Source organism: Glycine max, chromosome 19, assembly GCF_000004515.6.
Source record: "Glycine max cultivar Williams 82 chromosome 19, Glycine_max_v4.0, whole genome shotgun sequence".
In the NCBI taxonomy this organism is placed as follows: domain Eukaryota; kingdom Viridiplantae; phylum Streptophyta; class Magnoliopsida; order Fabales; family Fabaceae; genus Glycine; species Glycine max.
The window spans coordinates 1,188,841-1,240,433 of NC_038255.2; the positions used below are offsets into that span (position 1 = coordinate 1,188,841).

At 29.7% G+C, this 51,593-nt stretch overlaps 4 protein-coding genes and 1 pseudogene across 4 annotated transcripts; 4 read left to right on the top strand and 1 right to left on the bottom strand.

The window, feature by feature from the left end:
- Positions 1-1,443: 1,443 nt before the first annotated feature.
- LOC100815558 (uncharacterized) lies at positions 1,444-5,935 on the bottom strand. Its single transcript, XM_003553929.5, has 6 exons — positions 5,777-5,935; positions 2,460-2,549; positions 2,289-2,377; positions 2,039-2,187; positions 1,827-1,908; positions 1,444-1,702 (listed from the first exon to the last, which is right to left on the bottom strand). The coding sequence occupies exons 2-6, from the start codon at positions 2,494-2,496 to the stop codon at positions 1,589-1,591; spliced, it is 471 nt and encodes a 156-aa protein (XP_003553977.1). The 5' UTR covers positions 2,497-2,549; positions 5,777-5,935; the 3' UTR covers positions 1,444-1,588.
- A 13,070-nt stretch (positions 5,936-19,005) lies between these two features.
- On the top strand, positions 19,006-22,521 carry LOC100818571 (xyloglucan glycosyltransferase 4). The gene is made up of 4 exons (XM_003553935.5): positions 19,006-19,951; positions 20,247-20,555; positions 20,857-21,261; positions 21,659-22,521. Exons 1-4 carry the CDS (start codon positions 19,319-19,321, stop codon positions 22,292-22,294), a joined length of 1,983 nt encoding a protein of 660 aa, XP_003553983.1. The 5' UTR covers positions 19,006-19,318; the 3' UTR covers positions 22,295-22,521.
- A 2,083-nt stretch (positions 22,522-24,604) lies between these two features.
- Positions 24,605-30,030, top strand: LOC100797077 (uncharacterized protein Mb2253c-like; annotated as a pseudogene).
- Positions 30,031-31,347: 1,317 nt separating this feature from the next.
- LOC100305469 (uncharacterized) lies at positions 31,348-34,995 on the top strand. Its single transcript, NM_001248904.2, has 4 exons — positions 31,348-31,784; positions 33,310-33,363; positions 34,234-34,293; positions 34,655-34,995. Exons 1-4 carry the CDS (start codon positions 31,473-31,475, stop codon positions 34,781-34,783), a joined length of 555 nt encoding a protein of 184 aa, NP_001235833.2. The 5' UTR covers positions 31,348-31,472; the 3' UTR covers positions 34,784-34,995.
- A 12,960-nt stretch (positions 34,996-47,955) lies between these two features.
- GASA33 (gibberellin-regulated protein 33) lies at positions 47,956-50,353 on the top strand. The gene is made up of 4 exons (NM_001250459.3): positions 47,956-48,091; positions 48,245-48,277; positions 48,897-49,200; positions 49,882-50,353. Exons 1-4 carry the CDS (start codon positions 48,038-48,040, stop codon positions 50,064-50,066), a joined length of 576 nt encoding a protein of 191 aa, NP_001237388.2. The 5' UTR covers positions 47,956-48,037; the 3' UTR covers positions 50,067-50,353.
- Positions 50,354-51,593: the final 1,240 nt, after the last annotated feature.

Below are 51,593 nucleotides of genomic sequence, written 5' to 3' on the forward strand. Positions count from 1 at the left end.
ATTATAAAATTTAATATAAATTTCTGATTCAATATAAAATTTATTTAAAATTATTTTGACCCATAATCAATTCTTGATTTATAATTAATTTTGAAATCCTTGTAACATAAATTCAAACATATAAAATTCAATCTAAAATCAATTTCAAACTCAAAATCAATTCTCTAAGTTAAAACCAAAACACTCACTAACTGCATGAATTAAACAACATTGATTCAAATAGATCATTTGAGCTAAATCATTGTTTTATTGATTTCATAATCAATTTTCATTAAGCAAACAATATAATGCTACTTTGGAATTCACAAACAGTCAGGGGAATGGAACCTAACTAGTAACCAGTGGTGGTGGCAGGTAACCTTATTCTTACCACAGTTTTCAAGCGTCAGTATTTCTAATCACATTACCGACCATAAAGACCAGGAAACAGTGGTTATTGGCAGGAAAGGTCACTTTCAATTAGTGTTAAATCCCAAGGTTGATATTGCAGAAAAAGACTTCTCAAGAGAGTGGAATCTCGAACAGTTCTTCTAGACTTACCCATTTCGTGTCATATCATTGATGTTGCCAAATCAAAAGTTACAGCGGTCCCCTTTTGACCTAGTTGGATCAAATGAAACGTGTATCAATTTTTGCAGGTTTAAGTGTTTAACTCATTGATTATATAGGATTATCAAGCAAGCCACTCTGATAAACTTTTTATTTTATTTTTTATAAACTATTAAGTATCCTTTACCGAAATTAGTCTTGAGTCGGATAAGACTATTTGAATTTTTCCTACTTAATAACATATTTAAGACTCAAATTTAAAATTATCAGTTAAATTGAATAATCACACAACAGCTTATTCATGCACTTGATATTCACTTTGATAACCCTGATTGCTGGTGAAATTGTAAAAAACACTGACTGGTACATAAGGATGTTCGTAGCCTCTAAACAAATGTAAAACGACTAAAATCCAATAATTCATCATTCACTGCACAAAGCTGCTATGACCCTCGCAACAGACGATGTTCTGTCCAAATTTTAATCGATTTGTGTAGGTAATACGAATTTATCAGTCTCGTCATATAGTATTTTGGTCTTGAAAAGTGGTCATGTTTGTATTTGCATCACACACACACACACACTAATTAATACCTATATTTGTGCTGAGAAAAAAAAAACCTATATTTGTAATCTTGCTAGACACAAAAAATAAGAATTAGTCATTTTCTGTTTTCATCAGTTATCTATAATTGATTTATAGTTGACCTACAGTTTTGCTATAGCTTATACACGTGTTGTAAATTTGAGAAATGTAAACTGCCATAACCTTTTATCCCTCCAGTCCCTATTGTTATACTGAAATATCCATTTCCATATTCAGTTGCCTTCCATGTAATTAACAAGATTCTACCCTATGCATCCATTTCCTTCACTGGGTTGCAAATCAACGACTTTAATAAAAAAATTCTTGAATAGCTTAATCCTTTCCAGTTCAACATACGAGTCAAGATTTACATGTATATGAGGATAGACCTAAACAGATTACAAGCATCAGAAATCAACATATTACACGTGGTGACATAGGCACACCACACGGTTATGGTCTTTTCCGAAGAGCAAAAGCCAATAGATAGCTGAGAGCCGAATCAACAGATGATAATGCAACAATAAGCATTGCAACAAGTATAAGAGTCAGAATTGCGGTCCTCAGCTGCAAAGGATTAATAAAAACATGCAATCATTCAATACATTTTCATAAATTAAAAAATGAAATAACGATGGATGTAGTGGGAAGCACTATGGTGAAAATATAAATAATGAACTAATTGGCATACCGTACTACTAAAGCTTGGCCACTCTATGTATTTAAACTGGCTAGGTTGCTCAGCCAAAAATACAAATATATATCTTAGCCCCCTGAAAAAGAACAGATAGTTACTAGCAATGATTGTATTTTTCTATAAAATTCAAAAGTTTCAGTTCACACAGCTAGTGTCTCATTACACTAATGTCCAGTTTTGAAGACAAGTTGAAGTTTTATAAATACCATATGGCATCCTTGATCAATGTTAGCAAAAAGGGCTCCTGAGGTAAATCATCATCATAGCTTAGATGATGATCATTCCTTGCAGCAGAGGTCACAAATTTGGTGCAACTATAGTTTGCATGTTTTTCTCTTATTTTTATTCTAAAAATCTGCAACACACACAAAGCATGTAATCTCAAATGATATATTGCCGCTAGAAACACACACACAAACCCATAAATTGAAGGAGAGGGAGATAAGCAATAATTACCGTTTGTGATGTCTGAGAAACATTTCTGTGACAATCAACTCTTGCTGGAAACTTTGATGGCAGAAAAGGAGTACCTTGACGAAGGAAAGCTACAATATATCAAGAAATATAAAGTTAAACAGGGAGCAAAATAAGCATGCCTATGAAGAAACCTATGTAGTCAGAAAAAACCTGAATAGTTCAGTGGCAACGAGGAAAGAATCACCATTTTGAGACTCAAATATTTGTTAAACAATCATGACCAATTCAATGCACGGAAACCTGCATAACCCAACTTAGTTATTAAAGGTTTATACATCATCAATTCATCTCAAAATCAAAACCTTTTTTCCTGTGTTATAAGCAATAATAACCTTAGCAGTTTAAAAAAAAGCACCCATTGTGTACAAAAAATAAATGAATAAGCAGTAGACATTTATCAAGCAGATCAGAAAAGAAATAAAGATGGGTTTGATCTGTTAAATATATTGATAGCTTGTGAGATTCATTCAACAGTCAAAGTGTCTTACAAGTTACACCTTAAATTTCTTGAGACTTCATATACCAAAAAAGAAGTATTAAGACTTCATTAAACCTAGAATTATAACTGTCAATTCTTGCTTATGATGCCAAAAATAATGAGCATAGAAGGCTTCTGGAAAGCTGTCAGCAAGCATGAAGAAAGACCACATACACGGTCAAATGTATCACTGTATTATTCTTTTTATTAATGTTTTTTATAAAACATGTTTCCATGAAAACTCAGCCAAAAAACATGAGCAATCAATGTACAGACCGAGTAAAATAATACCAAACCAAGTTATCATCCACCCTTCAATTGTTATTTCAATCTCCTAAATTATTCTATGTAAAATTATTCGATGTAAAATTTGAAAGGGGTTGGGGAGCTGGGGACAACTAAAGTACACCGAAAATAGACAAAGCCTTAACATCTAAAAGATCAGAAAATAGAAAAAAAAAAAAATTATATTGGAAGAGTTTCTTGAAATAAATATACATTCAAACCATCATCCTGCAGTCTCAACTAAAAGATTTTAGGAAATATTTGTCACTAATCATCTGCATTTGTAGTTGCTCCTGTCTAGGAGTGTTTTTGTTCACCAAGATCTGTCAATGTACAACAGTCGTTGCAAACATCATCACCCAAGCCCAGTCAATTACATTGAAGGATACAATAAGGCAATGAACAAAAGCATTCGATAATCGATATCATTTAACTGTTTCCAAGTGTAATGGATAAAATCATTCAGAATTTCCTTCTATCACTAATTCACTTTTTCTCTTGTCCACTAAAATGAAATCCTTCAGGATACTGTCTACAAGAATTAGTGGCATCCTATTCTTTATATTTTGTATTATTAAGTGAAATTTCATGTTGGCCCCACTATTTACTTGGACTCACTTTTTTTATTACTAAAGACAGCATAAGATTTCACCCAATAATAAATAGGATATTAAAAAGAGGTGTCAAAGAATGTAAATTAACATTTCTCTTGCTCCCAATTTTGTAGACTTGCACCACACATGCAGACACACACTGTCTTTTGTCTAAAAGGTTTAGAAAGGAATTAAAATGATGAAAATTTACATATATTCCAATATTCCATTGCTACCTATTTCCACATATACCAATGAGCATCAGACATGAGACAACATGCCTAATTTTAACATTCAGCTTAAAACATCTGTATTTAATATACAATGGTTATTATCTTGCTTGAATGATGAAAAGGTCCAAGTTAGTTTCTGTTTCTCTTTGTGTTCTATCATGTGGCCTTAGCAACTTGGAGTTGGTCAAGTTATACCATCTAATTAGCAGCTGTCTTTGACAAAAAAGGTGGTGTCAGATACCCAGAACTATTAGACGTTGGAACTTTGAAGTTGCATAAAACTGGGAGAAAAAAGATCTTGGCAGCTTATTGTTCAATGCACCAGAAGTTGGATTCAACCTACAAGCACCTAAACAACAAAACAAAGTCTAAAAAGGGGAAGAAAAGAGAAAGGAAGGTCTTCACATTTTTTTCTGCTTTTGTTATTTACATATGGTTTCTTTTCAGCCTTACTTCCTTTTAGAATGATGATTAGAACAAAAGTCCCACTTTCTATCTTATCTCTTCTCTTGTCATTTTTATCTACCCTTAAATGCTTCCCAATACAATATAAGAAAAATTAAATCAATAAAATAGGAAGTAAGAAAGATAACAGAGAGAGCGGGGGAAGAGACAAAAATAACTGACCTTCTTGTCTGCTTCAGTAAATTATTGGTAATCCCGTAGTACAGTTATTATATCTTGTACTGAATTATTTCAGTGGATAGAACTTGTATATGTAAAATTTATTGCAGAAAGAGAACATGCATTGTTGGAGTAGCAGGACCATAGACATTGTGCACTGCATATCTCTTTACTAACTACTTTTCCTACAATTTTTTTCCTGGGATTGTTGAAATTTTGATTGGAACAACTACAATTCAAAACTTAATATCAGATGTGAGTAACAATATCCTAGGGGAGATTGGGGACTGACTATGGGGAAGTAGCTAGACAACAGTACTAGTTGCCGGTGATGAGATTGTCAGACAGAAATGAAAAAAATAAATAAAATCAAGTATAGACATATGATTGAGAAGAGAAGGCTACCAACCTAAAACCTTGGCCTCCCTTTCTAACTCCAACTTCTTCCTCCTCTCATTATCCTTACTATTTTTTCTTTCTACCCCTATTCACTAGACCAATTGGACCCATAGTCAACAACTCAACATACTATCCATAGATAGTATGGAGGATGATGGATACCTTTAAAGCTGAGCATTCTTAGCTGACACACAAATATGTATATGTCATTATATTTACCATTTGGGCAGGGCATTGAACAAATAGCTTAAAAAATGTCAAGCCACCGTCTTTATTTTATTTATTCTTCAGAATTCTAAACAACCAAAATGGGGGAAGGGGGAATACAAATTAACAGGTTTCCATCGAATTCAAAAGCGTCAATAATTCTCAAACCTACCTAAATGGGTTCTCCCCTTGATACCCAAAACAACTACAACAACAAAGGTAAATGCAGCAAAGAAAAAATGTAGATTGAAGACAGAGTATAAAAGGACAACTTCAAAGGAAGAAAACAACACATATGAAAGAACCAAGCAAGCGCTGATTGAAGAACTGAAGAAGCACGGAATCAAGAACCAATAAACCCCATAAGACTTTTAACATTTTCACAGCATAAACAATCAGCACCCCATCCCATGGAATTTGTTTACAAACAGAGCCTATGCGAGACTCAAGGCATCATATGTCACTAAAACGTAGAGAACAGAGTGACTCAAAAGTGTCATACACTTTGAGAGCCAACATCCAGCATGGATACTCATAATCACTACAAGTCGACCATTCTGGCCTTTTATCAAACAAGTTATGAGCAGATAAAGAAAATGGAGATAAAAACAAATCCAAAACTACCGAAAGAATGGTGGCGTAGATTACCTGACGGTGGCAGAAATGGTCGAGAGGTTGCGATCGAACAACGACGACGGCGAAACTTGTTCAACCGAGGCGACAACTACACTCGCGTTTCAGGCTTCGTTCCGGGTGAGGAAAGGAAACGATTCGGAATTTTAAAATTGGTTTAAAATAAATGTTGTTGTCTTGCCTTTTTTTATTATTTTATTTTCATCTTTATAAAAGTTTTTATTTTTATTTTGTTTTAATCTTTATATTCCCTTGTTTTCTTCTTATTTATAAGACACAATTTTGACATCATGTTTGTTTTTTTTATAAAATTAATTTATAAGATTTATTGTAATAATTATCTTTAGAGTAAAAATATCTCTTATTAAAAGAGAGAATATATTTATAAACAATTATTAGAAGAGATATATATTAATGATAATAATAATTTCAAAAAAAATTATAAATTTAAGAAAATTTATTGTTATTCATTAGATTAATTATTTTTTTAATGTTAATGTGTTAAGGAATTGAGTCTTATATAATAACAAAGAAAATAATATATAATATTTTTTATTCCCTATAATATTTTGTTTATTTTTGAATTAGTCCATTTGATAAACATACATGTCATGTATGAGGTTGATTCCATGTAACTTACATAATAGTTCAAATTAAACGGAAATAATTTGTTAAATTTGCAAACCAATACCTACATTTGTCTCTTTAATTTTGATTCTCGACTTTTATCTACCTAAATATGTGACATGATGCCTATTCGTGGAAAGGATTTAATGGTTAGAGACTTAGCTTGTTGTTTTGCTTTTGTTGATTCTTGAAATTACAATTAACAACTAAACTAATTTCTTAGAGATATAAGATTCATCAGGTAATAAAAAATAAATATCACATATTTTTAACAAAAATTAATAATTGTTGATAAAAAAAACTAAAGCAATTCAGCCGGATTATCCATAGTGGAGTAAAATAAAAATTCAACACTTAATTAGACATTTTTGCAGCATTTAGTTGTTTATTTTGAACATTTCTTCTCATCTTATAACATTTTTCCTTGTTTGAATGAAACTGATAATCTGAAACATGGTTTTAACCCTATTATTAATAAATATATACTTGTTTGCATGAGCAACTTTGGAGTCCCTTTTAATTTGATTCTGAACATTAAAAGAGATCTTAACTTGCTTTGCTATTTGCTCTTAACATGTCAAACTCAGTTTTGTAGTTTGATTAACAAGTTTCAAGTTGTAAATTACAGGCTTTAACTACAAGTGAAATTGAAACCTTTATTAGCATATTGAAACCTTTATTAGGTTCAATGTGTTGAACTGAGCTCGTGAGACTTGAATGTGATCATGGTCATGCCAGCAATGGAAAGCTCCACAAACAAAAGCAGTTAGTATATGCATGGAAAGAAGATATTATTATTATTATTATTATTAATATTTATCCTTAAAAATTAAAAATAAATACTAAAATCGTAGGAGTTTACAAATCACAAATTTGCTCCATTACTTTTAACAGCTTGCACTCTTACAAGGGATTTAGCTCATTTATAACTAAGATGGAACTCTTTCAGATGTAACAGTACAATTGTACAAATTCTTAAACTCCAAATTGACCTTCAATCCATTTTAAAAAAATGGTTCTTCAGATATAATATTGAATTGAAAAAAAAAAACAAAAAATCATATAAACCTTAAGTTGGGATGCTGCACCCTTCTGGTCCCTGTTCTGCCTTGTTTTATCTTAAAAAAAATAATAATACATAAATATTTTATTATTTTAAACATATTTTTAATACTTCTTATTTTTTTATATTTTTTTTATCACATTATAAATTTTATCATACATATATTTTTTTTTCTTTTTCCTTTTAGGTATCGAATAACCTGATGTTGATGTAACATTTTAGTTTAAAAAAATACTTTTGAAGCCAAGCTGGCCCTGTATAGGAAAAACAAAAAGTGTGATCTGAATGACATTAATTATGTGATTTCTTAAGATTGACACTAATAATGATAAATAATTGCTAGAAACCTGAAGATCTTAATACTAGTATATTACTTTGAGATCGATGTGGGTTCTATAATAATAAAACCCGAAAGGTACACCATATCAATCTACATATGTTCACTTTTTGGTTAGCTGTCCCTTAATATATTTTTCCAAACTAGAACATAGTTTATCAACATTTTAATCTTTTGCATCAATTTGTGTGCAAGCAAAAAATTATTAAGTTGCTCTAATCTTTCTGCTTCCAATATTATTTTATTATATTTTCCCCCTGAAAATGAAAGAGCCGTATTTATCTCCGGGGTTATCGTACAATATTACTATTGGCTTCCCTCTTTAGGTTAAAATGTTAAATCATAATCATTGACTCCCTTAAATATAATATTACAAATCCCAGGATTCACTAAACAATCAAAGGAAACGAATATAACTATAAGCAGTCATGGTGGCAGGTAATTTTATACTATAATATTATATTAATATTGCTGTGATTTTCAACTTTTGGTATATTTAGCCATATATATACTAATTCCTAATTATGAAGACCAGGAAACAGTTATAGCTTTGGCATCAAAAGGACACCTTCCCAGAATTGCAATTTCAAAAGCTTGATAAAGAAAAAGACTTCTCAAGGGATGGATTACTAGAGGAATCTCAACCAACATCTCATCACTTTCCATCCTACCCTCTCCATGTGGCCTTTCCCACTCTAAAGAAATCTGTTGGAGAACAAGTCTTACATTCATGAATTAGAACACAAGTTAAAGAATACATAGAGAAGTAGGAGTAGGGGGGACCAGAGTCTTGTGGGTTTTTCAATTTTTTTTGCCTATAAGAACCAAACCATGTGATTATATTTGGATTGATTCAGGTCAGGATATCAAGTCTATTAATAGAAATAATAAAAGAAACATGAAAAAATAGACAAATATGAAATAAAATGAAAGAAAGTTGAATAGTTTAAAAAATTAGAATTATAGAATTATGCAGCATAAATATTAATTTTTTTTGTAAAATATTACAAGGTTATCTTGGGTTCCTTTCCATGTGTCCAAATTCAATACCTATTCTCATTTGATTGGATTTGCGATTTTAACATTCAAACTAAACTAATGTTTTCTTTTTAAAGGCAAAATGATATTTATTAAATAAGCAACACTATACTTGCTGCACATGGACTGCAAACTAAACCGATGGTTTGAAACCAACTTAAAATTTCTCTTTTAATTTAGTTTGGATTGATTTGGTCATTGGGTCAACTCGAAATGATAAAGTTTCCTAACCTTTTTTTTATAAGCAAAAATTTAATTTATTGAAAGGCTACCTTAGCACAAGTTATGATAAAGTCTCCTAACTAAGACGGCTATATATAAGTCGAAATGGTAAAGACATGTTTGAACAAATCAACCACTTAAGATGAAACCCATCATTCCATCAACATGCCCACACACAAATTCTAACACATAATTCTTAGACACGCACTGCAGAATGCTTTTTGAATTTATACATGGTAACGGTTCATTTGAGCTGCTATTCAATAATTTCTCTGCATTCCGTGCCTTGTCCTTAGCAACATAATGTGGCACGTGGACTCTTGATCACTAATGATGCTCAAGCTGGTCAAGTATCACCTCTCTTAGACAACATGGAGAGGGTGTTGTCTGGTGATTAGGGGGCATACATGTTTGAAGTTTAATAGTATTTTGCTACCTTGAATTTGGCACGTAGCATGTTACCCTTGTCGAACATATCTTATGCCACTGTGGACTAGTGGTTAATGACAAATGTGGGTTATGTTTTTTTTTTTTGGAAAAATGTAAATTATATTAAACTTAAAATAATACAATAATAAATGGGGCATATCCCGTAAAAAATAAATGCAACATGTAAGCTGGAAGTGGTTCTTTTGGATGCTTGATTCAACATACGGATTGACTAATTAGGGATTCCAAAGCACTATATCCTAATTTGAGTTTAGAAAGGGTCCGTTTGTTTTACTATGATTGGAAGTATACTCAAATTGATTTTAAATTATAAATTTTATATTGAAACGTATGCATAATAAGAAAGAGTTGATTTTGCGTGTAAAACAAAAATCACGGCAAGTTTAATTCACCACTAATCCAAACATACACCGAATCAATCTACTTAATTAAGTTGTATGTTCACGAATAAAAAATATATAAGAATTTTAAAATCAAGCAAATATTTAAGATTTTTTCCGACCGATTTTATATATTTATAAATCATATGAATTTTCAGCTGTGGAAATTCTATCTAAACAAAAAAATGCGGAAATTCTAAATACATTTTACTGAAATGACTAGGAACACATGCTCTTGAAAATACGAAAGTGATTGCAAATGACAGTATGAGGATGGAAATTAAACCTCAACTCATTAAAAAAGATAATGTTATGTGGAGGCTTTAGTCTATATATCCACACTTTTATATATCATATCACTCATGTCATATCTATAAATAATTTATAATTATTTTTAAAAACAATATATTTTTAGTTGTGTATATGCTCAATACAGTTGGTATGATTATTAGTATAATAGATCTACAAAATATCTATTACAATAACTTAATATATATGTTAGATAATTGCCATATTGATGAAAATAATACTAACACTTGATTTTTTTCCTGTAAGAATATGTAAGATTTTTTTAATAAATTTTGTATGACTATATCGTAAGTTTACACCCTAATCACACAATATATATAAATATATAATTAACTGAAACCTAAGACATTCAGTATTCACTATACACTAACTGGGACTTAACACATAGCATACTACCTGGATCTTGGGAATGTGTTATTAATTGGAGTTAGATACTTAGATTCATTAGACCACGTGCATGATTAGAAACTGCGATTTTATTTCGCAACATGAATCAATTTTAAATAAGGAGAAAATAAAAACAGGTAATTATTTTATTATGTGTCAGAATAAAATCAAAATATTGGATCATTATGAAAATTAAATTGAAGTATCTGGAGTAGTGTCTATCAAAGAAAGAGACGAATTAAATTATACACTAGATTGATGTGGACAGCCATAACCAGGGTAGCTCATCACATGGGGCTCATTTAGTAAGGATTCTAACCTCACATGACTGTGTTCAACTCAATCACCTAGACAACAAATCCCGTTGAAATGTACATTATGTATGTGCCCATATTCTGTGCTTCTTTTGAAACCCTAGTTCTTGTGGGGTTTGCTGGATAAAGCTGTGGTTGCTAGGATACAAAACCACCGAACCAAATAAACACTTGCATGCCCCAGTTGCATTCTTTCTCATTACCATCTTTCAGTGAGGGAAAGAAATTCAAAACATTGATAAGAAGCTAGTATATATAATGCCTAGAGTACTTGCATGCTTCTAATAATAAAAGTTTTTGTTCTTCTATATATGTCTCCTAAAACGAATGGAGTTGTGCCCACGTAACACCATATATCAAAATCTCAATTCGGATAAGAAAAAAACCATCATCATCTTTTTATTTTTTGGGTTTCATTTTTGTTCTAGTTGTTGTTGCTGGGTTTCTTTAGCTATTCATTTGGACATCGATCCGGCTTGCTGTTTTGGACCTTAATGGTATAATTAAAATGATAAATTTTTTGTTTGGATAATTTTTTTAATAATTACTTACAAGAAAATAAAATATAAATTAAACTTTTTTCACAAGTTAAAATTATCTTATGAATAAGTTAAAAATCAACCTTGGAAAAGATAATTAAATGAAAGAACTTATACAAATTAATTTATGCATAAATTAATTTAAATTTAGAGAATAATTTTAACTTATTTTTGGGTGTGTTTTGTACATGATAAATTATTATTATTATTGTGATTATTATTATTATTATTATTATTATTATTATTATTATTATTATTATTATTATTATTATTATTATTATTATTATTATTATTATTATTATTATTATTATTATTATTATTATTATTATTTTTATTATTATTATTATTATTATTATTATTATTATTATTATTATTATTATTATTATTTTTATTATTATTATTTTGATTTTTCTTTTCCTAAAATCAGACATAGTATTTTTTTTGCACACAAGTATCTTAACATATGTCTGGTGACTTATGTGAGCAAAATTCTAAGTTTTGGGAGTTAATAATTATAAAAAAAAATATTTAGTTAAGGGATGTAAATTTAGGTAATTATTTTATCTTTTTTTCTCTTGTTAGAATCTTGTTATTGCCTTTTTAATTATAAATTTGTGAATGTTTAATCTTACACTTTAATTCATCATTTTGATAGGATATGCATGCTTATTGATGAATCATTTTGTAGGAATGAATTGGATTGAAAGGCAAACAAGAAATGAGAAAGATTAATTATAAAGTGAAGAATTAAGATGCAGAGGAGAAATTTGCTTGAGCTCTTAATTTTGGCTTAAGCTTAAAAAAAACGAATATGTAGAGTTGCATAGCTTTAGAATTTGCTTTAAGTCTGAAATTTTTTAAACATTCATTAAAGTGCAGATTTTTAGGGATTCTAGAAATTGTGTGCACCAATTTTGTGGAGGTCATGTTTTGTTGTGTAAAAAAATTTTGTGCAAGAAAGCTCTCTCACTAATATATATATATATATATATATATATATATATATATATATATATATATATATATATATATATATATGATTTTTAGCAACATTTTTTCTTAATCTCGGTAAAAAATATTATTAAAAACTTTTGATAATATTTAAAAAGTATCTTTAAATATAAATAAAATGTTACTAATATATTCACGTGACATTTTATTAATGTTGTATATAGTCAATGTCGTTAAAATCTTTAGCAACATAAACTAAATACAACATTTGATAAAATGTAGTGAAAATATATTAATAATATTTAATTATATTTGATGATATTCTTTAAAGGTTGTCAAAAGCTTTTAAGAATATTTTTACTAAGTATTAGATAAAAAAATGTTACTAAAGATCACATGTGTGGTAATGTCTCTTTGTTCATTTCTTTCATTTTTTTTCTTCCTTCCATCTTGCTTTTAGATGCTACTCATGAAGATAGGTAGTTAAACTCTCTTTTGTTGTGGTTAGATTGTAAACAAACATTACAATCTCATGTATTTATTTTGAAATATTATTATATATTCATATTGTTTTTCAAAGTCAACTTTTTATTTTTATGTTTTATGATTATTATGGATTGGTCACCTGTAACTTGGTTTTTAAATAAGGTTGTGATTGAAAATTGATTTATTTATTTTGAATTGTGGTAAAATGTCCATTAAATCTTGGAGCTAAAAATATGATAAAGGTTATTAAACTTAAAACAAGTTTCTTTATTAAATGTACAAGTGGTTGATATTAAATAAAGAATTTTAAACTCTTTTCAGCTAAAGGATTAAGGATTAGAACATGATTTTTGGACAATGGTCAATATTAATATTTAATTTTAAGTTGAATATGATGCTTTAGTATAAAGAAATTTTTTAGTAAAATCTAATCCTAACAATCTTTATCATTTGAATTTTATATTGTTTTATAGCATGTTTATCCAAAATTCCCAAAATTATTTCAACTTATAGTTTTGTTTTAATTTATCTTTGTTATCAAATGATATGTTTAAATCCTCTTTATTAGTTAAACAATAAAATCTTGTGAAAATTTTCAAATATTACATAAGTATTCGTAGAAATGACATATCTTATTAAATAATATTTGACAATTTAGCTAGTACGCTCGTAAAAAATAACACCAACCCATTTACATATAACAAAGAAACTAAATATAATTAACTGGAAAACCCTCTTCATATATAGTATCAACTACCAACGGTTATCCAATCCAATATTTATACATCCATAAGTATAAGATAACCAATTGATAGTATTATGCTAGCCATAACATATCACCCAAATTGCCATCCTTACCAAAAGTACCCCTACACAATAAAATAACCCAAAATAATCCTTATAACAAGAAATAGCCTTAGGTTACTTGTTAATAGTTTATTCTGGGAGAATCTTAGTGTATAAATTTAATATGTCATTTATAGATGTTACAATAGGTACAATAGTTAAATGTAATATTTATACTTGATGCTATATTTTTTTTTGTTTTAATTCATTTATTTTGTTGTTCATGTACCAATTTTACATTTTAATTTGTACCTATGTCATATTATTTTCATTTTAATTTTTTATAGGACCAACAAAATGGAAGATTTTTTTTCTATGCAAAAACTAAAATAATAAAAAATGAATTACAAACACCAAAGTTATGATTTAACATAATAAAAAAAGTTTGTATTTCTCTATTTTTTTTCATGTTTATTCTCTATTTTTAAATATTCAAGTTGTTTTTACCTGAACTGACGAGCTCTTGTGGTGGTGTTCCTCCGTAAGCTCTTCCTAGTACAATGATAGTCAGTGAATCTACGAAAATACTACAACACTTAACTTAGAGACATAACTATAAAAAATAAATATCAAGAATAAATTAGAATAAAATTTATTACAGAAAATATTTAATCTTTTTTATAAAGGTGAAATAGACTTAATTTTCCTAATTAGATTACATAAATAAGGTAAGATATCTTATTTTATCCTACCTTATCTTTCTGGATTTATATTCTTCATTTTTTTATGGAAAAAAGAAAAAAAATATAAATCAGTAAAAGTACAGTTTATCTCCTTCCTGATTTATCCCATTTGAGTTTTTTTGAGTGTTAAGTGATTTACTCGATCAAGAGCCAACTAATACACAAGTAACACGCAAGCTCAAAAATAATGATTGAAGGGCATAGAAATCTACCTTATATATACTAACTCCATATCCATTTGACATCTTAGCAAATTACTAAAATGAAAACTGAAATTAATGTGGTTTTTGAGAATTTTTCTTAATGTGTTTTAAGTTAGAGATTTTTCACATAGGTAATTTTGGTATTTGTGACAAAACTTTATAACTATGTGTAATTTGCTCAATTCGATAATTTTGTTGTTTTAAGTGTACCATGATAAACCATTTTATTTTAAATGTACTATGATAAATTAAGCATAATTATATCGTCAACATTTTTCTTGTTAGATGAATCACTGAGGAATTTATTACTACCACTTAGTGACCCGTGCTCTTTAATTTTTAGTTCTTTTAAGTCAACTTCTTGTTTGATGTGAATTATCCTTCCACCTCCCAATACCAAACGCGAAGATTGCCTTGCCTCAATTTGGATAGCAGCCAAAAAATAGACCAGTTAACTTATACTTTCTCCATCTTTTTTTTATTTGTCTTATTTTATAAAAAAAAATTAAATTTTTTTATATGCAATAATTTTTTTCTTATATACCTTTACTTAATTATTTTCTCTTCAAACATTAATAAAAAATAGAGAAAATAAAAAAAATAGAATGAGAATATAAATAATTGACAATTTTAATATCATAAATAATTTTTAAAAAAATATAAATTAATTGAAAAAATGTTATAAATAAGAACAAATTGCGTACATCGAGGGGCAATGCGACTAATCACAAGTCTCTCGTATACACAATCATATTCATAGATTTATTAGATTGGATAGCTTCTATATACTCATTTTAGATATGGTGAGTGGTGGGCATGATTAAATTTTTTATATAGTTTCAATATTATAATTATAATATATAAAATATAGTTGAGGACCCTTATATTACTATATGTACATACAATAATTTTTATCTTAAGTCTTCAAATTCTATAGTTGACACTAATTTTTTTTATCTTTGTATTTATGAAAATACTCAAACTTTAGTCTCTAAAGCTAGTACTTTTTTCTCCTTACAAATGCAGATTTGTTTTTATTTTTCTTAAAAGTATTAATAAAATATGAAAATTGCCCATATGATTTAAAATACTACTTATATGAAGTAACTAGAAATTTGATTTGTACATAAATTTTGCAGAAGAAATTATAAAACAAATAGACAAGTAAAATCTTAATAAGAGATAGGAGAAAAAAAGTATAAAATAAGATTATTAATATGATGGAGAAAGAACAAAAATATAATAATAAGTATATTAGAATAGTATAACTTAAAGTAATAGTTTGTTTAATAAGTTTTTCATATCAATTAAAAAAAATCTAATATATATTAGATTAGAATGATACTAAAGTTAACGCTTTACTATTTGTTTTTCTTTAATAAAAATAAATTCTGTTACCTAACCAGGTGATTTTGAAGACCGCGTAATAACCTAATCCCACCGACACACTTTTGATACCAAAGCATGTCCAAAAAGATACCTTGTGGGTCTATATTGCAATGTAAAATTACGGGAAAAAAACATGTGTTCTATGATGGTTTTATTAGAAAATTGTTAAAATTAAAAATACAATTCTCATATATATATATTATATATATATATATATATATATATATATATATATATATATATATATATATATATATAAAATTGTTGTTTATTTATTTTTGGGTGTGGATCGATCTGGTTAAAATAGGAGTTAAACACACGATTTTGTCAAGTTGCTCTTGGCTGTTTTGATTACATATCAATCAAATTAAACCCCTAAACAAGGCAACAATGAAGGCATAAATTTTCCCTTCAATTTGTCCTATACTCATATATGGCTACTATGAGATGATCTGGCTTGACTTTTTGTCTTAACAACAAAATTTAGACAATTATATATTCATTAATTGCACACACTACATAGGACATATATATACATGATAGTTCCTTCAAATACACACACAAAAACAAGAAAATCTCGTTAGAAAAAAAGAATAATGTAAAATTCACTTAATAATAACAATTTTAATAAGTTTAATGATTTTCTATAAAAATAAATAAGTTTAATGATTGGTAATTAAAAAAAATCATAAATTTAATGCACCGATCGAGCATAATCATCCAATTATTATCTACCCTAAACTATTGAAAAAGGATAATAAAGTACTCTTTCTGTACATATCAACAAAAAAAACAAGAAAATCTCTTTAGAAAAAAGGACTCAATGTAAAATTTACTTAATAATAACAATTTTAATAAGTTTAATGATTTTCTATAAAAATAAATAAGCTTAATGATTGATAATTAAAAAAATCATAAATTTAATGCACCAATGGAACATAATCATCCAATCAGTGCCTACCCTAATCTATTGAAAAAAGTTAATAAACTCCTCACGTACCAACAAAAGAAAACAAGAAAATCTTGTTAGAAAAAAGAACTCATGTAAAATTCACTTAATAATAACAATTTTAATAAGTTTAATGATTTTTTATAAAAATAAATAAGTTTAATGATTGATAATTAAAAAAAATCATAAATTTAATGCATCGATCAAACATAATCATCCAATCATTGCCTATCCTAAACTATTGAAAAATGTTAATAGAATACTCTTTGTGCACGTACAAGAAAATAATGAAATCTCGTTAAAAAAAAGACTCAGGTAAATTTTGCTTAATAATAATAATTTTAATGATTTTCTATAAAATAAATAAGTTTAATGAATGATAATTAAAAAAAATCATAAATTCAATACACCGATAAAGCATAATCATCCTATCAATGCCTACCCAAAATTATTGGAAAATGTTAATAAACTACTCTTTCTGCATATACCAATAAAAGAAAACAAGAAAATCCCGTTAAAAAAAAGGATTCATTTAAAATTCAATTAATAATAACAATTTTAATAAGTTTAATGATTTTCTATATAAAAAAAAGTTTAATGATTGATAATTAAAAAAATTATAAATTCAATACACCAATTGAACGTAATCATTCCATCAACACCTACCCGAAACTATTGAAAAATGTTAATAAACTAATCTTTCGACGCGTACCAACAAAAGAAAACAAATATTAAATATTTTATACATAAAACATATATATAAATTATTAATTTAATAAACATGCACTGTGAGTATTAAAGTTTTTATCATCACAATTTACAATTACTCTTTTGACATGTCCCAAAAAAGAAAAAATTAAAGATACACATATTGTGTATAAATATATTATGAATTTACCAACAAATAATTTGTCTAAATGATGTCAGCTTTAATTTTTTCTTAAACCAAATCTTGAATTTAAATTTTATTAATGAAAATAATAAAATTAAAAAAAATCTTATCAAAAGTAATAGTGAAATAATTTTGATAAAAATTAATCATCAACAAAATCAATAAATATTTAATATTAATAACATGATAAAAAAACATAATTTTAAGTCTAATAAACATATCTTATTATTAATATAAAAGTTTTTACACCATTAATCAATAAAAAATAATCATCTTTACATTTTTTATATAATTCTTAAAATAATCATTATAAAAAATTAATATAAATCTATGATTAGGAAGATAGTGTATAGCAAACATATTATTTAACTATTATTTCTATTATGTAAGATATGAGAGAGGAGAGGAAGATGGAAAGAAAGAGGGAGTGAAATTTCTGCGCTGTATCTTATTGTCACACTGCAGAGAGAAAACTTTATTGTGTGGCGCAGTTGTAAATTTTTTATGGTCAGGTTCCTTACGTGTCTACTAAACATTGCTCACATGCCAGCTTTTCCCTTACCTCAACTTGCCACTTTAACAAATCCAAATTAACCAATCAAATCATGCATATCCTAAGAATAAAAAGCACCAACTGTATAATTTATTATTGCTTTCACCCCATGTTAACAAAACATAGGGGAGAAGTGTTAATGAGTATCTTTATAATATTATTGATTATGAAATTTTATTTTTTTAATTTCTTAGTCAATATCTTAATAATAAAGAATCTTATATTTTTTAATTTATTTTTACTAACAACATTTTTAATGAAATTTTTTAAATGGTTTTTTAAGTGAATACATTATTTTTTATCTTTTTTTTGCCCATACAAATTTATATGACATGGAGAATTTCTTTAAAATAAAATTTATATATTTTGTAAGAAAATATTTTTTAACAATAAAAATAATATTTATTTGACACATAATAACATCATAATTAAATTATAATTAAATAAAAATACAAAATATAAGTTTTTTTTTAAAGATTTTTATTATTAAAATAAAATTATATATAAATTTCTTATAATTACATCACTCATATTATAAGAATCAAGAAAATAATTTTAAAAATTCAAGAAATTCTTCCTGGAGATGTCCCTCAACACTATTAATACCAGGCTTAAACATGTCAAAGTGACTCTCTCTTTCTCTTTCTCTAAATAGAGTGCTAAAAACTCTAAATTCATAATTGCATCAGAATATCTGAGATTTGCTTAAATTCAGATTTGAAAACCAACCACACAGGAAAAAACTTTTTTATGGGAATGACCCTTTTTGAGTTTTTTGTTTCTTCTTTTTTATACACTCATGATGTCGAGGAAAACTATCTGATTAGCTTCAATTGTCATTGGTGAGCATTGATCCTCTTCTCAAAATCTTCTTCTTCTTTTCTTTCCCGAGAACTTGAGTTCCTAGGAAAAACAAAGAATAGAGAGAGAAAGAGAGTAATGGCACCAAATACTGAGAAGTCTAACAACAACGACTTCACCTTGTTACAAGTTCATGATTCGGATTCTCCCATGTTTCCAGAGAAGCAGAAAGCCACAAGCCGCAAGCAGTTTACTTGGTTTCTTCTCCTTAAACTCCACAGAGTTCTGACATGTTTGTCATGGTTGACCAATTGTCTCAAAGCCACTTTTGCTTTGGTCAAGAAGCGCGTTTCATTGGCTGACATGAGCGATGAGGGCCCTAAGAGTAGAGGAAAGTTGTACAGGTTCATCAAAATCTTTCTTGCTCTCTCAATTGGAGGCTTGGCCATAGAGATCATTGCTCATTTCAACAAATGGAACTTGCACAACATGATTCAGCCTTGGGAGGTTCAGGGTCTGCTGCAATGGTGCTATGTGGCTTGGCTCTCCTTCAGGGAAGACTACGTTGCTCCATTAGTCTTGATGGTTTCAAAGTTCTGCATTGTCCTCTTCTTGATTCAGTCCTTGGATCGCCTTGTTCTCTGCCTTGGATGCTTCTGGATCAAGTACAAGAAGTTGAAGCCAACCTTTGAGGCAGATGCATGTGATGTTGAGGACCCTTCAAACTTCCCAATGGTCCTTGTTCAGATTCCCATGTGCAATGAGAGAGAGGTAACAGAATCAATATTGCAACTTGCCATAACTATGATTAAGATTATGATTATGATTTTTTTCATTGACAAATGTTAGTTTTGTTAGAAATGTCACTTGGAGGAGTTGGCTTCACCATTCTCCAACCACTGAGCCAATCTTATATCTCCTAAGATTATGATTATGATTATGTCCTAGCCTAATTTATGAATTAGAATAGTCTTATGATTGGTACTAGTGGCAGGCTAGTTTAGACTAATGATTTTCCAATTTTACCAATGAAGCTGAATTTTTTTTTTTTCTTGATGTAATGAAGGTTTATTCACAATCAATTGGTGCTGCTGCTCAACTTGATTGGCCAAAAGACAGAATATTGATTCAAGTGCTAGATGATTCGGATGATGGGAATTTACAGCTGCTCATCAAAGAAGAGGTGGCCTCATGGAAAGAGAAAGGGGTGAACATTGTGTACAGGCACAGATTGATTAGAACTGGGTATAAAGCTGGGAATCTTAAGTCAGCAATGTCATGTGACTATGTCAAGGACTATGAATTTGTGGCAATATTAGATGCAGATTTCCAGCCCAATCCTGATTTCCTCAAACTAACCATTCCCCATTTCAAGGTAGGTACTATTACTAATATAGGCAAATGCTAACTCTCTTAGGACATTGGTTAAGGAATTAAAAGGAGAAAAAAATTATTGGGATGTGTAAAATTACACTGCTCATGATTTTTTTATGCTCTCTTATGATTTTCATAATAAATACTTTCTCCTTTTAATTTTTTAATCAATATCCTAAGGACACTGATTAACAAGACCTTTACTAATACTATATGCCAGATAAGGACAAGGGACATGTCTTCTATGCATGGTCTAAAGTCAAAAACAAATAATTGAAGAATTTATGGACTTTTCTTTACAGGGAAAACCTGATTTGGGGCTGGTCCAGGCTAGATGGTCCTTTGTGAACAAGGATGAGAATCTACTCACAAGGCTCCAGAACATCAATTTGTGCTTTCATTTTGAGGTGGAACAACAAGTTAATGGCTACTTTCTAAATTTCTTTGGATTCAATGGAACAGCTGGTGTTTGGAGGATAAAGGCTTTGGAGGAATCAGGAGGGTGGTTGGAGAGGACCACAGTTGAGGACATGGACATAGCAGTTAGAGCTCACTTGAATGGATGGAAGTTTATCTTCCTTAATGATGTCAAAGTTCTGTGTGAATTACCAGAGTCTTATGAAGCTTATAAGAAACAACAACATCGTTGGCACTCTGGTCCAATGCAGCTTTTCAGGCTATGCCTTCCTGCTATACTAACTTCCAAGGTATTATTAATTTTTTTGGGTTAAATTTCTATGCACTTTTACTCTCAACCAATCAGAAAATCATTGTTGGTATGACTTTTAAGATAGTTATTGTAAAAGTCAATAAACTTACCATATAACTATGTGATTGGATAACAATGTAAAAACCATTTACACTATAAGTGCATACACTATTTAGTATTTACTATTTACTCAATCAAGTTTAATTTCTATGCACAGTCAATGTAAAAATTTTACATGGTCAATCAATCATAAATTATGGTTTGCGCTTTTAAGATAATTATTATAGAAGTCTTTCAAACTTATCATACTATCAAAACGCATACACTACTTACCCAGTCTTTGTATTATTAAATGTATAGTTTTCTGAATTCTTATTTGCTTTTATCCTATGCAGATATCAGTCTGGAAGAAGACGAATTTGATATTTTTGTTCTTCCTATTGAGGAAACTTATACTCCCCTTCTACTCCTTCACCCTGTTTTGCATCATACTACCCTTGACCATGTTCATACCCGAGTCTGAACTACCCCTTTGGGTGATATGTTATGTCCCCATCATCATGTCTTTCCTAAACATCCTTCCATCCCCAAAATCTATCCCTTTCCTAGTTCCTTATCTTCTGTTTGAGAACACCATGTCAGTCACAAAGTTCAATGCCATGATTTCTGGATTGTTTCAGCTAGGAAGTGCTTATGAGTGGGTAGTGACAAAGAAGACAGGGAGATCCTCAGAGTCAGATTTGTTGGCCTTGGCTGAGAGAGAGTCAAAGTCTTCAAATGAAGAAAAGATTCTAAGAAGACACTCAGAGTCTGGCTTGGAGTTATTAGGCAAACTTAAGCAATCAGAAGTACCTTCAAAGAAAAAAAGAAACAAGCTCTATAGGAAGGAGCTAGCACTTGCACTTCTTTTGCTCACAGCATCTGCAAGAAGTCTTTTGTCAGCACATGGTGTTCACTTCTATTTTTTGCTCTTCCAAGGATTGTCATTTCTCATAATGGGTCTGGACTTGATTGGTGAGCAAGTGAGCTGAAATAACTAATAAGGATTGGAAATTGTTTTACTTGTTTTTGACACCAATACTTTTGGTTGAATCCAGATTTTAGTTGAAGTTCATTAAGATACAATCGTAAGATTACATAGCAGCTGGCAAGACAATGAAATATATAGATTAAAGTTGATTGTCCCATCATAAAATATAAAAAATAATGATAATAATAAGCATTGAGGATCATAGACAAAAACAAATGCAATTTTTTTAATTTCTTTTCCCATTTTTGTGTAGACTTTGTCAGGGAGTGATGATTTATTGCCTTTTTTTTTGTGGATTTTCACTTATGTAAAGCTTTAGGATTGAGAGAATATTGTTGGAACATAACTGTATCTATTGTCTTTCAGAATAGATTGTGAAATGAGTAACCCCTACTGTATTAATAATATGACAACCCCTACTGTATTACTTGTCTTTTGATTCAGAAGAGAGGGGGAAAAAAGCTGAGAAGAGAATTTCCATAATAAGGAGAAAAAAAATTATAATATACCCAACTTACTGTCATTAGTTTGAAACATATATATCAAACTCGAAAGAGTAAAACTATGTATTTTCACAATATTTTCTCACAACAAATCTTAATAATGAGAGAAGAGAAATGGAAAGAAAAGAGAAAGGAGTGTAAAATAAGATGAGTGATGTAATATATATATTCAAGTTGTAAAAAAATATTAGAAAATTTGAGCCAAAAGAATATTTTTCAAATGAAAATTTTGGCATAACAAAAGCATTATGTCCATCAAATTCCAAACTTCTTATTATAACTGTCTCCTTTACTAAAAAAAGAAAGTTAACGATTCATTTGCTTGCAACTTTTGTATAGAACTTTTTAAATTAAAAGTAGAATGTTTATAGGTCTCAATCAACTCAATTAAATTGGTTTGAATTTTTTTATAGTTTGGATCCAACTTGAACCAAACAAATTAAAATCGATGACAATAGGTTTGGATATTAAATCGAGAATTTTTAAATCTGAACCAACCTGAACCAAATCAAATATATATTATTATTTTTATTATTTTTAAATGTTGAAATTATTACATCGTTTTGTGTGTCCCATTTGCATTTTGTATCTATCACATACACTTATAGAGACTTACTTTTGATACTTTTGTTTTCATTTGTTAGATAAGCCTAAAAGGGCATTGTACACGCATGACAATTTTTGATGCCGTCGAGCTTGCCTCCTTCATATATGCACTTAGTTAGTGTTGATAGTATAACTTTAACATCTGGATCTCCTTATGACGGATTTGATTAATTTGATGTATGTCACATGATAATTTGTTAATTTTGAGATAAAACTATTATTTTATATTTTTTCTAAACAATTTTTTTATTATTTCTTTTACTGAATATCTTATGATCCGAACCGAACCAACCCATTCAAAATTGGTTTGATTTGATTCGAGTTAGGAAAGAAAATCTAAAATCCAAACCAAACTAAACCAATTAAAATCAATCCATTTGAATTTCATTTTCCCCAAAACTTGAAACAACCTAACTCATAAACACCCTTAATTAAAAGATATGTCTAAATTTTTTATAATTCTTGTATAGTTCTTCAAAATGAATATAATACTTTCATTTATAAGTTAAAAGTTATACTTTTTATATTTATTTAATTTAATATTTAATCATACATAATATTAATAATTATATATTATGTTAAAAATTGAATTTATTGGATTCTATCTAATATATTATATAATTTGATTCAGTTTGAACCCAAATAAATAATAAATAATTTAAAGAAAGGGAATTGAAATAAATCTGTCTCCATTCATCTTTTGTTATTATAAACATCTCTTGGAGGAATCCATGTTAACGGGAATTGAAAGAAAGGGCTTTGATGGTTAAACTTCTTTTTCACCTTAGTTTTATTTTCTTTTCTCATCATTCTGTTTAACTATGTATGATCATATCATAGAAAAAATATTTTTTATTATCGATTGTGAAAAATTATGTTTTCAATAATTAAAAAATGCAAAAATTATTTACCATAAATGAACATTGAAACCACGAGATAATTTTTTCATCGTCATAAAAGTAATCATCAAGTTGCATGTTTTAGAAAGATAAATAAATATTCAGTGTTTTTGTTTTTAATCTTACTACTCGTCCTTCCCAAAACCCCAAAAAAATGAGAGAAAATAAAAAAAAATAATTTTAATCTTTATACTTTCAGTTAAATATAGTCAAATTCTTATATTTTTATATGAATGAACATGATCCTTAAGCTTTGAAAAAAATGTAGATTTAGTATTTCATAACTTAAAAAAATATAATAAATTCTTAAAGAAAAAAAAAATCCTCGTGACTTCTAAAATTTGAAAATCAAATTCATCAATACAAAAATATAAACACAGACCAAAAGTATAGAATAAAAAACTTGTGCTTAAGATCTTGTTTGATGTGGGCTTAGCCCACTAGGATTTAACACTAAAATGGGCCTTCGTGTACAATTGGGCCTTTCGCTTATGTGTTGCTAGCAACACCTACGCTATACTACGCATGACATGACAATACAGTATTACATTGTTAGTCTTTGCAATTTTGACATGCTTTCTTTGTCGCTGTCACTCAACATGACTTCTTCACATCAATTTCACGAACTCGAAACCGTTACTTTTTTCAAAACTCAAAAGCTGGTTCTTCTTTCGTAGTATCACAAAAGAGAAAGTGATTCTAGAGGTGGGTTTGTTTACTGTACAACGTGTAACTTCAAATTTTGGGTTATTTGTTACCATGATTTTTGTTGTTGTTTTTATAAACCCAGATCATACCTTTGTGAATGTGATTTTCCAGTGTTATTGCAATGGCTGAGGAGAAAGACGCTTTCTACGTTGTAAGGAAAGGGGATGTTGTTGGCATCTACAAGTCCTTCAGTGACATCCGACCTTCCCTTGCATCTTTTGTATGTCTTCTTTCAACCTTGTTGTGTTCTTTCATAGTGTAAAGTTTTTCTCTTTGGTCTTTTCTGCATTTGGGTAGTGATACTTTCTGATGTTGAACTTCTAAGCCTCTGCGTGCTTCATTAAACTTGAAAAATTATTTCTTTACCACTAAATATGTATTGAAAATGTTGAAGGTACACCCCATTTTTGGGATGTATGAGTGAAAGGAAGAGAGTGATAGAGAGAAAAAATCAACCGAGAAAAAGTTATTGATAAATCATAAATGATATGATGTGTAATGAAGAGAAATAGAAAGAAAAAAATGAGGTGAAAATGTGATGGAAGAGAAAGTGGATGTAGGACAATGGTAACTCATGCAATAAAATTTTGGGGTTGGTTTTTGATTTATTCAAACCATCATTCTTTCCTTGTTGTTTTGGTTGCAATAGAAGTTGGGGGTATTGTTAGTTGAGGGAGTTTGCATGTTCCATGCAGGTATCTAGTGACCCTGTAAGTATTTACAAAGGGTATTCTTTACCTCCGAAGACTGAAGAGTACCTTGTCTCACCTGCGGATTGTAAATTTGTAATGCATTGAGGCTCGTCTGTAATTATCATAATTTCTAATAACATGTTGGGGGAGCTTTTGTTGAATTTAGATGATCTTGATTTTGCAAAATTAATTTTGATTAAAGTTGGTTTTGAAGTGAACTAAGTTATGTTTGTAAACTTCTATTTCAAAATCAAGTTTTTCATAAAATTTAGTATTTTGTATTAAATTTTCATATCAAAATAAAAGCTAAATGTGAGTTGTTTATGCTAGAATCATGTTTAAGGTCATTTCCTGTTTGAAACATTTTGCATGTTTTTCCAAACGTGTGGTTAGAATAAACACATGGTGAGATAAACCAAACTACATTGCAGTACCAAATATCCAATTAAACAAATTTTCTCTTTTGTAACCCTGGGGTTGGGTTTAAGGCTTTTTAAGCTTATGTCATTTGTGTCTCTTGTAATTGAAAAAAGTCTGAACTCAAGAGGAGATGAATTTTCTTGCAGGATCCATATTCATCTGGAGGAAGAGCTTTCAATGTGAGTTCCTCATCAAGGAACTTGCATGGAGCCATTCAGTTTGACACTCGTGTAAGTTATCGACGTTGACATATCCTCAAGCAAGAAATTACACTTGTATTACTGAAGAAATGCTATGATTTAAGTGAAGCACATATTTGGAGCTTGGGCTGAAAATGAGTTGAGTTAAAGTTTGACTTGACTCAGCTTGGCTGAACTCTATAAGAGTTGGTTTGATTCAAATTCAATTTGAGGTTTATAAGTACCAATTTTTTACTCAAGTTGGGCTTGATTTAAATTCAAGGACTATTTGGTTCAGTTAATGAGTTTGCAAGCTCAAGTTCTTATAAAACTTGTATTTACTTCAGTATTTTTTTTTTGTGCAAAAATGACAATGTAAAATAAAATGAAATTACTTTTTGTGAAGTCAGGTACTAACTTAACCAATGCTTACAGTATTAACTATTAAGGACTAGAATGGGGTTTTACTCTAGATAATTTATATTATCAAATGTACTTATACTTTTATATATTTAAAAAGATTTATGTGTGTGTGTAGTAAGTCATGAACCAAATTAATTGAATAATATTTGGCTGAAGTTCAGTTCATTTAATTAATAAGCTTAATTTTCAGCTCAAGTTTAATTCATTTAGTTCTTGAACCAAATTCATCAAGCTAATTAATGATTCTAGTTTCAAACTAATATGAAGTTTGTTTGATTCATTGCACACCTATTTGGAGCCCTATTATGTCAGTTATTTTTCAGATGGGAAAGTTAAATTGGTTATTGCTGAGGTTCACCTGTAGCAATCAGTGCCCTATTTTGTGGCAGGGCAGGCTTTCTGTTGTTTGTGATTTTGTTTTGCATTGATTCTAGTCTGTTGTATGTGATTCTGTAAGCTGGTTTGATTATGTTTTGCATTTCTAATTGCTAATATTGGCATATACACTCTACATCATAATTGTGTATGTGCCTGTACTGATTATATAATATATTTAACAACTGGCCACGTAATTTACACTTCCCATGATAATGTTTTGTGTAGTTGGTGAATGCCCCAATTCCATGTCAATTGCCTAATTTTCTTTTTTTGTAACTTATCTGCAAGTGATAATAAATGTTTAAGATCTGGAAGTCATAAGATTGAAATCTACTATATACTTTTGGCTGTTTTATTTAATATCTTTTGAGGCATTCATAAATGATCCATATCTTAAGGGCTACTTTGTGAAAATTTAGTTGATTGTTAATTTATCGTTGATGCAACTCTAAAATTTCTAGCATATTATTCTAACATGCGTGTGTGGAAGTAACAATTATTGTAGCTGAATGCTGGTGGATGTGCCAGCAAGGTATAATAAAGTTGCCGTTGGGACCATTAAGTCAATGCAACAGTTAAAATAGATGTCTTAATTGACACTCTAGTGTGCTATTTATCTGTCTAGGATGAGATTTAATCGGACTCATTTGTTCTAAATATTTTGACTAATCAATGAATTAATTGTCAACTAAAAAATCCTTTGACCTTCTATCTTTGAGATGTGGTAGCAGCATATGTGCATATTATATGAGAGCCTTTAAATTGAGTGAAATGTTAAGTTTTATTGCATATGATTCTATGATGGCCTTTCTTGATTGATCTCTGCCTCTCTTCCTAGTTGGAATACTTGTTGTACTTTATCTTTTAATAATACAACAACAACAAAATCTTACATCTCTATTTGCAGCTTTCGTGTAACCTTCATTTTGATGGTGCGTCCAAAGGAAATCCTGGACCAGCTGGTGCAGGAGCTATACTGCGTGATGGGAGCAAGGTGTTTCCTGTCTGCAACAATTCATGTTGTTAAGTATATTTTCTTACAGAATGTAGCTAACTAATAGGTTTCTTAGGTCTATTGGTTGCGTGAAGGAGTGGGCATTCAAACAAATAATGTTGCTGAGTATCGAAGTTTAATACTAGGATTGAAACATGCCCTTAAAGAAAGGATATAAGCACATTGTTGTCCAAGGAGACTCTCTGCTTGCTGCAATCAGGTTTGTTATATTTTTAAACTTTGCATTTTTAGTACTTTTCAATTCCCTGCCCCCCTTTTCCCTACCTCTTAATCTGTGTTTTTTTTTTTTTTTTTTTTTACTTAAATATCATCTGGATGGTGATAAAAAGAAAACATGCTGTAATTTAGAAAAAAAAATTACATGGATACTTGAAATTTGAAGTAACAATATAGTTCCCACTTTATGCACAACATAAGCACCTCCCCTGCCCCAAAAGAAAGGTTCTTTGATTCATTAATTCATATCCTTCCTAATGGTCAGATAGTATTAAGTTGAGTTGAGATTTACCAACAATTACTCTTCAGCTTTTATGCATTTTGTGACCAGTTTACCATCTTATATGATTGCTTTTGCAACAGATTCAGGGTTTATGGAAAATAAAAAACCAGAATATGGGTACCTTGTGTGGTGAGGCCAAGGAGCTGAAGGATAAGTTTTTGTCATTCAAGATCAGTCATATTCCTAGGGTACCACTTTGTCATTTGCTCTATATTTAATATTTACTCAAAAATCAGAAAATAATGGCTTCTCCAGTTTGTTGGTAATGATAAAGTGGACAACTCTTGAGTGATAAACAAAAGATGAAGAGGCCATGGACAACTCTTCCAATTCATACTGTTTCTCATGGTTTTTAGTTCACATGCCTGCCTACAAAAGAGAAGAAAAACTAATAAGAGATGAAAATAAAAGGGAACGGGGAGCTAAAATGAATCAAATTTTTCCCACAAGTTAAAACCAATTTTTCATCTCAATCTATGGAAAAGTGAAATGAGAGAGCTTTTAAGAAGTTGAGGACATATAAGTTAATTTTAACTAATGGGAAAAGTTTTAATTCATTTTACTTTGTTTCTTTATATTTTTTCCTCTAATAAGTACTGTTTGAGATGTTTATCCAAACTGATCCATAGTTGCTAGATTTTATACTAATTTATGCTTGACGTTACCAATGTATATGATTCCTATTAGTTTGTATGTGTATAATTATATATGGTCACTGGCACCAGGCATCCTACTTATACGAAGATCTGCATGCAGTTCTCACTATATTAGTCACATTTTACCTCACTGTATGGCAATCTGCTTACAAATGACATACTTTTTGTTGATGTTTTAGGAATACAACTCTGAAGCTGATGCTCAAGCAAACCTGGCCATAAATCTCAGAGGTTAGACATGAGGCCCTTCTGAGTTCCCTAGATGTTTTACTAATTGTTATGTTTTCATTATAATCACAAATGTACTAAGTTGACTTGATTCTGTTTCTGTTCTCAAATTTTTTGTATTAAAATAGCCTAAACCTTTAACCTCTTATCTGTCTACAAATGTTATTTTCGTGTCCGGTTTTGGAAGTGGAAAAGAAATTTTATTGGTTCCTAAACTTTTGCAGCTGGTGAAGTTCAAGAAGATTGTCAGTTGCTTTAATGCTCCACTTCTGTATGCTTGTGCCTTGCTTTCAGCTGGTGAAAATTCGGGTGCATTTTAGCTGTACATGACCTTTTTTTTTTTGTATAGGGCAGTGCCTAATAAGTTGGGATTGGGACTTGGGGACACTGCATGCTACTGATAAAAGAACTGTTGGCAATTCTGTTAGTCAATGTGCTATGACATGTAAGCATATTAGCTTTAAGACTCAAAAGTGCTATGACATGTAAGTAAACATGCTTGTTTCTGAATCTTAGTATTATTTGTCCTCATTCACTTGCTTTAACTAGTAACATGACTGTAGTAACTGTTGCTATCATTAGTAACTAACATGAGTGATGTTGCTTCGTGTCATGATCCCAAAATGAAAATTCCTTTCAATTAAAAATTATTCGTGATTAATAACTACAAATAAAAATTCACTTTTTCTATAAAAAAAAAGGATGACATATGAAGAAATTTGGCAATTCTTCTATTGTATGGCGATGCTTGATTGTCATTCGTGCTAGTTTTTAATTCATTATTATTGAACGATAAACTTTTTCATCCATTCTATTTAGAATATTTAATCGAAGTCTTGTTTGAGACTAGAGAGGTTTTTCATTTGGAAAGAGGCTTTGTGAGCAGTTAGAAGCTTTCTCAGTTCCCTTTATTTTTATTACCTTATTTGGCGCATTATTTTGGAGGGAAGGAGAGGAGAGGAAATGTTGCTAACTAACATTTTCTCTTGGTTTTGTTCCCTTGCATGGGGAGTCTTATTAGTATTAAGAGAAATTATTAGGTAAATTAGAACTATTATAATTCCAATTAATCTTTACATGACACATAATTAGATGTTATTAATTTTTCTTTATAAATTGAAAATTTAAATAAGAGATTATTTAAGATTATGACACTTGACAGTTTAAAACTATCTAATAAACTTCTCTATCGATGGAGGATTAGAAAAAGAAAAAAAGTGGTTTCTAATTTTTTAAGGATAAATTTTAAGTTTGGCTCTGTTTAATTTCTTATGTGATTTTTTTCATCAACTTTTTTCTTTGTGAATTTAGTCTATAGATTTTAGAAAAAAATTATAATTTTGGTTCCATCTTTAGTTTCACACTTGTTTATTCTTTTTATATATATATTAACTCATTTTTTAATTATTCAATGGTGTTATTCTCACTCTCTTTTTCTCTATTCTCACTCCAACTTTTTTAGTTTTTTTATACAAAAATACCTTCGACAAAAACAAGTTTTTATTATGTACTATACCTAAAAGAAAATGTGTTTTTTTTATCAAGTATGTAGAATAAATACAAACTGTTTACTTATATGTTTCACATACATTAAAAGGGGTTTAACTCTTAACAAATAAAAGTAAAAATAAGGATCTTGATTCCTTTTTTCAGAATAACTTTTGCACTTTGTATTGAATTTCTAAACATGCACCCAATAGATTATGCAATGAAAATTTATTTCTCTCGAGATTTTTTATAAAAAAAATCCAAAAGAAATTGGGGTATGAGAAATTGAGAATAGAAAAAAAAAAGGTTATAAGTTAAGTGGCAGTTTTATGGACAACATGGGAAATTACGAATTTGTTTGTGAGAGTATACAACGATGTTCTTTTCCTGTATGGATAGAAAGATTAGATAGCGTGTGGGAAATCAAGAGCAGAGCTGAAACTTCTTCTCTTCACTTGAAACTGTGTTTGAAAAAGAAAAAAAACATGGCCACACTATTCTCACCTTTGTCTCTGCACTCTGCTCGCCCCTCTTCTTCTTCCTTTTCTTCTTCTTCTTCTTCTTCTTCATCTTCTCCCTTCTTTGCCTTTTGCAGCTTCCCTTTGCGCTCTCGCATTTCATCTTTGAAGGCACAAACAATTCTTCTTCAGAAGATGAAGCGCGTGGTAAAGGCAGTGGAAGAAGAGACCCAGCAAGAACTCACCGCTGTGGATGAGTCTGAACAACCATCAACCTCCGAAGCACCACCCGTTGTGGTTCCCGTTTCCCCATCAGATACTCTCACCATGTTCTTTCAGGTACAACAATTACTAGTTTTTCTTTTTATCCGTATGAATCGAACACAGGTACCAGCAAGTTTACAACAACTCATACACTATGTTCAACCAACTGAGCTAGACCCTTGGTCATCAATTACTAGATTAGTGTGTGCTTTTTGCAATTTGCAATGCCCGTGTTAAATTTTTAGAGCAGGAACCTTGCATATAACTATTGTGTTTTTTTTATCAATGTGGCTTTAAATTCGACTTTTCATTAACTTTGAAGACCTGAGGGTGAGCCCTGGTGCAGCGGTAAAGTTGTGCCTTGGTGACCTGTTGGTCATGGGTTCGAATCCGGAAACAGCCTCTTTGCATATGCAAGGGTACGGCTGCGTACAACATCCCTCCCCCATACCTTCGCATAGCGAAGAGCCTCTGGGCAATGGGGTACGAAGTTTTTTATTAACTTTGAAGACCAACCCATCATAAATTTTGTTCTTTTTTTTTTTTTAACTCAGTGAATCAATTTGTGCCTTTTCCTGCAATTGGGGGTCCTAAATTATATATGGATTGCATGAAATTAGGATAGGACAAGTTGTGTGCCTTTGAAAATCCTAATGGGACCAGGCCAAATAAAGACCCTTGCTTTTGTTTGGTTCTCAGGTGCAAAATTACATTTGAGGCAAAAGTACTTTTGCCAAAGGATCAAGACCCTTGCTTTTGTTTTCATTTTTGCTTTTATTTGTTGAATTTACATTGGAACATGCACACATCATTTCTAACTTGAAACCAAACATGCACTATGTTAGAATAAATAACCAGGTTAATGCCTAAAAATTATAGCATGTAAATGACCAAATTAATCAATGAAAGATGTAGCATCATCGTGTTAAGATATAGCACCAGTGTAATTTTCATGTTTCAAGGTTTAAAAGCATCTCAAAGGCAAGAATTCAATTTGGGTTATTAACTCTCTTTTATTGGATTCCTTGTTGTCAATAAGATTTAAGAACACTCTAATTTTCTTTCAATCGTAGAATCCTTAACTTATTTTTAGTGGGTTTCATTTTATGTCTCCATTCACTCAAGAACCCTTGTTTTGACTTGAAAATTTATTTTGTAAGGGTTAAACAACCTTGGTTGTAGTTGATCATATAAGCAATTTCTATAAGAATTCATTTGCTCCAATGATATTTTCAAGTTGCTTAACTTTAAGAACTAACAGAAACACCTGCATTAGAGCTGCTCAGATATGTTTGACATTATATCATTTAAAGGGTAAATTAAGGGTTTATTCAATAAACTAACCCTAGTGCCCTCCCATCATGGGCCAATGGGCTAAGGTCTAAACTATTGCTCACACAGTCCCACTAATCGGCGTTGTAGCTGTCTTAACCTAAAACAGATGGATCATTAGATAACCCGGCTGAGTCGTAGTTTCTAGACTTGTAGAATTGTTTTTTCCCCTAAAAAATTTTGCAATTGGATCTTCAGGTAGATACATTTCTGTTTGTAACTGTATCACTTTTCTTGAGACTAACTGTCTACTTTTGCACATTTTAAGGCAGAGGGAACAGTGAGTGAAACAGCTATTCCAGCTTTAACCAAAGCTTTAGAGGTATCTCTATGAACTTTCTAATCTTGTTTTTGTTCAATTGGTTCAATGTGAATATAAATTTGATGCAAATATACCTTTTTCATGGTGTCTTGTGTCTTCATATTTTCACTCATGTTATTTCGTTCTGAGTTCCTTTATGAACATAACAGCAATGATACTTTTGATTTAGGTCCTCATTTTAAAATTATTCCTCTGAAAAAGACATGAGTGGTTGTTGTTGGCTGGTTTCCTTTTACTGGATGATGATGTAGGAGGCTAAGAGTAATGTTAGTGATGTTTATTTAGACCCAGTATTGTACATCTTAGATTCAAATGTAATTTAAAATAAGACAATTCGTACTATATTTGCGAAACCATGGTCAACCTAGTTTTTTGAATGGGGAAAGATGATCAAAGGATGGTGATGGAAGAGGGCAAATCTCATCACATACGGTTTAGCTGTGAGACTCAGAACTCATTTTTATGTTTGAGCATAGCTTGTAGTAGCCTCTCGTTCAAATGATTGGGTATAAGTGTAAGAAAAACATGGTCATTATTGTAAATATGTCCCATTATTTTGGTCTTCCAGAAAGTAAACTTGTCATGCAACCAAAATACCAAATACCGCTTTCTCAATGGAGGTGATGTAAGGGGCAGTATGTTTCTAGCCACAACGATAGTTTAATGTAATAATGGGCATGTCTCTTATTTATATGCCCTGCATGAAGGTTTTACAAATAAAAAGCTTATAATTCTATTTCTGCAATTGTTGGTCACTTCTTTGATTGTTTTCTTTTGTTGTTCTTTTGCCATATTGTCATTGTCTTGGGGAAATTTTCTTCTTGTCCTTAATACTTGGTTATAATTGTTTCATTATATATGTTTTTATAGGAGACAGATGGTGTTACTGATTTGAAGTTTCAGCTTGCCGAGGGACTTGCAATTTTAGAGGTATAGTTCAAGTACTTTAATACAATTGCCATTGACAAAAAAAAAGCATAATTGTTTTAATTTTTAAATGATGAACTCTAAACTCTTGATTTGGATGATTGCTCGACATGAGTTAAACTATTTTGCTTGTAGGTTGGCACCCTAATGGAATTGAAATCTTTAAGAACGTCTCTTAATAGTTATTGCATAATTGAATTGTTGAAACACATTATATCCCTAATCAATATAAAACTTATAAAATCTAATACCTTGCCCTTGAATTTTTATATATGAGGGATGTGGCTATCTATTAGGTAAACATTATCCAATGAATTTAATTTTACTTACAATATCATTAATGACTTTTTGTGTTCTTATTCAGTTGAAGAAGCAGACAACAGTCCAAGCTACAGGAGTGGCTTCTGGTCTTTTAGAAACCATACAAGGTTCAGGCTTTAAACTACAGACATTAAATCTGAGTTTTGAGGATGAAGAAGTTGCAGTTGCCTAGACTAAATGTGCTGGTGTTATAACAATAGTTTGAGGGAGTAAAAAAAAAATTTAAAGAACATGCCTTTCACACATTCCTGACTAGAGCCTCGAACAATCATTTTGGTTTGTATAGGGCTGACTGAGGATATTGGTTATTATTATTATTGTTGTTCTTGTTATCATTATTGTTATTATTTCTTGAAAAAAATGAAAGATTATTTGATGATGAAAGCCTTCAATTGATTTGTGAGATTAGGACCATGGATGACTACATTACATATAGACTTGTAAGATTCAGAAGATAATTTTGCCAAACATTCTTTGCAAGAGGGAGGAAAAGTATCTTGTATGAAGGACAGACTAAAGATTATCCAACTAAACTAAGAATATACTGAAAAGGATATTACGGAATATTGAAAAAAATCAAAATCCAACATTAAAGATAATGTGAAGATAAAATATATAAGTGGTTGACAATCCTTATTATATGAGCTAATTTTTGGAGTTAAATTAAGTTTAAATTTATATTCTAAGATGGTATTAGAACTTATTCTAAATAAGATCATTTATCATATTATCCATAAACCAAGTTAAAAAGTATTAGACATGAGAAAATATATTGAAAAAAATTCAAATCATAGATCGGTTAGAAATAGTGCTAAGATAAAATACAAATAATGGAAGGGAAGAGTCAAGATTTAGTTGCATAGGGTATTCTTTGCCATGCACCCGAGAAAATTTATTTATAAATTCATACAATAATCAACTGCAATCAGCATGTAATTAAAACACCTAAATTTTAATCTCAAGCCAGTTCAGATGGACAAACAATTTAAAATCATAAGCATCACCAAATAGAAATCAAACCCCGGAAAATTATCAAAAACGAAACGAATTGAGCAGAAAAGCTTATATTGGAGGGAAAATATGTAGGGAAAGAGAAAGGTGAATATTAGGTTCACATACCCCCTGGAACCCGGGGTCCGTATATTCATCAAACATTAATAAATCACTATTAAATCCTTAAACCAATAATCAAAGTTAGCATATAATCTCCTTGCATATAAAATAGATGTTAGAGAGGTCAATGGGCACACAAATGTTCTAATCTTTTCTAATAGAGTTGTTAATATTTAGTATAGTACCGTGTCTCAAATATGATTCATTGTGAACGAAAGTACATGTTCTAATCTTTCCATTGTTCTCTGTTTCTTCTTTTGCATCTCATCTTCTCTTCATGTTTTCATTCAGTAGAAACCCACGTTTATGTCTTATTCACGATAGAAGAAAAAATCTATGCTATAGTGTATAGACTATCAAGCACAAGTGACTCAAACACCTTTGTTGGAGATAGCCTAAGTGCCTAACGCTAAAGGACTAAAATGACTAATAGTCGATAATTTAAAGGATCAAGTTTTTCTTTAATTTCTTAATTTTAAAAACTGAAGTGACTGACGCTAATTTAATGATTTTCTCGAATTTTAGGTTATGCTAGACTAAATTTATTATAGAATTGTGAAACAAGGTAGAAAAAAAATATCTGTAATTAATAATTCTACGTTTTACTTTACATATATTTATAGAAAGATTAGTAACTTTTAAATTACAAAAGTTATAAAGAGACAAAGTGTCATAATTCAAAGAATCATAAGTCACTACTAGAAGATGCATGTTCTACATCGGTCAGAATCGCGCTTCAACAACGGTGCATGACCATTTTTTATTATAATGATGTTGAAACTTAAAAATTTCAAAAACAGTCCATAGGCGAACATTGTAGTAAGCTGTTTTTTTTTTCTTTCTAAATCGGTGCTATACTAATGACTGATGTAGAAACCTTGGTTCTACTCTTTGAAGGCGGATTTTCTACATCGTTTTTAAATTAAGCAACGATGCTGATCTCTTATTTTCTACATCGTTTTTAAATTAAGCAACGATGTAGTAAGCTGCGCTTTTTACATCGTTTTACAGAAAGCAATGATGTTGAATATGGGAACTTCTACATCAGTGGTGACGTAGACACTGATGTAGTAAGTTGCGCTTTTTACATCATTTTACAGAAAGTAATGATGTTGAATATGGGAACTTCTACATCAGTGGTGACGTAGACACTGATGTAGTAAGTTACGTTTTCTACATCGTTTTCCAGAAAGCAACGATGTTGAATATGGGAACTTCCACATCAGTGGTGACGTAGGCACTAATGTAGTATATTGCGCTTTCTATGTCGTTTTACAGAAAGCAACGATGTTGAATATGAGAATTTCTACATCGGTGGTGACATAGGCATCGATGTAAAAACATATTTAACTTGCATAATAATTTAAGGTTAATTAAAATAAATAATTTATAATGATAAAATTATCTATAAATAAAACATACTGTTTATAGTGATAAATATGACTATAGTGATAAATATGACTATAAATAATTGATATAAGATATTAAAAAAAATTACTGTCTATAAATAATTGATAAATATATAAAACAACATTTTACTTGAAATGCAGGGAAAATTGAATGAGAAAAGAGATCTCAATTGGTTGTGCTTGTGCGTGAGCTCATGAGAGTATAAAGAATCAGAAGATGATCCTTTTCTTCCTTGATGATCTTTCTGGTGGAATTGACTTGGACAGAGTAGGAATCCCATTTGGAATTTACCATACGGGTTTCAAAATAGTTTTGTTCTCGGGGTGTCCAGAGGTATTCTTCAACCAAATGAACACTGCAATGAATTATTTCACGTGAGTCTTTCTTCAAAGCATAACTCAACTTGTTTGTATAGAGATCACAAGAAGAGAAATTAGTAAAGCAAAGGTAACAAATAGAAAACAATCTCTCTTTTTTACCAAAAAGAGGAAATGACCTTCAAACTATCATATTAGCAATAACCTATCTTGCTAGGGAATTGGAAACTTAAGTTACAGCAAACAAAATTTGGTTCTTCCCCTAAAAAACAGGGTCCTTAAATGAGTCCAGATGTTAATTCATGCATCTATGACAAAGCAATTTAAAAAAAGTAAGCAAATTGAGGGGTTGGAGGAATACTCAATCAGATTCTACCTATGAAGAATTATAATGACTTTTTTATTTCATAATTTTTAAGCTTTTCATAACAACAATACAACAAAAAAGAAGCATATGTTGTATACAAGACAAGACTTAAATGCAAAATGTACCTTATGGACCTTATCACACACGAGACTTGAATGCAAAGTGTACCTTATGTTCCTTATCATATACTTAAATGACTATTATTATGTAATGCATTTCATATTTTTTTTCTAATTAGTAGAATCTGGCTAGTCTCTTGATGTTGAGCACCATTTTTATTTATTTATTTATTTAGGTGCGTGAATAAGACAACTCCAAGGGCTATCTAGTTTATCATAGCACCGTACACTCCATTGAGGATAAAGTTTAGGTGCGTGAATAAGATGACATATTTTGAATTAGTTTGTTAGACTTATATCACATTAGGCGGTTTCAACTTAAGTTTAAACAACAAAACCAATTCATAATTAAAAGACCAAAATTTATTGATTCAGTTATAAATTAAAGCATTGAGGATAAAACTCTGTTTACATAGTCCAATCATAATAGTCGTTGTAAAGTACTAATAGTATATTCAATACCTATACATCCTTTAATTTCTTCAAACAACCTTCAAGATTGATTTACTTAGACTGCCATTAAAGTTTAATGGTTACGGAATCCATTAACAATAATCTCTACGATACAATATCAAGACTTAAAGTTCATTGTTTGAGGGCCCTAGGAACTCCTAAATGGTTAGAGGGGACTAGGAGGATAAGGGATAGGACCTATGGGTAATAGCTAATATGAGTTGAAATTTTATGGAGTAGAATCCGTGTTTGATATTTGAGTTGCCTAACCAGTGGTTTCTAGTGTACATTTGTTATGGTTATAGTGTGTGATATGATGATACAGATTGTCTGCTAAACAGCTCTGTATGAGGTCCCCCTCCAATCCCTTTTCCACTATAGGTATCAACCAAAATAAAAACACAATTCTTGTCTCTCCTCTGTCTCTCTCTATATACCCTCATATTCATATTAATTTTAAGCAAACCCCACAAACCATCATCATCATTATTTACCATTCCCGCCCCATGAAGTGTTCTCTTTGTCCCTCAAAACCATGACTCACCTATATAGCTGTATCATACATACGGTGTTACCTCAAAGTGTACATGCAACTCCAATTAAAAAAACTATTTTCACTTTCGAACACAGTCCTTACCATAGCACCCAATAAATTAAGGACAAGCTGGGTTAATTGTAATGTTGTTATATTTTCATGTTGCTTATGCAAAACTCAGTCCAACAGACCCTTGAGTTCGACCTCAACGGTAAATACCAAGCCCGGACAGACCCTAGAACTGGTAAATGACGAAAACTAACAAGTAATTAACAAAGTTTACTTACCTCACAAAAGTTGGACAAAATCTAGCTCGGGCAAGTTACCGGCACCGACGAAACGCAGAAGCACACGAGGGAGGGCACCACAGAGGTTTGCTACGGAGGAGGTTGCTAGCTAGGGCGTGCTCACGACAGATAGGAAGGGCAAAGAGTTAAAAGGTAATGGCACGGTTTCTAAAATTTTATTTTAATTTGTAAAACTGCAACAAGGACGGCGATTTCTTAAAAAACGTCATTGTATTCATTGGCATGCTGTGAAATACGAAGACGTTTTTCACTACTCAAACGTAGTCATTTGAACCGCTCAAATATGACATCGGGTAGCACCAAAAATGTTGTCGTTAATGTCGGGGTATTTACAAAAATGTCACTGTTACAGATTCAACAACGTTCGCATAGCACCGGTATTATATTGATGTCGTGGAAATGCTTTTTTATAGTAGTGAATGTTCACCCAATAACATGATAGTAATTTATTTTTCATTTTCTATTACTAGTTAAAACTAATTATAAATGATTAAAAAATTATACGTAGTTTTTGCACGTACGTAGTTCAATGACTCTTATGCTTTTTTTAATTAAAAAAACTAATAATTAAGATATATTAAATAAATATGATAAAAAATGTATTATTAATACTTTTTCTAATATTTATATATGCGTGACTGATAGTGAAGAATGTTAATGATAATTTTACTTCAGTCTCATAATAAATTTTAGTAGTATAAGGAAAGAGAAATAAAAAAAAAGAGTAATAAGAAAAAAAAACATTATTAAAACAAGGAGTAAAAATAACGGTAGGTCACCACCTCCAACGAAAGTGCTTGCATTATTTTTGCTTATTAAACCACGATGATAAATACTCCATAGAGTAAGACTTTTCATTGGAATTTGTGTGTATCAATTAAGCACTCTTCTAGCAGCAAATGTTTATTTGAGCTCACTTCTTACTATCTTTTAATTTATTTGTTGGTTAAATTATAAACAATAATATAAAAAAACTAATAAAAATAATTTACTAAAATGTAAGAATGTTGTATTTGTAAGATCATTTAGTAAGTGGATAGGTTGGAAAAAGAGTTATTTAAATTGTAAAATGTAAAAAATTAATAATATGTAAGAACCCACTTATTATACATGTTAAAAAACAACAGATAAATTATGGTTGGAGTTTGACTTTGATGAATACCAATTTGTGCTCAACATGTCCTAAAGATTGACTTGTCAACTAATTGGGGTCACCCACTTTTTTTGTCATGTCAACAAACTTTATACAAAATAAAATATTGTGTCTGCATGCTTGCTTTGGATCATGGACCCGTTGTACATGTACATGAGAACATCAGAGCTACAGCAAGAGTTGAGCTGGTGCAAACTTGGAAATTCAGGTAAAATATTTTTGTTCCTTCAAATTTTAAAAATTAATTTTTGATTTCTCTTAAAAAAAATTGTTTAGTCTTTCTATTTTAAAAATATTTATTTTTCGTCTCTCTAAATTTAAAATGCTGTCACTTTTTATTATAAAAGAGTTTTATTTATTTTAGATGCAGTAAAAAAAAGTGTTTTAGGTACGTAGTATTTTAAAAAAAGGTGCAAATGATTTAAATAATACTTAAAATAAAAATGGATATTTCAAAATTAGAAGATCAATCAATAAATAAATATTTATAGAGAGACTAAAAATAAACTTTTAAATATTTAGAAGAACCAAAAATATTTTATCATGCAAACTTTTTATATCGACCCTCGATTTTTTATTGTTTTCATTTAAGCTGTTTGAACATGATCGAGTTACATGCTACCCTAAAAATGAATGAATGCATGCATGAATTAATTGTAGCATATGTTTGTTCTAAAACTAAACAACTAACATATATACCATTTATTTGCACTTTGCATCGTCTTGTAAGTGTAAATGTGTAGTACTGCTAGCAGTCTAAGTGTATATTTTAATTAACACTTTCAATGTAATTTTGGGTATTGAACGAATTATTTTTTTTTAAATCTTTATATCTTTTTAATCTTATGATAATTTAAAAAGAAATGTAACGGTTATTTAAACATGTACTTATTTCCATTATGATAGTTGAAGGGCACCTCCCCTAGCCCAATGCATGGTGGAACAAAAGTGCATGGTACACATTTTTCTCATACTTCTAAAAACTTATTTTCTTTAAATAAATAAACTATCATAAAAAAAACGCTTTGAATTAGACGAATATTTGTTTGATCAACCATGTGAATAATAATAATTCTTTAAAAAAATATTATCATCATGACTATATACCCCAGAGGGGATGATGGCCCAAACAATAAAAAGTCAGGATTTGGTAATGCAGTTGTCTCGTCCCATCATGGAATGGTCTTGCTATGCTAGGTTGGCAATGGGTCTTTCAATAAGGACTTACTGAAAAAAGAAAAAAAAAATACCTTCATTTTTATTATGGACATGTGTTATGTTATTGAATATAGATGCAGTACACTGTTAAGAATAATAATAATAATAATATTTTTTCATCATAACCTTGGGAATCCTATGGTAACCTTGTCGACATGCCAAACAATGTTGGAAACGAGGCATATTAGGATTCGGATTAGGAAGAAAGAAAGAGACATATATTGGCCATTGGGTTTGTAAAACAATTATAATCTAGTTGTATACTTGAATTTGTTTTCCTCATGTTCTAACTATAAACACATTAAAATGATTTGATCGAGCACGTTTTGTATAATAGTGCTAAATATAATTTGATATTTTAAATATTAATGAAACACTTTAAATTTTATGAAAGTAAACGCTTTTTGTTCTCAAGTTCTTGCTTAGAATGATATCGCACTATTAATTTGATAATTTGACTCATGTATAATTATAGTAACAATCCAAGATTTGGATGGTGGTGGTTTTTCTTGGTGGGAGAGGAAAAAAGAATGATCAATTTTTTTTTATCTTTTTATTTTGAGGATGAATGATCAAATTTTATTGAATCACACTGTACATACTATATATTGATGATTTTATATTAAAAAAATGATTGCAATTGCGCATGTGTACAAATATGTCAAACATTATTTGATATTTGTATTTAAAAAATTATTAAGAAAAGTTATATTTGTTTTTAATCTCTTTGTTTTGAAAGTTAATAATCTTTAACTGTTGACCAAAAAATATTTTTAATGAATACACACATACAAAAAAAGCCTATTTAGTTCTAATTATTTTGCCATCCTGATTCATTTTCACTATGGGTGTTTGAAATTTGTATTGTGCCATTATCTAACGTATATGCCATTGTCTAAAGTAAATATTTATTCAAAATGAATATGTAGGGTGTATTTAACATTATATTAATTAAAAATACGTCATATTTTTAACTCATTTAAAATGACATATAGCATTACTCATCTTCTTTAAATATAACTAGCAATATATTATTGATAAGTTAAGCTGTTAGCATAGGTTTATAATGTTGATATTTGAAAATATTTTTTATTACATAAAAAATATATTAACAAGGACAAATTTAATGATTATATAATATTCACTTTTTTTTATTAGAATTTAATAAATATGTAATTCCAATAAAAATATACTTATATTTTTTTATCCATAAATATTAGTTATTAATTATTATTTTTTTTAGCTGATTGAGAAAATTGAACCCAGGACATTTTTTTCATCCTTCTTCTTTTACCACCAAATTAATTGTAATTCTCAAAATATGTTTACATTATTAATCAATTAAAAATAATTTGTATATAATATTTAAAGTGATTATTATAAAAAAAAACTTTCAAATAATACAACCATTTGTCATTAGATAATTAATAAACTTATCATATTAATCAACCATTTTGTTAGTGTAAAAGCTTATCATATTTATATATTATTTCTATTAATATATACATTATTGTAGTGTGTAGCTAAATAACGAATTCTTCTTCCAATATAATGGAAAGAGTGCATTAATAAAGAGGTCCAGCATGCATTCTTGTTTTATTTAGAGTGTTGTAATTAATAACTCCACCACTCAGATCTAGTTGAAAAAAATATGATATAACCAAAACAGACATGGGTCGATTTTACTATTATCCCTAAATCTGACCCCAAAGACATGTCGACCATTCTCATTGAGGCTGTTGGACATTGCACACGATATCACATGTCAATATCGAGTAACCTGTTTGAGTTTGACAACTACCGTATCTAGTGATAGATATGTATGAAAGGCACATATTTGTTTGACTCCTAGTTCATTTAATTTTTTTCTTTCTCTCTATAATACTTCTATTTCAAAAATATCATTTTTTTTATTGTTTACAATTATATATATCATATGAATAAGAGTGTTACAAGGTGCACTCAATATTTATTATGAAAAGTCATAAATATCCTTATTATTTTTTTAAAAAAAGCTTTTCTTCTTTCTTATTCTATGAGCTTTTCTTCTTCTCCTTTCTTCCTCGAGTCTCTTCGTTTCTTTCTTTCGCCGACGACCCTTTCTTCCTCCTTCCTCATTCTTCCGCGAGCCCCTTTGCTTCTCCAGTGCGAGGTGGTTGTTCTTCTTCCATGCAAGCTGCTGCTTCTCCTTCCTTCGAGTGCGCTTCTTCTCCCGCGAGGTGCTGCTCTTTTGTCCTTCATCGAGGTAAGGTCTATGTCCCTTTTATTGTTTGTTATTGCTTCCATTGTTGCTTCCATTGGTGATTGCTTAAGTATTTAGGTCATCCACAGTAGAGACAAGTTAGGACCTAGGTGATCCGCAAAAAGGATAGATGATCCGTAAATTGTGTTTATGTTGTGTTGAACTTGTGGATCACGTTAATCTGCAGGAAGAAAAGATTGATCCGTGTGCTTCATGCGGATCAAGTTGATCCGCAAGAAAAGACACATATTTATTTGACTTGTAGTTCATTTAATTTTTTTTCCTCTCTCTATAATACTTCTGTTTCAAAAATATCATTTTTTTTATTGTTACCATATGAATAAATGAAAATGTTACATGCATCTAAAATTATTCACAGGAACGAAAGGACTCTTAAGTCATTGAATGGGTAAATCATCAAATTGTGCAATGTACTTTGTTGGCGATGCTTACAGTAATCCCTAACTTAGTCTAAAATAAGAAACAAATGGCAATGCTTCATTGACGAAACAATTAATTCTTGATGTCTCCTCATGTGAAGGGAAGAGCGTATTGTTCTTTTTACCGAAAAGGTAGGCATTATATAAGAGAAATGTGTCAACCCATGTCAAGTAACGTGTCTTGCACTTCAAGTTTCCAACTTGTCCGTAATAATAGCATGGGCAGAATTAAAATACAATAACTATTGTATTGTGTTTATGTTGGAAAACTCTTGTATTATTTTTAATTAAATTTATATGTTTATGTTAATGTTAATCAGAATCAAGATAATAAGTATTAAAATGAAGTTCATGTTAATGTTAATTTATTTCCAAAATTTATAATAATAACATTACCAAGCAATTTATGCATAATATAAATTCTAGTTGATTTATAATTTAAGATTAGACGGAAATTAAATTATTAAAAATAATACAGCTAGCTGTTTTCTTTTTCTTTTAAATTACTTCACGGTTATTTAAATTATATGATAATTACCGATTATCAGTTACCAACATATATAATATTTTATTAAAAAAAATAAAATTCACTTTCATAATCTATATGGCTGGAGCGTTATTCTCCTAACTTTCGGCAGAATACTTTATTTCAGAGTATAGATACTTTGTAATGATTAGAGCACTACTTGAAGAAATAAAAACATTATTGATCAATACACCTAATTACACCATATTTATTTTATATTTTTTTAATCAGCAAATAATATATATACATATAAAAGATATATTTTATAAGAAAAAATATTTAATATAAAAATAAAATAATTAAATCGAAATCATATAATTAAATATGAATAATTAAAATTTAATATAAAAAAATCACATAACTTTTAAATAATATTAAATATTAATCGTTTATGTTTGATTATAGAATTTAAATTTAATTCATTTATTCTTATATAAGATTTTTTTCTCTTATATATATATATAATATCCATAAATGTACAATTTTATAGATAAATATTAAAAAAATATTAAGCATGAAATAATACAATATTTAAACGAAATAGAAAAACAAAAGTGTGCAAATATATAATAACAATATTCTAATAACATTATAACAAATAAACAATGGTATATACAATATTCAGGTAAAATATTTAAACAAAATATAACATTTATGAATATTATAGAAAATGAATTTGGTGTGATTAGATGTATAATTTAAGATTAAGATTGATCGATAAAGATTTTACTATTTCAAATACTACACTAATATATTAGAGAGGATCTGTATTCTTTACTTTGATGGAAATAATCTTCATTTTCTCAGCATTGACATTATCACGACAAAAAATCCTATCCATTAATTCATTAAATTTTATTATTATAAAATGAAAGTTTTAAAAATTTAATGGTAACATTGGAATAGTACATAAGGTTGTATTACTGCCGAGGATTCACTCCCGTCTTTCAACTATTTTTTATAATGATAGTTAGACAAAAAAAGTTCAATTAAAAAATAAATATAAGCTCAAACAACTCAATTGAAAAGAAAAATTTACATATTTAACTAAAAATACCAAAAAATTCACGAACCTACAAAGTAATTTAATTTTTATTTTAAAATAAGAATTAAGTGAGTTAGAATTTTGAAAGCTCATTATTTTTCTAATGGAGGCCAGCAAGCAAACATCATGCCAATAAAATAACTAAGATTTGAAAGCTTAATTTATTAGACTGAGAATAAACTTTTAAATTTGAATAACTTATAGGTTACCTACTACTTTATTAAAATCTTGTATAAATTACCTACTAATAAATCGAGACGTGATTTAAATTCACTGTTTGTTTGGATTAAATTCTATTTTCTTAATCAATTTCAATTTTACGTTAAAGGGTAAAATAATACTAGATAGGTATTTCTATTTTTCTAAATTTTCATCTTGATTTGAATTGCATTTTGATAGCTATCTAAACATACTAGTACTAAGCATTACATTTTGCGACATATATGTCCAAATCTTATTAACTTTAAATTAATGCATGCAGCTGTTTTCCTCTTTATAAAGTTGACTTAAAAAGCTGAGAAAGGAAGGGTTAAATGATCGGTACGGGGGTGACAGTATCATCTGGCCCTAGCTCCCCTCATTTTATGAGCTGTGACCAGAACAGGTAGGTGATGTGACTATATGCTTAGGAGTTAGGGGGGTTCCTTGCTTGAACTAGCAAGTAGCTACTCATCAAATTCATTTTATTTTTCCTTGCATGTTTTTGTTTGGATAAAACTTAAATTAGTTTGTGATTTTGGAGTTGGAATAATCAGTAACCCAATTATACATACCCTTTTTTCTGTGATTGTATTCTGACTCCCCAGCTTAACATTGTTATAGAAGTTGTATGTTTAAATTGTTTTCTCTATTAACATAGTTTTATAAATTATAAGCTTAATTTTACAAGAATAATTACTTATTTTTCTAGAAACATTTCAAAAAATTCAAAGAAATGAAAGGGTATTTAACTAAAAAGTGAACTAAATATTCATTAAATGCTTAATGTTTATTTTTCATATAATATGTGTTAGTTTAATTTTCCATTAAAAACACGTAACATATAATTAATATTTTTTTCTATATATATTTAAAAATTATGTCAATAAAAGATCAATATCATTCATGATTACAATGACATCAAACTACGATCACGATTTAGTACATGTCTGAAAGGATGATTTTTTTATTTATAAATTATGCTTTTAAGAAAAACTTGATTAAATTATATTATTTATATTTGAATAGATGTGAAAAAACATTAAATTTTTATATTGAAACAAATAATGGTTTACCATTTATAATCTAGACATACCCTTAATTCAATCTAGACAATATTTGACACATGTATTTGTTTGGTTTTATGTATACTCATTTTTCAAAGTCGTTGAACGTGACTTAAGAAAATTCATAAATTAACTGTAATAGTGTTTTGTTACTGTTTTTATAGACCAAATGAGCATATACTATAACTAGTTTGTAAAACACTTATTTGAGAACATCCTTGTAAATCTGTTTCAAAATTATATTTAAAACAAAAATCATTTTGTTAACTGATCAAGATTTTTTATAATCAATTTGAATTAATGATGTGTTGGTTTGTGTGAAAAGAAAATAGAAATAGAGAAAAATAAGTAATAAAGTGATATAAAACTTACTTTTACACTCTAAATGATGAATACCGCTTCAACTTTAGCTAACTTAATAAATCTGGATCAAATTCAATATAATGTCATTACTTTGACTAGTATGTGTTTGTCAAACCAAGATTTCGTCAGAACATGTGTCATGCATGACTCCAAACTTTTATGGACCATATATATACTATAGTATGACTTTTGGTTCAAATTCTCAAAGACAGGCCTTGTGTACAGTTCCATAGATCAGTGGCAACACACACTCTTTGTGAGAATAATGTATTAAGATAATGCTAGCTGAGTAGACACAATGTTAGAGGCACGTGGGTGGAAGCTGTTTTAAGTCAGTTTAAATTTGGTGACAGCTAGGCATTAATTCACCCCAGCCTATACCCTAAAAACGTTTTCTTCTTGTCCATAACTTTTTCTCATCTCTCTCCCCATTCTTGACCTCTATATAATACAACAACTAGTTGTTACTTGGAACTAACACACACTGAAGAATAGCAGCAAGTAGTAGCTCTTGACCCTTCTTTCCACCTTTTCTGGTCCCTCCCTCCAGAAATGGCTTCTAATTCCATTCTTCTTCTTTGTATCTTTCTTGTGGTTGCCACTAAGGTATACTTTTCTGTTCCACTTTTCTTTCATAATTCATACACTTATCATTTTCACATGTGCAGCAAGAAGGTGCATGAGAAATCATTTGATCTAATTTCTTGCTTTAAGTGTTTTTACTTTAACATGAACATTCACCATTTTGTTTATGTGCAGGTTTTTTCCTATGATGAAGATCTCAAGACAGTGGTATGTTGACTATGTTCACTCATACAACAATTTTCCTTTCTATTTTGTTTTGTATCACTTTGATATCTAAACACCCTAGCTTATTGTAAAATTGCTTTTTAAATTTGTCATTATCCGTGCGATTTCTTTATTTTTTAAAGATAGGTCCAATCTAGCCAGCTTGTTTAATTTGGTAAATTCTATTGATGTTTGTTTCTTCAAAAAAAAAAAAGAAAAGAAAAGAAATTAGCTGACAACGTCATGTGCTTTCAGCTTTCTATTCCTGTACTATATATGTACCATCGAAAATGCTTAATATTAAAATATCTTACACAGAGGAAACTTTAAGTAGAAAGCAATGTGTAAAGAACAAAGTGAAAAATGTAGGGATATAGTTAAAAATGTAGCACATTATTTATTTATTTTTAACTTTTCATGACTTTCACTCCTTTGTTAACAAGGACAATCTCTACATGAGATAGATATGGAAGATATCTTAGACCAATCAAAGATATACATTCAATATTTAGTAAACAGACTACATCTCAAATGTAGAAGCTGTTGATGCATGAATGTGTTGACATTAGCATACATAAATTTTGTTGTTAAAAACGGCTAGAAATATGGCATTTTGGTACAGGTTCCTGCACCTGCTCCACCAGTGAAGGCACCAACTCTTGCCCCTCCAGTGAAATCACCATCTTACCCTCCAGGGCCAGTGACCACACCAACAGTTCCAACACCCACTGTTAAGGTACCCCCTCCCCCTCAGTCTCCAGTAGTTAAGCCACCAACACCAACAGTTCCACCACCCACTGTTAAGGTACCCCCTCCCCCTCAGTCTCCAGTAGTAAAGCCACCAACTCCAACACCAACTTCCCCAGTGGTGTACCCTCCTCCTGTTGCTCCATCTCCACCAGCTCCTGTAGTGAAATCAAACAAGGGTAAGTGTGTACCACATCTATCTCTTTAGTAACTCCTTTCCGATCTCTAATGTAATTAAATGAAATGATTCTGTCACATTTTTCTGCTAATTTAACTTTTACGTTATTTAGAAAAAAAATATAAAAGAAATTTGTATCACTTTTTCTTTAAAAATAGGAAAAATATGTGTGATAAAATAGATAATGTTTTACAATTTCATTACAGAAATACTTTATATTTTATAATGTTAATATTTTTTATTTTTCACAATTTTTTTCTTCTTTCTTATTAGTTTTTGGACTTAAATTAAATAATATTTTTAATCCTGTCATGTGGGTTTTAGTATTCTTAATATTATTTTCTTGATTTGATTACTGTAAAATGTTTTAGTAAGGCTTAACTAAAACAGACAAAGAAAAATATTTCAAGAAGATTAAAATGGAAAAAAAGAATCTTATAATACATGGATTAAAAAATTAGTGAAGCCTTACTTTTGTTTTTCTTTTCTCTTTGTTACACGTCTTCACCTTGTTGTCTTTGTTATCCTTTTTCACATCTAATGATGGATGTGAGAGAAGAACCATGCATGGTCTTAATTGTTTATGTGATTAATGGCTTTAAAGTATAGAACTTTTAAGTAAGATCAGTTGAGTTAATTAATGAAACATGGTCTTTTGTTTTCCAAATTTTTTTGTGGGCAGATTGCATTCCACTATGTGATTATAGGTGCTCATTACACTCAAGGAAGAAATTGTGCATGAGAGCATGCATAACCTGTTGTGACCGATGCAAATGTGTCCCTCCTGGAACTTATGGTAACAGGGAAAAGTGTGGCAAGTGCTACACTGACATGCTGACTCACGGCAACAAATTCAAGTGCCCATAGAAGAAGCCTAATATCTAGTAACTTACCTAAGCTTTTTTGTTAATCAAGTTTGAATCATGAGTAATGTGGTTTGAGTTGCTAGTGTATTTAATAACCGAGAGTGATAATCATAATTGTACAAGCTATCGTGTTAATCAAAATAGTCAACACTGTTTGTGTTGTCTATAGGATCCATTTGTGGTCCATGAAGAAGTTTATATTCATAATGATTAATATAAGGATGTATTGCTGTACGAAATTCAGAACTATAATTAAATATGAATATGACCTTGCTAAATTTGATTCTTTTTTGGGCACATCTTTTTGAGATCTTATCAGGTGGGTGAGATATCCTTTACTTGTCCTTTTGTTGGCATGGATTCAACCAATGGGGTCGCAATATTAAATCACCTCCATCTACCACTCTCAGAAATCAGAATGAATGCCTTGATTGAAATTTTATTGAGAAAATCAAAGCAGAATCCCTTAAATTAAAGCACTAAATTTCAATGGCTGTAACTTAAGCTATAAAAGGAAAAGTCCTTCCTGGTTGTGGCATTGGAGTAATCATATTATAAGTTACTTGGAAGTAACACGGTAGCTTATGAAGAAAAAGAACTTGTTTGGTGAGTAAAAATAAATATTGATAAAATATAAAGGGTTTGGATAACGGTAAAAGATTTGCTAAATAATTGTATTCTTAAGGTTTTTGTCTTGATAAATTAAAATATAAATTTTATTTATTAATCTTTCATGCTTAAAATATAAATCATTTATCTCTATTAGATACTAGTAAAAAAATTTGAGAAACGATTTTAGACAATAGGTAAAGTATCGATTATTGCACCCATTATTCGATCCTCAAGAATTAAAAATAATTACAAGAAAGTAACATTCATATGTTTAATAACAAATTAGTGTCAAAGCAAATAATAGGAAAGATTTAGATTTTCTTATTTTGACATTTTTAATTTTTTTTGTCTATGATGTTAACGTTTCTTTTGATTTATATGATGAAAGTCAATTCTAAGCATTAGGTGACCCTGGCAGGATGTACTTTAAACGCATTGTCGGTCAATTGACAAATATACTATTTCGTTCAAGTAGTAATTAAACTGATAAGATCAAATATCATACCACATGAAATTTTTTGTACTTTATTGACGCATATTCAGTTTGTAAACAATTTTTAGTTGAAGTAAAGTGAAATGAAGCAACTCATTCATGTCATCAAGTAAACTATAATAATTTTTCTTAACTTAAAAACAAATGCTCGAAATAAAGGCTGAGTTTGGATCGAAACAAATACCAAGGTGAATATATCAGTGAGTTTTCTACTGAACTTTCTCTTGAGATGATTAATGAAGTTTTTCTCTATTTAACATTATCCTAATGTTCTTGCAGTGTCAAATTTACTTTAACTGCAATCCCTCACATGAAAGAGCCTAACCCTTTTAGTTTCATTCTTGATTCCTCAACAAATTCAGTCTAAGCGAGCCACATAATGCATGAGATGCAAATTCTACTAGATTACTTCACACTATTCCT

Excerpts from the sequence above, each read along its gene's own strand:
- LOC100815558 (XM_003553929.5), bottom strand. The coding sequence starts at position 2,496 with ATGGTGATTCTTTCCTCGTTGCCACTGAACTATTCAG. Across the intron at positions 2,378-2,459 it reads GTTGCCACTGAACTATTCAG|CTTTCCTTCGTCAAGGTACT; the intron begins GTTTTTTCTGAC and ends GATATATTGTAG. Across the intron at positions 1,703-1,826 it reads GGCCAAGCTTTAGTAGTACG|CTGAGGACCGCAATTCTGAC; the intron begins GTATGCCAATTA and ends AATCCTTTGCAG.
- LOC100818571 (XM_003553935.5), top strand. The coding sequence starts at position 19,319 with ATGGCACCAAATACTGAGAAGTCTAACAACAACGACTTCACCTTGTTA. Across the intron at positions 19,952-20,246 it reads CCATGTGCAATGAGAGAGAG|GTTTATTCACAATCAATTGG; the intron begins GTAACAGAATCA and ends GATGTAATGAAG. Across the intron at positions 21,262-21,658 it reads CTGCTATACTAACTTCCAAG|ATATCAGTCTGGAAGAAGAC; the intron begins GTATTATTAATT and ends TATCCTATGCAG.
- LOC100305469 (NM_001248904.2), top strand. The coding sequence starts at position 31,473 with ATGGCCACACTATTCTCACCTTTGTCTCTGCACTCTGCTCGCCCCTCT. Across the intron at positions 31,785-33,309 it reads CTCTCACCATGTTCTTTCAG|GCAGAGGGAACAGTGAGTGA; the intron begins GTACAACAATTA and ends GCACATTTTAAG. Across the intron at positions 33,364-34,233 it reads CTTTAACCAAAGCTTTAGAG|GAGACAGATGGTGTTACTGA; the intron begins GTATCTCTATGA and ends ATGTTTTTATAG.
- GASA33 (NM_001250459.3), top strand. The coding sequence starts at position 48,038 with ATGGCTTCTAATTCCATTCTTCTTCTTTGTATCTTTCTTGTGGTTGCC. Across the intron at positions 48,278-48,896 it reads ATGAAGATCTCAAGACAGTG|GTTCCTGCACCTGCTCCACC; the intron begins GTATGTTGACTA and ends ATTTTGGTACAG. Across the intron at positions 49,201-49,881 it reads TGTAGTGAAATCAAACAAGG|ATTGCATTCCACTATGTGAT; the intron begins GTAAGTGTGTAC and ends TTTTGTGGGCAG.